Here is a 72,089-nt window from a genome sequence, read left to right on the forward strand (position 1 = left end):
AGGGTTGACCTTAGGAAAAATGCCCCTGGATGAACTTGTATTTTGGTGCCCTGACCCACGCTGCCTCTCCCAGCCCCTTGCCCATCCTAATTGCCCCTGCTCCCCCCCCACTGCCTCCCCAAGCTCCCCCCATTGCTTCTGGCCCCCGCTGCCTCCCACAGGATCCCATCCACCACCCCGACCCCGACTGTCTCTCTGGGCTCCCGACCCCCAGCTCCCCTGGGCCTCACTGCCTCCTCCCCATTGCCCCAACTGGCTCCCTGAGCTCCCTTCTGCGCACCCCAGGCAGGCTAGTCCAGACATGTACTGGAGCAGGTAATTGCAGCTGCCGGCCTGCAAGAAAGGGATGTAACTCAACTTCCCTGTCCTCCCTCTGGCAGAGCGCTGTGCTTCCAGCCTGGTCTCAATTCCCAGCTCTGGGCGATACCTAGTGGAGCTCAGCAGGAGCACTCACGGCTGGTGCCTTTCCCAGGCATGTCCCTTCAGCTGCGCTCAGCCAATGCATTGCCTGTGTGTCTTGCCTTCGTTCTCCTCCTCTAGGGACAGGTAGAACCCCACTGAAGATCACCTGAGCCGCCATTTCTTTAAGTATCTTTTCCAACCTGACATAGCCTCCCTTAATACACTCCAGTGAGATTCTAGCAGTATCGTTCGTTCCGACATGAAGGACAATCAGTGGATTTTTTCCTGCTCCCATTTGGATCCTCTTCAGTCTCAGCTCCACATCCTGTATCATAGCTCCTGGCAGAAAGCACTCTGTTCCTTAGATCAGCTCTGGTGACAGGCCTGTCCATTCTTCTTAGGGAGTCTCCAGTCACTCAGACCTGCCTCTTTCTGGTCTTGATGTGATTCTCCAGCCTTCCTCCTGTTCTTTCTGGCTGTAAATCCTCATCTTTAGTTCTCTCTTGCAATCTTCTGTGAGTCATTCTCTATCCTCCTGGGGCTCCGAACTCTGACTCTCTCCCCTTGTCATATAGGACTAGCCACTCTTCTCTTCCTTCTTGCCCTCCCACCTTCTGTTACTGCCTGCTGTGCCCCTTCCTCATTTTCCAACTCAGCAAACCTGTTCCTGAGCTCTATTTCTCCTTTACTACCTGGTCTTTTCCTCAGCCTAGTTTGCGTAGTCACTTTCCTCACCCTGCAGTCTACCCTCACAGTTCACCAGTTAAGTCTTGAGTTTTCCCTTCAGCCTCCTCTTGCCTTCCCTCCAACATCTACTTGAATTCCCTTTTAAAGTCAACCTGCATCTCTAAACCTCAGATCTTCTCTTCCATCAGCTCTATCAAGGGGCACTTCATACAAACAAAGCCCTTTTCAGGTACCCAAAGGTGGGAACTTCCAAGGAAGCTGAAGCCCTCAGCACTTTGTTAGATTGAACAATTAGTGCTCTATCTCCTCCAGACTGTTTTCAACTTCTCTTTCTTTCTCACGTTTACACTCTCACGCTCAATAATGCACAAGTAAAAACATTTTCCAGCATTTTTAAATGTATCTATTTTAATAATATGTGTTGTATATTCAGTTGTTGAGACACCTACCTAGTGCCTAATTAAATTACTTTATTGCACCTCTGTACATTACACAAATGCTAAATGCTAATGTTTCACTTTTTATAGTACAAATTACACCTAAAGGATGTAAATCACAAGCAAATTATATGAAACATGACTCATTTAGGTCATGCAACTTCCCATAATGCCCAGATGTATGTGGTTAAAGTTTAATGAATGGGTAATTTATTACTGTGTTATTGCCATAATCCTTTATCTTGCAATTACAATCATGTATTGCAACCATAATTGGAACTTTTTGGTGTGTGGGATGCACATTTTCCAAGCCTGACCCTTTCTTTATTGTGGTGATTTCTGTTTATTAAATCATGAAGGTTTTGTTGAGGTAAATATTATGTACCTATTCCATAAAGAAATACAATAGGAAGATGTCTGTCTGGCCATATGTCAAAGGAATCTCTCAAAGGATTTTCTCTCAGTTGCATGGATGGGGAAGGTGAATAAAGTGATCAAATCTCTAGCCTAATTCAAATATACAGAGAGGAGCTGATTGGTTTGTACAGCCCTAGGGATGCATTTGTGTATACATTATTAATATAAAAAGTCAGAGGGGTTACTTTTGCCATGAATATGCTTTTAGAATACAGTAATAACCCACAACAGGAAATACATTAGAAGGCTATTAATGCATGTTTTGAATTTAGCCAAGTGTCCTCAGCCACCTGGGAAGTGCACTGGCTAAAGTACATCCTGTACAGAAACCCAATGCTATTTTAGCATGGCTCATCCATCTACAATTTAATTTTAAAAAATACCAACTCAGTAGCTTACAACAAAAATGTAGAGGGGGTTATGCAAGTATTCTTCCACTAGGGTAAAAAAGGTCCTCATAGCAGGATACAAAAAAATAGGACAGGAAAGTTTATACAAATCTCTTCTTTACAGCTACATTAATTGTTTCAAACACACTCTTGCTAGGTTACCTGGATTTGCATTCCTGTTCCCAGGAGCTCGGCTACATTTCAGTTACCATTTGTGCAACATTTAGCCACTTTTGAGTCAACTCCTTTTGGGAAAAAAATGAAATGCATCCTTAATTTAATTTTTGTCCAATATAAAATTAAAGTTGAATGTGGGCTCTCGGCAAAAATCTGCTGTTAATAGAACAGCTGGGTTCATGAAGGACAAGAGGATGGGGACAGTTTACTTTTTCCTCCAGCCCCTAGCCTTGTCTCCTATCACAGGAGTCTTTTGTTATCCCTCTACCGCTTCCCAGCACCTCCTATTAACCATTTCCACTCTCCTTCCTCTCTTCTAAATTCCTTAGAAACTGATCCCGGAGTTAAAACCAGTTTCCAGTTCAGGTCCTTCCACTTCTCCAGTGCACCAGTTAAGTTGGGAGTAGGGTGACTAGACAGCAAGTGTGAAAAATCAGACGGGAGTGGGGAGTAATTGGCGCCTATATAAGACAGAGTCCCGAATATCGGGACTGTCCCTATAAAACACATAAATATAAATAAGGGGCCAGCAGATGTGCTCAAACTTTCTGGGTTTTGTAGGACCAACAGAAGTTCTGTTGCTGTGCACTGCCAATGGCTGCCTCCGTGCAGCTCTTTACCTCAGGTCTTGACACATGCAACAGGACTTCAAAGGGATGTATGCAGTATTGTGGTAGGCATCTTTGTCCTATTAAAGAGATAAGGTGGGTGAGGTAAAATCTTTTATTGGACCAGCTTCTGTTGATGAAAGAGACAAGCTTTTGAGTTTACGTAGAACTCTTATCAGACCTGAAGAAGAGCTCTGTGTAAGTTCGAAACCTTGCCTCTTTGACCAACAGAAGTTGGTCCAATAAAAGATATTGCCTCACTCACCTTGTCTTCAAAGGGATGTGGTACTTCTGTTCTGAGCTAATCAGTGTGTTGGAGAAGGGGCTGGGCAGCATTGAAGGTTTAATTTAGTAAAGGAACGTGAATTCAAAGCTGTTCTAAGGCTCCCAACTCAAATTCTGAGGAATTTGGGAGTTGAGGGCAGAAGAGAAGGGCAAGGGGGATGGAGAAAGAGAGCTAACGGCTGAGGCAGGCATGGAGTGGGAAGCCTATACAGTAGGTGCTGGCTGCCATTGTAATTGAAGTCTGTGAATCCTGGGCAAAAGGGAAAGGTGGTAAAAATACATATCTTCTTCTATCTCCTTTTTTTGTAACAAAATGGGAATAGTAGAGCTTGTTTAAAAACATTTTTGTTTTTGTTTAATTTTTTTTTAGATGTTGTGGGAAATACTGATGTAAAACGAAACCATTTTTAAAATTTTCCACTGAAAAATGTAATAAGTGATATTTTTTCCACAAAAAAGACTCATTTTAATCAAACCCTCATATTTTTGGAGGGAAAAAATTAGAATGTTTTGGCTAGGTCTAGGGAAAAAGGAATCTCCTCTTTTTGATAATGAGGTCCCAGTTTTGCATGTCTGCAAAACAGTGCATGGCTCAGGTCATCTAATGACCATATGCACCAATCAGTATCCACAGACAGGTTCTTTAGATTCCTTTGGCTTTATTCTTTAGGAAGCTCTGCTCTCCTTCAGTGGATTGGGTAGTGTTGAGGGAGCAAAGACTGCATGTAAATCCTTTACTGGGGATACCATATCCTCAGATGGCACACCTCTGGCCTAATTGGTTCCTAAGCCTCCTTCTGTGCAGCCCCCAGCACAGGGAAGAGCATGTCAGATTAGGGAAGATCAGCGGCCAGAGTGCAATGCACTCAACTATCACTACCTCATAGTTGGTTGCTTAGTGACAGTTGCTAGTTGGTGCAAACTTGATTAGACTACAGGCTGCTTTAGCCTGAGCAAGGGCTGAGTTTCAGACAGAGTTAGGGAGCCCTTAGGGGGTAAAGGCCCTTTAAGGTAGTCTGAGAAGCCAGTTACCTCATTCCAGGTGTCTGGAATAACCATTGGGAGAGAAGCAGTTGGTCCTGGGATCAGTCAGGCCCGGATCCACAAAGGGACATAGGCATTGTGATGCTCATCACTGGATTGCCTAATTTGTAGGCTCCTAGGAAATCACTGGAACAACAATGCGATCCACAAAAGTTAGGTGCCTAGACTTCCTATACAATGAATGGGCAGAGAGAGGCACCTTATAGGGCGGTATGCAAAAGCTATCCTGATAGGTGGGAAACTGCCTAAGCCAGCCAATGGGAAATGCCAAAGAGGGGGTGTGCCCTAAGCCCCACCCTCTACAGAGATAGGTGCCTAAATCCAGACTGCCTCTGAGCACACCCATTGGATTGGGCCCTGCATGTGAGATAGGCAGGCGAATGCCTATCTTCCCCTAGTTTGTGGATCACTCTGGGCTTAGGAGGGAGATAGGTGTCAGGACACCTGGAGTGAGGCAGCCTTGGGCATGCTCAGAGGCAGAAACACAAGTGCCCAGGGAAATCTAGGCACCGAATGAGTTTAAGTGACTACTGAATTAGGCAGGGGTTTTGTGGATTGCAGTGGAGCCTAAACCCCAGTTTTAGGCACCAAGTCTAGAGTTTAAGCATTAAAGTACAGTACTTTTGTGAATCCCACCCTCAGTGTCTGGGAGAGGGAAGGTGTAGGGAAATACCCAGACCACCATTGCTTTAAGGGCCCGGGACCGGAAGCTTTGTAAAGTGGGTGGGGCAAGACTCTCTTCTCTCCCAACCAAGCTCACATAGGTGTCTGGCATTACTAGACTCACCTGGGAAGGATTAAGAGACTGATGACATAACTGGGAAGGTAGGTCAAAAGGAATGTCTAAGCCAATCAAGGGAAAGTTGCTGCAGGGAACTGGGGGGCTGGGGGGAATGTCAGCCACCACACAGCCCCAGGAAGGTAGGGCTATGCAACTGCTAACTTGAGGGGGGAGTTTGCAGGCCAGAACTTAAAAGGGCATAGCTTTGAGGTGCTGTGAAAACCCCCTGAATTTAAGCGGTGAAGACTATGCAGGCTGGGAGGTAAGGATTTTAAGAAGGACTCCGTTCCAAAAGTGAGTCTGTGAAAATCCTGCACTTAATGGGGGTGGGACAGCAAAATGGGTTTTCATTGAGCTGGAAGGCTGTTTAATAAACTAGACTCCAAGAGGGGGAAATATTGCTTTAAAGACTTGCTGTTGTGATTAAATTTCTTCAGGGGATTCATAGAGAAACTGAAGTAGGGCTACCCCAGGCCATGGATGGGTGCCCTGGGATGGCACCATCTACTGACCCATATCTGGTTCCCTCAGAGCCCACCCTGCCCATCAGGGAATTTGGCTTTTAGTGTACATCTCCTTTCTCTGACTTGATTCCTTACTTAATTTAAGGACTTCTTATGGTCAGAAATGAAGCATGCCCATACCATTATAAAGAGACTTGCCTTGTTCAAAAGAAAGTACACTGGGAAAAGTGCACATTTTTCAAAATTAAAGAGCTGAGTAGTAGCATTTATCATGAATATGTCCAAGGAACAGATAATTAATAGAACTGAAGTAGCACACAGCCTTAGAATTATATCTGTATAGTCAAATTATAGTAGGCGACTCCTACTTAATTACTATAGAATTTCAATTGCCTGATTTAGTGGAAATTTTTAAAGGGGAGTTATTAACTATATAAAAGAATTCAGAGCTCTTTTCCCTTAAAGCTAGGCTCAGCCACTTTGGAGAAGTGTAGGTACTTCTGAACAGAGACGTATTTGCCTTCAGCTGCAAACATTTCACTATGCCCTATTGACCGGTCATAGAGTTCAGGTTACTTTTCTAAATGTATTAACAAAATTCCATTGTAATGTATTGGCTCATTTCAGAGACAAACACAGAAAACGGCAAAATTTCAATAATGTTGACTTTTTCTGCAGATATTTGTTTTTGAGAAAGGGCCATCTTTATAATGATTTTTTTTTAAGTTAGACTACCTTCAACCAATTCTAGGATCAGACTTGTGTGAACTCTGTTTTCATTAAGATGTTCACAAGTCAAGCTTTGCAGTGAAGCTAGCAGGCTGCAAAACTCTTCAGGTTTGTATTTAGGTTCAAGTTCAACAGCTCAAACCTCCTAGCAAATGTCCCATCTCCATTCTAGGTATCCCTGTAACCTCCCCAAGGGCTTTTACAGGGGTACCAGCAAACTTCTCCTCCATCGTCTGTTTTTGCATAGGCGACCATTCAGGGCCACTACCACCCTCTCAGAAATCCTCAGGGTATTCCATCAGGCCAACACGTGACCTGAGATTCACATGCACATATGGCAACAGGAGAGAAAAACTCACTTTCTCCAACTGTAGCAGGCTCTGCATTGAGCCTAGTGAGAGATAGCACCCTCTAAGGCAGGAACCTCAAATGTATGGCCTGCAGGCTAAATCTGGAGCAGAGAACAGTTTCATCTGGCCTGTGGGATTCCTGTGAACCTTTGGCCTTGCCTGCATGTCCCTGGAGTCTGCACAGGGTTGTGATTTGGAGAGGATGCCAGTATGCTGTGCTCTAACTCCCCCCCTGTAGTCCCTGCTAAGGTGTATTGATGTCCTGTTTCAAACAGGCCTACATCACTGCACAGTAAGGAACATTTAGTGTGCGCCAGCAGGGTCTGTATGGGGGAGTTAGAAAGCAACATTCTGGTGCACACTACAAATCACATCCCCATAGTCCAGACTCCAGCACAGCAATCCAGCAAAACTTCATGTGCAGGTGTAGAACCATTTTGGTTGTATTTAAGAGGAACTGGAGCAGCATAACTCTGGTAGGAGCTGGTATGTGTCTGGGCGAGGGTACATGGCACTGAAGAGCACTTAACTGCCAGCAGGAGAGTAGATACCCCAACATGGCAAGTCAGAGAAAAGGAAACATCAAGATAAGGCAAAGGACAAATGTAAGTAATTACCAATGTGGTTTATCTTTATCTATTTTAATAACTTTTGCTGAATGTGGCCTGCACTGAGTGGCAGGGTATCAGATCAGGCCCACCATATGAAAGGAGTTTGACACCCCCTGCTCCAAGGTCTAGTGCAGCAGTTAGGATTCCATATCAACAGTGTGGAGAAAGGAGAGAGCCCTATAATTCTTAGCACCCTGTTGCTAGGGAATCCCTTTGCATTTCATAGCTGCCACTTTAAGCCTTCCTGCTCCTGGGCTCACAGCAAAGCTGAGTATGGTAGGGGGAACAGAATTTCCCACTCCCCCAGCTCACGCAGCCCTGAAAAACAGAAGATGTCTCTCAATGTCCTGAACACTTCAGTAAGGAACCACCCAGGAGGTTGCAAGAAGGGAGAGGAAGCCAGCAGGACCTTTCTGCTGAAACCTATGGTACTTAGAGGTGTTACAAGGTTTCTTAGGGGGGGGGTCAACTGAGGAGAGAGAGGGAAATCAGATGGGCAGAGAAGTCATGGATTTCTTTACTTCTTCCTGTCTCAGAATCATAGTGAGCTCCACATCCAGGCTCATTTTGAGAAAATTTAAGATTCCTAATGAACAGTTCACCCAGCTGTATCTAACATTAATAAGTGAGTGATGCATTCTTATTAGGAAATGAGTTAACAGTTAAATCTTTTGATACTAGGAGATAGGAATAAACTAAGCACGGATTAACCAGGCCTGATTGTAATCTGTATTTAATTGACTCACATTTTAAATATTTGCACAGATTAAGCAGCAGGCGCACTGCGGCAACATTTTTTGTTCTCATCTATGGAAGCATGTAAAATCCCTATGATGCTCAGGTCTTAACTTCTGGATGCCATCCACACCTATACTGACAATATTTAGTGTGCATAAATGTTAAGGAACAAACATCTTACTTAAAATCACTGGAGCAGGCTTTATTTACTGTACTTTTTGTCATCAAAGGCTGAAACATTTTGAAAGATGCCAAAGCAGAAGACTTTTTAGCATTTTATTCTTGTGATTTTTTTCATCTGGTGGTGTTGGTGCAACATACTGGCTTCATTTATATAAGGGAGTGCGCAATGTATGTTACCAGATAATAGCTGGCTCATAGATGATGTTAAGAGACTAGCTTTTGCTACCACTCCTTGAGCTCAAGCTGTAAAGTCTGTGCTTTAGGACCAGAAGTAGTGATCCCAGCTCCTGCTGTGTGTGCCTGTGAGTTAGATACAGTGATCGTGTTTGTTTGACAGTAAATCCTTCTAGTTCTCTCAGCACATCATCTCAAAATATCCAGCCATTTCCCCTCTTGCTCCTTATGACTTAAACGTCTATTTGTTTATCTCCTACCTCAGTTAGTGCAACCATTTCTTCTCTGTCCTCCCTGATTTCCCATCTTGTCCTGTGGCACTCTATAACAATCTTCCTCACCTGCTCATACCACGTCACTTTCTTCTTTCAATTTCTCCATTGGTTTCTTCTTAGCCATTGCATACATCTCAAGCGCAGCAAGGGAGGTTTAGGTTGCATATTAGGAAAAACTTCCTAACTGTCAGGGTGGTTAAGCACTGGTATAAATTGCCTAGGGAGGTTGTGGAATCTCCATCATTGGAGATTTTTAAGAGCAGGTTAGACAAACACCTGTCAGGGATGGTCTAGATAATACTTAGTCCTGCCATGAGTGCAGGGGATGGACTAGATGACCCCTCAAGGTCCCTTCCAGTCCTATGATTCTAAGGTTCTATAGAAATCTACTCTCTATATCTCTGCTCTCAATCTCTAGCACTATCTCTCTCCAACCCCCACCTCCTCCCCAGCCAGCTTCACTCTTTACAAATATATCTTTCCTTGAATTTCACTTTTTGTCTCCTTTTTCCATGCTTTCCTTATGCCTAGACCACCCTACCTACCCCAGTATAAAAGGCAACCACTACCTCTTCTTTCAAATCTCTCTTCAAAGATTACTTTTTTCTCAGACCTCACAAACATTAACTCATGCCAGTGAAAATGCTGTCACCCCCTCCCCCCACATACACACACACACACTAATACAGATCAATGAAAAAAAATACCCTCACACCAAGACAGAACCTTTCTCTGAATCTCCCAGTGCATTTTGTGGCGTTCGCCTATGTAGGTTGTTGCTCCTCAGGGCAGGAACTGTGGGTCCAATCCTGCTGCCATTGACTTCAAATCTATAGGCTTGGTTCCTGTGTCGCTCTGTGTGGATAAGTCTATACTGGAGCTGGAGATGTGATTTCCAGCTCAGGTAGATATACACCTGCTAGCACTGATCAAGCTAGCATGCTAGAAGTAGCAGTGTAGTCACAGTGGCATGAGCAGTGGGACAGGATAGCTGCTGTAAGTACGCTACTGCCCTGGACCTAGGTAATCAAGGCGGCTTGTTTGTGTAGCTGCAGCTATGCCGCTATTTTTAGCCCTCTAGTTCGATCAGCACTGGAAATTACACCTCCAGCGTTGATACGTCTTGAACAGCACTGAGTGGACAGTCAGTGCTTAACAAATAATAGTAATTATCCCCTCCTCCCAGCTTCTTCTTTTGTGGACATTGCCTAGCACTTCCTGCAACTATGTACTATTCAAAGGCCAAATAGACCATGCTTGCAGCTTCTGTAGATTGGACAACCTATTGAATATAGAGAGTGAGTTCACAAAACAGAACGTTCCCACCATCACTGACAGTTTTTAAATCAAGATTGGATGTTTTTCTAAAATGATCTGCTCTAGGAACTATTTTGGGGGAGTTCTGTGTGGCCTGAGTTATACAGGAGGTCAGATTGGATGATCACAGTGGTCCCTTCTGGCCTTAGAATCTATGAATTGTGAATCATAAAGGAAGGGAGCTCCTAACAGAGAAATGTCATCCCAGCACATGTTGTTTTCTTGCATCAGCTTTCAGACTTCACTGGCCTGAATTGTTTCATTAGTGCTCTGATGAATACCTGCTAATAGGATCCTAGGACTCAGAGCTGGAAAAGACCAACTCTATCACTGAGCCTACCCCCATACAAATAGAGGTTATGATCCCGTGGTATTTCAGATATTAAAATTTATCTTATGTTTGAACTTCCTTCTCTGAAAAACTCGGAATTGCTTATCACAGTAAAATGTGAATTATGTAGATAGAATAGCTGGATTTTCTACAGCTAGAATGATAATTTTTTTTTAATTACTGCGGGGGATTTGTGTGATCATCTCACTGCCTGTGTGCACTTTTCTTTTCTTCTTAGATGATATACTTCCCTTCTGTCAAAGGTGTGAAAAATATGTTGAAATTTGAAAAATAAAGATTCTGGCTGTCTTTGAAATGTCTGGAAGCCCTCCAGCCAAAAAATCAGGCCGAGACTTTTCTGCAGGCTAGCTTGGCTGTTGGAATGAAACAACACAATTAAAAATATAATGTTTTAGACAGTTTTTAATAGAAGTTAATTTCCAGCACGTGGGGCCAGGCAGCAGGCCCCAAGCAGTAAGGTACTCTTTGATCTGTGATAAATTAAAGCATGATCTGGGCTCCACATATCCCAGCAGGCTCCCACAGAGTGAGATTAAGGCAATACATGGCTATAGGCATTTCACCATAGGGGCTCCCTGAGGCTTGCAACTGCTTGCAGTGCTTTTGGCAGAGGCCACCTACATGAACCATTTTCTGGTCTAGTATAAAAAATGTGTAAAGCCTTCCCGGTCATATTGAGTCCACTGGAAAGCTGTTTTCAAGAGTAGAAATTGCTTTTAATTTACATAAGTTTCCTACTGCCTGTTTAAAAAAAAATAGAAAAAGAAAAAAGAAATAAAAAGAAAACCTTCTCTGGGAGTCTTGTGCATCTCTCTGAGTCTATCTGTACCCATTCCTTTTGTCAGTCTCCAATAGAGTTCCAGGGTATCACTTGTAGAAACAAAGGGATTTACTCATTTTCTGCAGTGGTGGGAATTGAACCCAAAGCTGACTAATGTCACTGACAACATAGGTGACTGCTGGGTGTAGTATGCCTTGGAAAAATAGCTTCCTGGAAGCTCCCAATTGGACACCTGAGGCTGCTGGGAAGTTGGAGAGCTACGTTTGTAGCATCTCTTCAGCCAGTCGTTTGAAAGGAGGAGGAATTCCCAATGGCCACCAGAGCCGCCAAGAGTTTCAAAAACATTTGTTGAAACACAATTTGAATTTCAAAGCATCACCAGTGGCTGCTGCATATTGTGGTGCACTGCAGCTCTGCCCTGGCTATCTCAATAGCTGAAAGGATACCATGGAATAATATCCCTCTGGCATACCAGTTAGTCAGGAACCTGTCAAGTGGGCAAGGTGGAGCCTAGTGCTGAATGGGACACCCTCTCAGGATGAAATGAGTCACTCAGTAACTTTGTTTGGGCCTATATATTTATCTTCCTGTCTGTCTGATTACATAGCATGCATCACTGTGGTACCTGAGTATAATATGTAGAGCCTTGGGATGAAATCTTGAAGTCAATGGCAAAACTCCCATTGACTTCAATAGGTCCAGGATTTCACCTTTGGTCTGCAAGGGGAACGGGGCTATCGCCTTGAGTAACTTTGCAGCAGCAGGCATGGAAACAAAACATAATCATTTCCTTCCCCCCCAATATATTATTTTCACAAATCAAACTACAAAATTGGGCTTGTATGTGTTACCTTGCATCACAGCTAACAGCGTGAACATTCATTTTCATTGTGTATGGTTAAAAATTTCGCCTGAGTATTCTAAACCTTCCAGCAAAGTGTGTGTTTCCCTCTCTCATCCAGTGTCACGGACCAGTTTAAATTGTGACAAACAACAACAATGTACCTGACTTCATATTCCTCCATGGTCTCTTTCCATCACTCTTTCTTCCTCTCACTTTCACTTTGGATTAGAAGAGAGACTTTGCAGTACTCCCTACTGACCCTTCTTTTAAGCTTGTGTGATTCCTTTAGTTCTTCAGGGGAAAAATACAGTCAGTTTAATCAGTGCAAGTGTTAAATTGATGAGATTTTGACAGTATACTGTAGCAAATGTATTCTAAAAATGTTCACGCTGAATAAACCACTCAGTGACCCCCTACTAACTCCTGATCTTCTTTTCACCTACCCTCATCCCTTCACTTACTCTTCTCCTTAACTTCTCACTAGTCCTCTGGCTTTTTCCCTCACAATACAAACATGCTTTAGTCTCTCCCATCTTAAAAATCCTACACTTAACCTCACATGCATCTCCAGCTACTGTCCCATCTCCCCTTCGTCTCTAAGCTCATTGAATGAGCTGTTTACAATTGCTGTCTGGAATTCCTCTCCTCATCCTCCAACACTATCAATCATGCTTGTATTGAAATCTTGTCCTCCCTTGGTTTCTGTGACTGTCCTTTCCTGGTTCTCCTCCTACCTTTCAATTTACTCCTTCAGCATGTCCTTTGGAGGAGCCCCCTCATTTCACCTCCAACTTTCTGTGAGGGTTCTACAGGACTCTGTTCTTGGTCCCCTTCTCTTCTCCCCAGGAGCGGCGCCAGGGTTTTTGGCACCCTAGGCGGGGGTCCTTCCGCGCTGCCGGTCGTCGGTGGCAATTCTGCGGTGGGGGGGTCCTTCTGCGCTCCCAGTCTTCGGGACACTTCAGCGGCGGGTCCCGGAGCGAGTGAAGGACCCACTGCAGAATTGCCGCCGAAGACCTGGAGCGCGGAAGGACCTCCCCGCTGCCAAATTGCCGCTGAGGGTGGCAAAATGCCGCCCCTCCAAATCCTGGCACCCTAGGCAACTGCCTAGGTCGCCTAAATGGAAGCGCTGGCCCTGCTTCTCCCTCTACCCCTTATCTCTGGGTAATCTCATCTGCAGACACACATTCAACTACCATCTTTATGCTGACAACTCACAGATCTACCTCTCTACTCCAGATCTGTTTCCTTCTGCACCAACAAAAACCTCAGTCCATCTCTCTGACATCTCTTCATGGCTATCTTTCCGTCAACTCAAGTTCTATATGGCTGAAATAAAGCTCTTAGGGGGAAGATTAAGCTGTCCCCACTACCTTTTTTTTCTTGATCACTGTGGACATCATCACCATTCTTCCTGGACTCAGGCCCATAACATGGGCATCATGTTTGATTTGGATCTCTCCCTGGGTTCTCACATCCAGGTAATAGCTAAATCTTGCAGATTCTTTCTTTATAACATCTCTAAGTTATGCCTTTCCTCCCTCCACACCGCTAAAACTCTCATCATCTTACGTCTTGATTATTGCAACATCCTTCTCGCTAGCCTTGAAAAAATACAGTCTTGTCCTTCTATCCATTCAGAATGCTACTGTAAAGATCATTCTCTTTTTCTGCTGCTTGACCATGTCACTCCTCTGTTTGCATCCCTCCACCCCCACTTCTATACAGCATCCAACATAAGCTACTTGTTTTCACTTTCAAGGCCAATCGCCGCCCTATGTCTCATTCACTATAGAGATGTTGACTCCTGCCTTTGATCGGCCCATGATGCCAGCCTCCATCATTTGCTTGTTAAATTTTCCAACAAACAGCTTCATGCTTTCTCCCATGCTGCCCCTCACCTTTTGGAGGAGTCCCTCCAAACTCCTCCTTTTGGAGGAGTCCCTCTGAACATTCACAAAATGACCTCATTATTCTCCTTAGAACTTCCCTTTTCCATGATGCCTATTGTGGTTAGAGGTTGATGTTTGCAAGGTAAAGATAATTTTAAGAAAATGTCAATTTCTTATTTGGGTTTTTATAAACTTGTTTGCATTTTTAAATATAGTTATAAAAATGTCCTAATAAAAATATTTAAAAATAACCAAACAATTTCAACAGGTTTCCACCTTTTGGCTCCCATACACAACCAAGTGTCATAAAAGTATAATACCCTCAAAGTATTTGTATAAACCTGTATTTAAAATTCATTTTGGTTTAATTTTTATTCTTTTAAATTATGACTTTATCTTTTAGGAGGCGTCAGTGTATTCCTGTTATCCTTGGGGAATGTTTTGTACCATTCTTGATATCGGGTACCACTTAATATCAGGATGTGTTTGCGTGAGCACTCTGTGACTAGCACTTCTTAGGAATGTGTATTTCTGCAATATCAGCTCTATTCTTGCCAAATTCTGTGAGCAGGTCCTGCCTCATACCAGGCCTCTAATACAAGGCCTGATGTCTCAGGCTCTCTTCCTACTATGCCTACAAGAAACTTGACAATGGTTAGGTCACCGATGGGCTGTTACAACTGCCCATTGTGCTGGCCAGTGTTGTCTCATTATTTTTTTGTCCTCCCCCACCTAGTTGTCTGTACCCATTAGATGTCTCTTGTTTTATGCTTAGATTATAAACTCTTTGGGATAAGGATTGTCTTTTTGTTCTATGTTTTGTACAGCGCATAGCACTATGCTGTCCTCGCTATGATTGAGGCACCTAGGCACTATGATAATCCTAATAATAATAATAGTTAATAAACCTTATTTGTGACATGTACACAGTCTGAATGCAAATAGTCTTCAGAACTGACTTTGTTTTTTAGAACTGTGGTGAAGGTGCCACCCATCTATATTTTTTACTATAACTTGTTTGCTGCTATATTTAGTTGTACAACAAACATTATCTGTAGAGTTCTGTAAAGTGTGTTTGGTGCTGTAAAAACATAAAGGAGAACATGATCAGTTTTAAGTAGGTTTAGTCTCAATTTTATCACACTTTTTCTGGGAGAAAAAGATTTAAGAGCACTCTTTTTAAAAATGTTAATTTCTCTTGTTTCCATCCACCTGCTGACTTATTAACATTGTCCGCAAGATGCCCCATCCAGCTGCTCTGTTCTTAATGTTATCTTTTCCTCCATTCCCTTCTCCCATTTGATGGTATTTTCCTTCCTGATAACATGCCTATATGATCACTGCCTTGTTTTACCCTCCTATTATCTGATCCACCTGTTACCAGACAGGTTTCTTTACCTGAGCACTTTATTTGAAAATTAAATTTTAACTGCTCCATTGTGCACCTGAGATCACTAATAATGACTGCTGCGGAATGTGATGTGCACCAGTTAGCTGTCCCTTTCCACATAAATGTTATGCTCACAGCATACACACAGGTGGTCAATAAAAACATAAAATACTCTTGCTGGAAGGCTGCACTATAACACTACTTTATTTCTTAGAATTCAGAATGATAATACCCAAGAACTCAAAAACAGAGAGAGACAAACCAGGCTGCTCACTAAAACTGAGAGGTACCACTCACCTCAACCTTACTCTAGGTTGTCTGTCAGCAGAACTGACTGCTTCTAGACCTGGACCACAGGCTTCCCTACAGAGGCCTCTAGCCTGCAAGCAGGAACAGAAAATGCCCTGAGCCTTTAAAGTGACAGTTTACTGTGATTTACTGAAAACTATTAAAATTGTAAATATGCTTGCATTTCAATGATTGTATATGTATTTAGTTTTTAAAGCCCAGTGGGATTATACAGAATGAAAAGGGCTATACAAATATCAATATTGATGATGATAATTTAATATCCTTTAAATCATCAAACTTGGTTCATTCCAGACATTTGGGAAACAGTGCATCTTTTTATAAAGAACTAAAATATATAAAGATACAGGGCCAAATTCTACTCTTGTTTACAACGATGCAAACCCCACTGAAATTCCTAGGGTTGAAATGGCATAATTGGGAGCAGAGTTTATCTTATTATATTTACAAATTATATTAATAAGTGCTAGGATTATCAGTTCATAATTCCTCCTGAAGTTATAGTATCTACCATAAATGCAATATACTACTTGTGCATATTATCTAAAATATAGAATATGTATATAGAAAAACTCAAAAGACATTGTTAAGAGAATGAATCCAATTACAACCATCTCTGGTAGTCACCCTTCTTACATTCCAGTCACAAATCAGCAAGGACTACATTCTCATAGCCTCTGCAGACAGTGTTAAAATGTGAGATCTTATTTTTTCTGGTCTTCATTTTATTTATTTTTCAGAGTTAGCTTGAGTTTAATATTGTTTATACAGCAGTTTTCTTATCATAACACAGGAGACCATATGACAGTGAACCAGAGGCTTCTTTTTTCCTGATGGACATACAACGTCACACAAAAATCAGTTCATTTCTGTATAGCAGGGAGGTGTGGAGTCTGCCTGAGTGATTGTATAGTGTGACATGTGGATGTTGTTGCATGTGAAATAGGGTTGATGATCTTGCTTTTTGTGATTTATATTGGTGGGCTTTGCACCAAAGCAACCTCACCTGTATTCTAACTAGGTTTTTGGTTAATGGGGATTTGTATACTGCAATTGCATCACATCCTAGTAAGTCATCCAATGAATCCTACTGCAATTGATCTAGTGCCACTCCACAAATGTGCAGTATGTGCATTTTGTTTATATAATTCTGATTGAAAAGAATCCAGACTACAAAACCCAGTTACCCCCATTGTATATGATTGTCTTCTTGTGCTTTTCTGTTGCTCTGTTTGGATAATTACAATCAAGATTCTGTGTAGCTGTGGGTGAAACTGGTGGGGGTGGGGGGGAAGGCGGAGGGGAAGTGTGAAGATTTGTGAAAAATGTTTTGCCAGTCCATTTCTGGAGATTTCAAACGCACAAATTTCATTTTCTGAAACATTTATGGAGAGACTATTTCCCCCACCCTCCCCCACCCCAGAGAAACTTAAACTCAAAAGACATTTTGGGTGAGTGTTTTTTGCACATGTGAAAATCTGGGAAATCTTTTAGGTCAAAATGTGTGAATTTTGAAGAAACTCAGGTGGTGGTTACCCATGTCCATATGGTCTAGTAGACGAAGCACTGGCATGGAATCCTAGAGCTTCCGTTGAGGATTCTACAGGATTTTCTATTTTTTCTCTCTGCTCATGACTAGCTTTTTTTACAAAGATTGTTTAGTAGGCTAATTTCACTTAAGAGCTGCCATACTATGAGAGTAAGTCAACACTGCAATTCTCTCTCTCTCTCTCTCTCTCTCTCTCTCTCTCACACACACACACACACACACACACACACACACACACACACACACCACAAAGCCCAGGTAAATTGGCTTGGGCTCCAGAGATAAATTGCAGTGTAGACATTTGGGTGTGAGCTCTGAGACCCACACCCCTCGCGAGATTTCAAAGCCCAGGCTCCAGCCCGAGCCTGAATGTCTACACTGCAATTTTTAGCCCCATTAGCCCAAGTCAGTTGACCCTGGCCAGCCATGGCCATGACACAGGTCTTTTATTCCCATGAAGATGTACCTTTAGAGGTCTCCATGAGACTGATTTTTATGTCAGCTGAGATGGGAGATATTTGTGATTGCCACTTGAAGGTCTCAGGGGACAGTAAAATTCCTTACTAGGTGCTATACGTAGAAAGGGGGTTCATACCCACCAGAATTAGGAGCAGTTTGGAAGGAGGTGTTTGGTGATCTGGGTCTGGGATTGAGTCAGGTCCCAAACTGTAAAAGGAAACTAAGAAGTAATGGTAGGAAAGCCTCTTGTGTTGTCTCTTTATTTATTACTCATCTCGAGATTGCCTTTGGTGTTTGTTTCTTTGCTGAGGGAAAGCTACAACGAATGAAATTACCCATGTATTAAAAAGATTAAATTTGCAACAGTCTATTTTTCAAGCCAGAATTGTCATAAAAGTGAGATATGGTAACGACCTAGCAGGTCACCTAATCCATCTTCCTGCTGGTTCAGGGTTGTTCACTGAGGCACAGCTTCTTCTGGTGGCTTGTTCAGTCTAGTTTTAAAGGTCCTAAGTGACCAGATTTCAATCCTTTCCTTTGGGAGATTATGGACACAACATAATAGATCTCACTGACAAGAAGTTTTTCCTGATACTCATCCTACCTTTTTCCTGTCTTCATTTCATTCCATTTCTACTAATTATACCTCTTTTTACAACTCTACATTTCTGTCCATCCTTGGTTTTGGCACCTTTCAAACTTGTTTAGTCTTAACCATATCCCTTTTTTGATGTCTTTTAGCTAAAATATTTAGCTTGCAATATCTTTCCTCGTGCATGAGTCCCTCTAGCCTCCTAATCTTGGTGGCTCTTCTTTAAACTCCCTCCAACTTGTCAATATCTTTCTGGTAATGTGGTTCCTGGAAAAGAAAAAACTATTCCAGATGTGGTCCCAGGAGAGCTAAGTAAAGCAGGACAATAATCTTCCTGCTCAGAGATATGATGCCTCTGCATATACAGACCAAACTTGCATTGCCTTTTTTTTTTGCCATCCCACAGTGCAAAACATGTCTAATTTGCTACCCCAAGATCATTTGCATCATTGTTGCTTTCCTCTTTCTCTCAGGGAGTGTATATAGAACTCTTTCACCTCTGATATACCGGCTAGCATTTTTCCAGAATGAATCTGTCTGCTTTTTTTCTGCTCAGTTTCTAATCTCACAAGGTACCTAAGTAATATGTCTCTGTCTTCAGTGGTAAATGCAGCTCCTCCCGTGCATGCCATTAACATGCCAATTACTCCTTTTTTCCACATTCATGAAGATGTTAAAAACACCAGACAATACAGATCCCTGCAGTATTACAGTAGACAATTCCCCAGTTAATTGTCATATTGACATAGAGTATTCCGGTGCGTTTAGGTCTCAGGCAATTTTTAGTCCATGTAAATGTGGCCCTATCCAACTCAATTATGTAAGACACACACAACTAATTGCTTTACAGACTTCTAAATATATTACATATACTGTTTTCTTCACCCACTCGTTTTTGTTGTTTTATCCCAAAAGATACATTTTTCAGGCCAGATTTTTTTCATTATAAAACTGTTCTGGTTAGAGTGACCAGATGTCCCGATTTTATTGGGGCAGTCCCGATTTTGGGGGCTTTATCTCATATAGGCTCCTATTACCCCCCCACACCTCCTGTCCCGAATTTTTACACTTGCTGTCTGGTCACCCTAGTTCTGGTTATTGGTCAAGGTTCTAACAAAGCAATAGTCATACTATGGCACTTGCTAGTCTCATTGTGATCTTGGTCATGAGAATGAGGGTTGTAATCTCATACCTTTCCAGATAAACAGAAGAATGTTGCATTACTTTGAGCTTTCTAATATTTTATAATTTGATTGCCTGCTCACTGCATCTCCACTAGAAAACGAAACCTTATTAAAAAGAGAACTTTTACATAAAAATGAATGCAAGCTGATATTTTTCTGTATTCCCTTTGCTATTACTAGAGAGATGTGTGTTTAGGAAAGGCTTTCTCCTGTCTGACCTGTGTCTAGTTCTGGAGTAAAGTCAGGAGTCTTTTTCTTATGACAACATAATCTGTCCTCTGGGAAATTATTGGATTGTTGCAAATTCAGCATTATGACTTTACTATAGTCCTTCCCCCTCCTGCTGGAGACAGGTGCCTGGCTGATACAACACCGACTCCGGGCACCATCGAAGGAATCAGATGCCTGGGGCGGCCAATAGAAAGGGGAGGCACTTTGTCCGGTATTGGGGTGGCACGTCCGGGTCTTCGGCGGCACTTCAGCAGCTGATCAAGCACTCCGCATTAGTCTTCAGCGGCAATTCGGTGGCGGGTCCATCACTCCATCTATTCTTCTTTGGCGGCACTTTGGGAGGAGCTCAACCATGGTGGTTTCCCCCCTCCCCCCGCTACTTGGGGCAGCAAAAAAGCTGGAGCCGTCCCTGGCTGGAGAATGTTTGTGCTGTGGGAGGTTTAGAAGCTCTGCTAGACAGAAACTGACTGTTGTCCTGTTCCTGTAGGTTTTCTATGCTCTGCAGAAGTTCCAGCCCCTAACCTATCTATGCATTTCTAATATGTCCATCCCCATAGGTACAGAAAGAGCTTTACCAAGTTCTACAAAAGTCCCAGTCCTCTCTCGTGTCTATGCAGATTATATAAGAACTCCATGTTCTCTTGTTCTACAGAGTTTATATTCCTCAGAAGGAGCTGTTGGGTCTTTGAGTTTGGCTTGCTCTGCTCCTGCAGATCTTATAATGGGGTTACAGAACCTATAGAGTTTAGTTCTGTAAAACTATTGATCGCTTGTTCCCCAGTGATACTCTGCTTCTGCAGAATTTATAAACTTTGCAGACACCTGGATCCAATAGGTATTTCTGACCATAAACTGAAACTCAGAGCAGAGCTCATAAACCAGATGTGAGTTCCATTGAGAGAGTCTGCAGAATTTGTAAAATCCACTAGGGTGCCTGCCCATTGTCAGGAAAGTATAAAGCACTTGAGGCTCCTATACAGGAAGACAAAGGACTAGAACAGTCACTCTGGGAGGGATTATCATATGTGCCTGTCATAAACATACAGCTAAGGGTAGCATAAAATCCCTCCTTTACCTGTAAGGGGTTAAGAAGCTCAAATAACCTGGTTGGCACCTGACCAAAAGGACCAATAAGGGAAGGAAGGTCTTTTCAAATCTGTGGGGGGTGGAGGTTTTTGTTTGTACTCTCTTTGTTGTTCTTTGCCAGCCAGAGAGGGACCAGGGCAGGAAAAAAACATCTCCTAAACCCCTACCTGAAATAAGCATCTAAGAGCACAAAAATTGTAAGTAAAGCAAGGAAATGCATTAGATTATCTTTTGTTTTAGCTTGTGAATTTTCCCTATGCTAAGAGGGAGGTTTACTCCTGTTTTTTGTCACTTTAAAGTTTTGCCTAAAGGGGAATCATCTGAGTTTTAAATCTAATTACCCTGTAAAATTACCTTCCATCCTGATTTTACAGAGATGCTTCTTTTACTTTTTTCTTTATAATAAAGTTCTGCTTTTAAGAACCTGATTGGTTTTTAGTGTCCTAAAAACCAAAGGGTTTGGTCTGTGCTCACCTTGTTTACCTATTTTGTTGGTATATTATTCTCAAGCCTCCCCAGGAAAGGGGGTGAAGGGGCTTGGGGGGATATTTTGGGGAAACAGGAGTTCCAAGTGGTCCTTTTCCTGAATCTTTGTCTAACTCACTTGGTGGTGGCAGAAATACCGTCCAAGGACAAGGAAGAATTTGTGCCTTGGGAAAGTTTTTAACCTAAGCTGGTAGAAATAAGCTTAGGGGGTCTTTCATGTGGGTCCCCACATCTGTACCCCAGAGTTCAGAGTGGGGAGGGAACCCTGACTGTGCCCGTTCTAGGATTGGTGGATTGGATGTTGACAAGGATTCCCAGTACAGAGTAGGAAGTGGCTCACAACCCTCGCCTCAACCCTGCTGGCTTTTTTGTCCAATGGGTTGCCGGTGAGGGTCATGGCAAGGAGACCACAGAGACCATGGAGGATGTCCTGGAGGATTAGGAGCATGTCATTTTGCACCTCTACCCAGAGGAGCCAATTGAGCAACACTCCCTACCCCCAATGAACCCAACATAAGAATGGCCATACTGGGTCAGACCAAAGATCCATCTAGCCCAGTATCCTGTCTCCTGACAGTGGCCAATGCCAGGTGCCCCAGAGGGAATGAACAGAACAGGTAATCATCAAATGATCCATCCCGCGTTGCCCATTCCCAGCTTTTGGCAAACAGAGCTAGGGACACCATCCCTGCACATCCTGGCTAATTGCCATTGATGGACCTATCCTCCATGAATTTATCTAGTTCTTTCTTTGGACCCCGTTATAGTCATGGCCTTCACAACATCCTCTAGCAAGGAGTTCCATGGGTGGACTGTGTGTTGTGTGAAAAAATACTTCCTTTTGTTTGTTTTAAACCTGCTGCCTATTAATTTCATTTGGTGGCCCCTAGTTCTTGTATTATGAGAAGCAAATAACACTTCCTTCTTTACTTTCTCCACACCTGTCATGATTTGATAGATCTCTATCATATCCCCCCTTAGTCATCTCTTTTCCAAGCTGAAAAGTCCCAGTCTTATTAATCTCTCCTCATATAGCAGCTGTTCCATACCCCTAATCATTTTTGTTGCCCTTTTCTGAACCTTTTCCAAGTCCAATATATCTTTTTTTGAGATGGGGTGACCACATCTGCATGCAGCACTCCAGATGTGGCTGTACCATGGATTTATATAGAGGCAATATGATATTTTCTGTCTTATTATCTATCCCTTTCTTAATGATTCCCAACATTCTGTTTGCTTTTTTGACTGCCGCTGCACATTGAGTGGATGTTTTCAGAGAACTATCCACAACGACTCCAAGATTTTTCTTGAGTGGTAACAGCTAATTTAGACCACATCATTTTATATGTATAGTTAGGATTATGTTTTCCAATGTGCATTACTTTGCATTTATCAACATTGAATTTCATCTGCCGTTTTGTTGCCCAGTCACCCAGTTTTGAGAGATCCTTTTGTAGCTCTTTGCAGTCTGCCTGGGACTTAACTATCTTGAGTAGTTTTATATCATCTGCAAATTTTGCCACCTCACTGTTTACCCCTTTTTCCAGATGATTTATGAATGTTGAATAGCACTGAGCCCAGTACAGACCCCTGGGGAACACCACTATTTACCTCTCTCCATTATGAAAACTGACCATTTATTCCTACCGTTTGTTTCCTATCTTTTAACCTGTTACCAATCCATGAGAGAACCTTCCCTCTTATCCCATGACTGCTTACTTTGCTTAAGAGCCTTTGATGAGGGACCTTGGCAAAGGCTTTCTGAAAATCTAAATACACTACATCCACTGGATTCCCCTTGTCCACATGCTTGTTGACCCCCCTCAAAGAATTCTAGGAGATTGGTGAGGCATGATTCCCCTTTACAAAAACCATGTTGACTATTCCCCAACAAATTCGTTAGATACATAGACAAACATATTTTGTTCTTTACTATAGTTTCAATCAGTTTGCCCAGTAATTGCCTGTAATTGCTGGGGTAACCTCTGGAGCCCTTTTTAAAAATTGGCATCACATTAGCTATCCTCCAGTCATTTGGTACAGAAGCTGATTTAAATGATAGGTTACAGACTACAGTTAGTAGTCCTGCAATTTCACATTTGAGTTCCTTCAGAACTCTTGGGTGAATACCATCTGGTCCTGGTGACTTATTACTGTTTAGTTTATCAATTTCTTCCAAAACCACCTCTAATGACACCTCAATCTGTGACAGTTCCTCAGATTTGTCAACTAAAAAGAATGGCTCAGGTTTGGGAATCTCCCTCACATCCTCAACTATGAAGACCGATGCAAAGAATCCAAGGAGGACCACAAGCCACAGCAGGAATAATAACCCAAGGCTGCTAAATTACACTGGACCCCCACCCTCCCCACCAATATCTCTTCTTGCTCTGGGGCTACAGTCCTGATTTTTAAGCCCAGTCCCCACCCCAAAACAGTCCCTGAGCAACACTTTGCTATAAACCAATGATTTTATTCATTTCACATGAACCACTATTATGCATTTGGCAGAAGCTATAGAACAGATAATTAAAAAACAATCATTGCACCCCTGTGTCTGCATTTCTTGGCCAGCATGCAGGAAGCAAAGGTGTGTGATGTTGCACTCCATATGCTTTTGTGAAAATATGCTAATGAGCATGAAGATAATGTAACTGGAATATGCTTCATGCAAAAGGTCTCTTGTAAGGTATCATTACAAAGCTTATAATCTACTGAGTGTGTTCATCCTATTTGTATGAACGTATCCTTCTTGTATCTGAAACTAGGAATATAAAACATAACTCTGAGATCCTATTATAGCTACGCAAAGTGTGGGTCATTAATGATGGGAGCTATCAAGATTCTAAACCACCAACTAGGATAATTGACTGTAGAAGGCTCTGTTTACTTGCAAGCCTTCCTGCGAGTCAGGCTGGGAAGAATGAAGGCTTGGGGTCTCACAGGACATGTGACCATGTCACCTGATACTGGAATCCATCTTTAACCTGGTGATTTTCCATTTAGAAGGAGGGGTGGGGACCCAGAGAGACAAAAGATTCCTGCCTTGTGCCAAAGCCATATAAGGGGGTGGAACAGAACAAAGGAGAGCAGTCATGAAAAATCCCCTCGCTACCACCTGAGCTAACAAGAACTGTACTGGGGAAAGGATTGGGCCCAGACTAGAAAGGAGTCTAATCTGTGAAAGAAGCTTATTGGAACATCTCTGTGGGTGAATTTAATCTGTATTCAGTTTCCTACTGTATTAGGTTTAGACTTCCATGTTTTATTTTATTTTGCTTGGTAACTTACTTTGTTCTGTTTGTTATTACTTGGAACCACTTAAATCCTACTTGTTATACTTAATAAAATCACTTTTGCTTATTAATTGACCCAGAGTAAGTAATTAATGCCTGGGGGAGCAAACAGCTGTGCATATCTCTCTATCAGTGTTATAGAGGGCAGACAATTTATGAGTTTACCCTGTATATGCTTATACAGATCAAAATGGATTTATTTGGGGTTTGGACCCTATTGGCAACTGGGTATCTGGGTGCTAGAAACAGGAGCACTTCTTAAGCTGTTTTCAGTTAAGTCTGCAGCTTTTGGGGGACATGGTTCAGACCTGGGTCTGTGTTTGCAGCAGGCTAGTGTGTCTGGCTCAACAAGACAGGGTACTGAAGTCCCAAGATGGCAGGGAAAACAGGCTCATAGGTAGTCTCAGCACATCAGGTGGCAGTCCCAAGGGGCTCTCTGTGACCCAACCTGTCACAACATGGACCAGAGGAAGGGAGGGGGGCAGGATTAGAATTGGCCTGTTGGGGATGGGGCAGTTATGGAAAATGTATAGTTGGTTGTCAAATTTAGTAACAACTGCCATTTCTTCCTTAGAAGCCTATAGTACATAGTGTCTGTGCTTGTCTCCCAACCCCTTACAAATGGGAGCCAAGTTGAAGGGAAGGGGGGTGGGGGGCAGGATAGGTCTGGGAAGGAGAAGGGAATCCTTTGGTTGTCCAAGGAACATCACAGCAGTCCTTTCTCCCCTGGAAGATCACAAAAATTGTTACTGCCCTATCCATGGTGCCTGGCCTCTCCCCTCATCGAGCAATGGTGCACAAGCTGGTGGAAATGGAGATGTGAAAAGGATCTAGTCTGGCAAATGGAAAAATATAGTGTGGTGTCCCATTGCTGTGGAGGGAAAGAGGCTTGTAGTGCTAATCTGAAACTTAAGGAAAGCAAATACAGTTGAAGTGTCTTTCTTTCTCTGTCCATTTCACCTCTGTTAGCTGGGTACAGGCACAGAATTTTCTGGTGATGCTGTTGGGGATGGGCAGCATTCATGGTTTTCTTCTATTTTCCATGGAAACTCCGTATGCTAGTTGAGAATACCGTCAAATTGCCTTCCAGTCCTGTAAGCATACTTCAGTAAATTCCTGGTGTAGCAAAAACTCCAGCTGGGTCTGAGATTCATCAACAGCGCAAATTTGCTTGGGCCACCTTCATAGCGGACTAAACCCCCTCCCTTCAGCAATACGTAGAGGGATGATCTTTAGCAGAAATATCTCTCTGGCATAGATTGCTGGATCTCCTCCAGAGGACTGGAGAGCCACTTCTGTTTTAAATTTTTTTACCTTGAAAACCTTTTATGTTCTCCAACTGTTGGATCAGACATTTAAGAAGCAATTGCAAACTGGTAACATAGGTCCTGGAAGGAACTGTCCCCATCTGCTTATGATACTTCAAAAAATTTAAATTTTAAAAAACATTAGTACATGTATTTTACCATTATTAGTCTCTGCTCCTTCATCAGAGGCTGCAAAAGTTATCTGAGAACCTACAGTGGCATTCCCAGAATGCTGAAAAGTATCAATATTGTGGCCTTCTACAGGAAAGTGTGTTATGTGAGGGAATTTCTCATCTTCTTCCAAAGGGGGGGAAAGAATGCTACCCATATCATGGCAACGCCAGCATTCACCATGTCTGTTCCATGGGACCCATATGGATTGTCATTGACCCTCAAAGTCAGTCAACTTCAGCATGGCAGAAAGTGCTGCCCAGATTCCATCCTACATCTTGCCAATCACCTATTCCACTGCATAAACATTTGTCCTGCAGACAGGAGCAGAACCACACTGTCGTCCAGTTGCTTCATGTCTTCCACCCAGCCTGGCAGGAATGAGAGGTGAGCAGGAACTGCCATTGACAAATGTGTGACAGTGTGGGATAGCACCAACAACACACAGCAAGGCGGTTCCTAGAGCGTCTCCTCTGCACACAATCCTAGGATACCGCCTGTCATAAATATAAAGGGAAGGGTAACAACCTTTATGTATGCAGTAACATAAATCCCTCCTGGCCAGAGGTACCGAATCACTTACCTGTAAGGGGTTAATCAGTTCAATTAACAGAGTTGGCACCTGACCAGAAGGACCAATGAGGAAAGAAGATACTTTCAAATCTGGGGTGGGGGAAGGTTTTGTTTGTGCTCTCTTTGCATGTGCCCTCTTGAACAGAGAGAGGGACCAGGGCAGGAAAAAACATCTCCTAAAAAGATCCTGAAATGATACATCTAAAATTACAGAAATTGTAAGTAATAGCAAGGAAGTGAGTTAGATTATCTTTTGTTTTAGCTTGTGAATTTTCCCTATGCTAAGAGGGAGGTTTATTCCTGTTTTTGTAACTTTGAAGTTGAGCCTAGAGGAGAATCCTCTGTGTTGTAAATCTTTTTATTTACCCTGTAAAGTTATCTTGCATCCTGATTTTGCAGGTGTGATTATTTTTTTTTTAAATAAAATTCTTCTTTTAAGAACCTGATTGATTTTCAGTGTCCTAAAAACCAGGGATTTGGTCTGTGCTCACTTTGCTAACCTATTAGTTAGTATATTATTCTCAAGCCTCCCCAGGAAAGGGAGTGAAGGGGCTGGGGGGAGGGTATATTTTGGGGGAGATAGGGCTTCAAGTGGCCCCTCCTTGAATGTTTGTTTAAATCACTTGGTGGTGGCAGCAATACCATCCAAGGACAAGGAAAGGAATTTGTGCCTTGGGGAAGTTTTTAACCTAAGCTGGTGGAATATAAGCTTAGGGGGTCTTCCATGTGGGTTCCCACATCTGTACCCCAGAGTTCAGAGTGGAGAGGGAACCCTGACACCTCCTTTGAAATGGTAGTGCTAATGTTGTGTAACAAAAGAGACAGTGTGGTCGTGGGTGTACACGGCTGGGCTGAAGACAGATTTATGTGGACACTCAGGGTGGGTATGGGGAACATGAGCAAGCATGTGCATGGTTAACTAACCAAGTGTTAGCACAAGTGTAGACATAGCCTAAGATACTTAATGCCTCTTTGATCTCAGGGAATCTTTCCTTTTATTTTAGACAATGCTTACTACCTAAATTTAATATTGAATAAACAGTGTTGAGCCTTAAGATCCTAGATAAACTTCTTCCAATTTCTCTTTGTACATTTATAAGTACATAATAATAAATCATATGAATATGTTGTCCATCATTTTGACCTATTCAATCCCTGTTAGTTATTGATTTCAAGCCAGCCATCTCATTGAAAAAGCTTTTTCTCAACCTCTTTAATAGTTTAGTCGTTGGTAGGACCCAGAGTTATAAGAATGAAAGCTAATTCTTATTGATTTATCTGCCATGTTCCATATTTGATCATAATATTCAACAGTTGTCTTTGACTCTTGGATACCAGAGTGTTGTTCTTATTAATTAATTTAATAATTTTCTGTCATTGAGGTGTTGGGTAATAAGAAACATGATTAGACTGCAGGAGTTCCTCAGTGCTTAATGTGATCTTTCTATCCTCTTAATGAATAATTCTGATCACAGGAATTAGAACCATTAGTTGATGGTGTATGGATTTACTATGTAGGCGAGTAGATGCTTGAATTCAGAATTAAGGAGAATTGAATCTGGGATTCATCACATTTTGGCCTTCAGATAAATCTACCCTGATTATTCATTTCATCTCCTTCTCTTTTTCTCTTCACCACTGTATGGTTTGAGTATCAAGGAAAATTCTTTGAGATATTGTGCCAATGTATCTTCCTTTTCAGTCATCCTCCCTCCCTGAAATGAGAGGGAGGGCATTGCCAGTAATGATTTTTGAATGGATCATGTGGATGTAAGGAGAACAATCTTTGTTTGAACATTTTAAGAGAACAAAATTGTTTGTCTTTAGGAATACAAGCTAATTGGGAGTAATTCTTTTAATACTAAACCATGCGCAACCAAAACTCCTTTGGAAGTGCTTTTGAGTTTTTAATATCAGTCAGAACCTGAATTTCATCGCTATTAAAATTTATTTTGATAAGCATATTGAAATATTATAGATGCAAATTAACTGTTGACTTGGATGCTCTTTGGAGAGTTAGGTAAGGCCCACTGACTCCTACAGCTAGACTTGAAATAATGAACAACAATATTTCCCCTTTTTTTAAATCATGGAGATTTATATTCAGTTACATTCCCAAAAATTATGGTTAAGGGATTTAAGATTGTTTTGTATTTTGGAAAATACAAAAAATTCAATCTGAGGAACAATATTAACGACCCTTGGGGTCACTACTGGTGTTAGGATATTTAGATCCACAGTCCTCAATCAATTGAGCTAAAGAAGTAACTGGTAGCAATAGACGTCTGTTATCGTCTATGTGGACCAGTCACTAGAACTGGAAGGAGATCCACATGTTGCCTGGGGATCACAGCTGTTTGCTAGACACCAGAGGAACATTAAGACTCAGAAATAATGGTTTCAATTTCATCTTCTATAGGAGAGGGTTATCTCGTGATTACAGACTCTTCTGCCTTTGTCCTATCCAGCCTCTTCCTGTCCCTGTCTGCTCCCATCCCTGTTTCTCGAGATCCTATCCCTGTTCTTTCCCTAGCTACTATCTCTGCCCATATCTTCCCCGTTCTCCTCTTCTTCCCATCTCCTGCCCCTATTTCTGCCCACCCTGCATCCTTTTTTCTCTCTGCTGTCCCCCATTACCCACCCCTCAGCATTCCTGTCAGGTTGCTTCCTCCTTCTCCTCCATGCTGCTAGAGCACCAGCAGAGGAAGCATTACGAGCACAGGAGAGACATTCTCCCTGCTCTCAGTTCCAGTGACTGATGCCATAGCTGCCTCAGGTAGCTGGAAGGAGCAATTGCAGGGAATGTCCTGCTTAGCCCCGGCAGCCCTGGGATGCAACATGCTCAGTCTCTCTGAGGGATGGTGCATGCAGTCTGGTTAGCACACAGGAGTTGTGAGGGGATGGTGCACACTCAGTGCAGACAGAATCTTTGGAGAAGTTAGGTACCAAACTCTAACAAGTCTTCACTGAGCATGTACAAACTGAGACTTTTCAGAAGCTTATAGGTTGGCCTAATTTGGGCACATTTTCATAGGGATGGCAAAATGAGCGCATCTAATGCCACTGTGATCTCCAGCCAAATTTCAAGTGTCTGTTCCAAAGCATGGTGGCATCTGAGCATAAAACATATGTAAGAATTTTTCAACATGGGTGAAACAACATATTTTTCCCTAATCTTGGTCTTGGCAATGACTGAACCATTTTAGTTGAAACTTTTAAAAAAAATTACAGCTTTTTTTTAAAAAAAAAACAGTCATGATAGAAAATCTGAGCCTAATGGTTAGTTTGGCAAAGTTGTAACTAAAACCAGGGTCTTATAACAAAATTTTCAGTTTTTCTTACCAAAATGGAAAACCAAAGAAGTTTCATTTTGTGTCAAATGAAACATTTTACTTGACCTGAAATTAAATGTTTTGCTTAATTTTCAGGTGACTTTTATCCTGTTTTTTTTTTTTTTTTTTTTTAATCAATTTAGTTACATTTCAAAACAAAATGTCATTTCAAAATGAAATGTCAAAACATCTTGTTTAGACTATGTCAATGAAACATTTCAACTTTTTATTTAAAACATTCATTTCTATTTCAGCTGCAACTGAATTTGACCTGAAACTGCATTTTAAATGAATTAGCTAGTTGCCTAAAAAAATTTCACTGAGCTCTACTTATAAAGGAAAGTGTCTGGCAACCTTAACTAGAGGTGGGGCTCCCTGTGATACTTCTAATAATGCCCATACATTTGTATTGTAATAAAGAACTGGATGGCAGCTTGATTTTTAAGAATGAAGCTGCCATTTTATTCTGGTACCAGGAGAAAAACATCATTGTATCTTGTTTGAAAAATGTGACTGGTTCTTTCTTGAAGCCAATAGAGAATATCATTTGTGTCTGTAGACCTACAAATTTCTTCATTGTATCCTATCTGGAAAACTGTCTACCTTCAGCTGTTTCCAATTATTTGTATAGTCAAAATAATGGCCTCGTTATTCTTTTAGTGAAGGCTGCTCAAGGTAAAAATAAACATTTCCCAGTAATTCCTGGGATACATGATCATCCAGCTGTTGTATTTTATCAAATATAAGCATTATGACATTTGTAATAGCTAAATGTAACTAACTGACCATATTTAAAGTTTGCTTAATTCAATGTATTTATTTTGTTTTTATTTTGTTGGCCTTCTAACGATTGCTTGCATTGTTTTGACTTTTTGTACTTTGTTTGTTTCAGGATATTTATGCAAATGAGTTCTCCAGATGTCCTATTAGAATCTGAATTTAAATTATTCTTTTCTCACTCCGCAATCCTATGGCTTTTAGAGGGAGAGGAGTCTTCTCTTTAACTTCTCTTCCCCTTTCCATATAGCCAGGAAGAAGGAGATGTCTCGGCACCTCCCACCCAGCTTGGTCTTTTGAAGGAAAAAGGAAATACATTGAGCTCTCTGTAAACAGTGTGACATTACACTCCCATATTCTTCATGGAAATATTAAGAATATGAATATGGCATAACTAAGATGTTATATGCAAGATGGGTCATTTGAGGTATCACTGGAAATGTTATAATTTACTGAATGTAATTATCCAATTTGTATGCATGTATCATTTCTGTATTTGAAGTTAGGAATATTGACTATGTAACAATTACAACTGTGTGCGTACTTGGGGAATGCCCACCAGACAGTAGGCAATCAGCCTGGATGGATCATTAGGAAGAACAATAAGACTAATATTCTGCCTTCCTGGGAAACTTCCTGGGTTGCTGCTTTGCCACAACAGGCTCATGTGATCGGGTCACCTGGTACTTGACCCCCATCTTGGGCTTCCAGTGTTTTTCCATTAAAAGAGGGAGTGGGGGTCAGACTGGGAAACAAAAGGTTCCCACCATATGTAAATGCTATTTAAGGCTGGGGAGTGAATTAATCAAGGCTCTTCTCCATTGTCTCCCTGCCCAAGAAGAAAGACTCCTGAAAACACCTGAAGAAACAAAGAAGCTAAGCTGGGGGCCGGGGGGCCGAGTCCAGGCAGGACACATGAGCCTGTAAAAGGAATCCCTGGAGATTTAAGCTGTAATCAGTGCAGTTTACCTTCAAGAAACACTGCAACCTACTTGAAACAACACTTAGGGTAAGAAATTTTATTTGTAGCCAGTATCCCTTAGTGTATTAAGTTTAGTTTGTGTGTTTTATTTGCTTAGTAATCTGTTCTGTTTGCTATCTCTTATAGTTACCTAAAATTTACCTTTTGTAGTTAATAAACTTGTTCTTTGTTTATTTCAAAACCCAATTTGTGCAATTCATAACTGGGGGTGGGGGCAAAAGCTGTGCATATCACTCTCCACATTGAGGAGAGGGGGCAAATTTCATGAGCTTATGCTGTATAATTTTTATACAGCGCAAGACAGTATAATTTTGGGTTTACACTCCAGAGGGTATGTGCACCAAAGTGCTGGGCAATTCCCCGAGCCTGAGTCCTCCCACACAGAGCTGATTGTAAACTGTGTGATTTTACACCTGGACATGTCCCTACCTGTGTGTGTGCTGGAAGGGGGCTTGAGAGCCTGACACAGCAGCACAGAGTGGGGTGGATGGGACCCAGGCTGGTGGGACAAATGGGCTCAGTGGGACCCCGGCACATCAGATGGCACCCTGGAAGTGGGGTCCATCCTGTCACAAGCAGATTTTTCAGTGTTGATGAGGCCCATCAGTGGCAATCTCTGTGGTGGTTTGTAGGACAGGAAGTTCTTTCCTAAGGATCCAATAGGCCCTTCAGGCATGCACTCCCCCTTTCCCCCTGGCCCAAAACTCACATTACACCAGGATGTGATTTTTTTTTCTTGTGAAAGTATTTTTTTTTCCTGTTGTGGAAAAATGGCTTTTTCCTTCAATTGAAACTTGTTGTGAAAAACAGTTGACATTAACAACATTTGACATTTCTTTGGATGATTACATAATTTTTTTTATCACTACTTTTATCAAAATTTAATCAAAATCATTTTCAGAAGCATTATTGGCATTTTTCATTCTCTGATTTTCTTTTAAAAAAAACTATAATTTTGATAAAAATGGTGATACAATTTTCTTAAAAATTTCAGTAAACAAAATGCTTCAAAAATATTGGTGAAAATGGCTCTATTTTGAACCCTACGGAATGGTAACAACTTAGATTTTTTTTTTCAAAATAGTTTTCTCATTTGTCAGCTACCTCTGCTCTTCAGTGATATTGAGGGTTAGACTTTATTCCTAAGTGTCATAATATTTGTGAATTTAAATGTTTGCTCATCCCTCTGAGATTTACCTCTCATTACTTTCTTTGTATTTCACAGCCTTTAGCAATGTTTAGTTCCCCAATGTGATGAAGGATGCATCTGAATTTTGGCTGAAACAGATTTTATAGCTGAACTCTGAAGTATCTATAGTTCTTCCTTGTTCTCATTTTAAGCTTGACCCAACTTGTATAACCCCTTTATTGTTGGAAGACTTTTTGATCATGATTCGTTTTTTACTCATTATTTAGTTATTTATGATTCTCTTAGCTAGTCAACATAATTAAACATCATAGCTATGTAAATTTTCTGCTACTGAAATGCTGGTTCACACTAGTTTTCTATCATTGATAATTTAATTGTTTTTTTGCTGGACTTCTTGATTTTACAATCTTTTCTTTACAGGCTCTTCAGAATTATGTAGCTTCACTAATTTTTGATTGGTTTTGTTACTCATTTAGTCATTCTTCTATGTTGAGAATTAGACTAAAAGTTGTGCTATTGATTTTTAACTTCACACTGATATTTCTCTGGCAGGCCAGAAAACAAGTGTTTATGCATGCCCTGGCTCAAAGTTTCAGTTGACCACCAAACATATATCCACAAACTTTGCAGCCATGTCTGCTAGTGTGCATAAAAATCTGTTTCCCTGCAGAAAATGAGTAATTTTGTGTGCAAATCAGAGCATTTGCAAACCTAAACGGGTACATCCAGCAATCTAGAACACAAATTTGTACACACTGGTTAAAATTTTTTCTCTGCCTGCAGAAGATCAATCTCTTTATCTTTGGCAGTTGAATCACGCATCCATATGGATGTCCATTTCTAGCTTGGTCTGTCAATATTTTGCACATTCAGAAGTATCAAACTTTTCCTCTCTTGTGCGTTCAGATACTAGTCTGTAGTGATGGAAGCCTATGAAACCTGAACAGACAGAAAGGGGAGGAGCAAAGTCTGTGCCAACGAGTTTTGCTTTGTGAGTGGAAACTCTGGGATTGAGGGATGGGGGATTCTTGATAGCCACAAACCACGCTGCATCTGTAACTGAGCTGCTGGGACTAATACAGGCCATGTGGAGATGTGTGGGAGGTAACCCTCTGTTCCTTAATTCTCCCCCACATGCAGGATTTTGGGCCAATAGATTGATATGCTACATGGACCCAATGACTATGCCCCTGGCCCACACACAATCCTCCTCCCCTTCTTTGGGAGCTATGGTGATCCACAACATCCAGAGGCTCTACCCTTAGCTTGATTTACATTTTTAGAACTATAAAGCCCAATTCTGCAGCCTTCCCACTGAGTGGTACTTACTGATGCAAGTCATTCTATCGAGTGTAGTGAGAGCTCAATGTGGCTAGTAATTTCAATACTACCCAACATGTGTAATGGGTGCAGAATTGGGCACCTGGTGAATAACAGTAGGAAAAAATAATCTTTCATGTTATTGTATCTATCCAAGGATTACAAATTTTAGCCCTTTTATTATTTCGCAGTCTATAAACTAGTTCTTCATTAGTAGTGCTATAGACAATGAAACTTCCAAAGCCCATTTGTGCATTGTTAGGGACCTTGTCCATTGCTATGAGATATATAACAATGTACAACAGCAAGAGTATGAGAAATTTGTGAGATGAGATAGTCATCTTCTGCAATACTATCCAATAGATGCAGAATAGACCCAGCCTTGGATCAACACAGAATATTCCTCCAGTTCGTTCACTTGTCGTGTGCTCTCTCTGCGCAAGTGTGTAAAACTACAATTGGTGCATTTGGTCAGAGTATGAAATCCTGGCTCTATTGAAGGCAATGGCAAAAAATCTATGATTTGCAATGGAGCCAGGATTTCACCCACAGGTTTTTCTGAGTTGTATCTCCAACATTAGTTTATCACTGACGCATATGTGCCTGGCTTTTCAAAAAATAAATGATTTATTATTTGTGATCCTTGTCCTCCTTGATTTTGTCTAGGCTTGGAAAATGAGTAGTATTTTAAAATATCTTAGCGAACACGTGAACCTAATGTAGACCAAAGGTTGACATGACTAGCTAAAATATTGTTAAAGATGTTAAACTCTCTTTACTCCAGTTATTAAATGGTATTTAAAACATTTTAATTAAAATGTAGTAATGCATTATTAATGTTATTAATCAATTAAAACATCTATTTTTAAAATCATTGTGGACATATGATGGCCCTATATGAATCATGGTGCATGAAGAGAGTTTGAGGTTTGGCATATTTTTTTTTTTTTGGCAGGTAACTATTGGTGGGTCAGATTGGCAGATCCCAATGGCATTCCATGAATAACGAAAATTTCAAAAGTGGTCAGAACTCAACATCTCCCAGTAAGGCACCTAAGTTACTGACTAGATACCAAAGAGAGCTCAGCTCCCCTTTGGAGAACAATGGGAGCTACCGGTGCTGACTACCTTTGAAAATCTGGTTCATAGTTCCCCACAATGTGCTATACTGCCACACTTCCATCCAGTTGGTAAGTGCAGACAATATGGAGCATGATGTCTGGTTGTTGTTTTTTCCTTCTTCTTTCTAGCAACAGGGCATCTGGTGCAGTGGCCAACATTTTTCATACTGGATGTTAATATTTTCAGTTTAAGGTTAATTGAACAAGCAGTCCAAGATGCACTGCAGTGATTTTTGTTGTTCTAATCTCCTTTAATTTATAGTGGTGGATGGGAAGAAAATTAGCCCAGTGAGCTCCCTCTGTTTCTATCTCTTCTCGTTAAACTAATGACAAGGTATTGCTGTGACTCATTCTGTCTCTTTTGCTCTATCTCTCTCCTCTAATAACCTGGCAGCAAATAGTTGACGGACTATTGGAGGGAAAATAGAACAGTGTCTCTTTCTTTCTCTCTCTCTTCACTCTTGCAATCACAATGTGAGAGGCAATTAGTCTCATTCTGTGGATGGAAACCAGAGCACAGTGAGGAGAGTTAGTCCATTTGCCCCTAAAGGAAAAAGGCTCAACACTTTGTAGGTTTTTAATCACATTAAGCCCAATTCACCATTGCCCTTCACTTTGGGTAGCCATATACACTAGTGCAAAGCGGATATAAAATGCTACCAATTGGTATGTAATGCTTTACACCCGGGGGTTCTGGAACAATTGCTATAGTGTGGGTGCTGATGGTAGAAACCATGTATTTGGTGTTTGTTATTACATCTTCAAGCCAGGGGGTGCAGCAGCACCCCCATTACCACCCTAGTTCCAGCACCACTGTTTACACCCACTTTTCATTCATGTAAATGACTATGGCAAGTACAGGACGATGGTGATCAGACACATTGTCTTCCCCAAGGAGATAGATTCCTTACATGCCGTTCAACTCCCTTAAATCCCCAGCACAGGTTGAATATTGCATAGTCTAAGTGCCATGAATTTGATTCTAATCTCACTCCTGGTGTAACTCCATTGCTCTTCAGGGAATTATTGCAGGCTTATTCTGTTGTAATACAATCAGAATTCCATCCAAAAAATTCAGACCCAACAAATGGAAATACTTGATTTTGTGCAGTGGAATTCACTGACCGATGTGGCTGAATTTTTTTTTTAAAGGACTGGGTAATTTTATGATCTCTAATAGCATTTGTAGTTATACAAGACAAGTCCCATGTCCTGTTATCAATTTCTACCCAAATCTTCCACTGACTTTGAGAGTTACGGAAATGGAATGGGAGTGGGATATAGCCCATAATAAGATTCCATCCTTCAGGACATAAGCTGATTGCCCGTAGGAGCAAGGAAGGATTTTCAGTCCCTCATTGAGCATTATACAATTGGTGAGGTGAATCCGCTCTGAAGGTTCATGAGGTAGCAGACTTAAATCACACTATTCAGACTGTATTCTTGCATGTTCACTGGGCCGTGTACTTGTTAAATAGCACTCTGGCCTGTCACCCAGCCAGTCTGACCCTGTTTATTGCAAGTCTATTCGAGTGGACACAACATGTATGATAGAACTGGAGTTTTAATTTGTTTTCTCCTCTGTTGGAAAAGAGTATACTGTGTTTTTCTGGATTCAGTTTATAAATAGAGTAAATGGAATTGTATAAATATTTGGGGGTAAGATGAAGTGAGAAATTCAGATACTGCTGCCATATCGTTTATTACAGACAAGTTTGTTATCCTCATCTGTTTCAGATGATCAACCAGGAACCTGAGCTGATGATTCAAGCTTATGGCATGTGCCACCACACAATCTGAGTGTTTCTTACTCAAACAATGCAAACTGAATTTGTAAGGATAGCAAACAAAGCCGCATAGCTTGTAAACTGTCACAAAGCCTCCAGAATCTGTGAAATATTTGACAGGAAAGAATGTTTATGGCAGTTTTGCTTGATTCACATTTTTAAAAAAGTTTAAGAACTAAAAGGAACACTCAGACAAACTATTCCCTTCCAGCTGCTGCATCTTAAAACCAGTAGCCACAGTGAACTGTCGCACATGTAACATCGCACAGCACTAATCACAGTGTATTTCTGGTGCTGGCATGTTGTAGTGAGGATGGAGTACCACAGTGAAGGTGATGATATTTGTGGGTTTTCTCATCCCATCGCTCAAGGACTTTAGTGATCCTATGCATTAATCTGTCCCTGATGACAGCAAAAAGATATCTCCCAAACAGGATCTACTCCAGCTTTACATGGGTAAAACTGAAAGGAGAATTTGGCCCACAGTTTGTCAGATCTTCCACAGAATATGCAGACAGACGAGAATATACCCACATCCTGAATCCCTAGTTCAAATATCCTGAACTTCTGTGTAGCAAACTGATTACATTTATCCAAGAGAAGGGCACCATAAACACCCTTCTTGGATAGAAAGTATTCTATTCCCCATTACAAATCAAATGTAAGGGTCAAATGTTGGCCCTGTATAACACAGTTGATCCCATTGGGTTCACATGTGTGTAAATTAGGGCAATATTTGGCCTCAGCTTTCTGGCTTCTTGCTTAGCTGTGATTTATATTTGTCTGTCTATTTTCCTGTTAGTGCAAAAGCCCAAAGTCCATCACCACAGTAGCTGAAAGTTGCACAAAACATTAAAAACTAAAAATAGACCAATAGGCTTAATGCTTGGCATAACTCAAGTAGCTCATTTTATTATCTGAGCAATGAAAAATCCCAGTGAGTCAACTTCTAAATGTTTTCATTGTAATAACATGAGCACTGACAATTATAGAATCCATTTAAAAAATTAAAACAGAAAAATGTTTGCTTACAGATTTTACTCCTCTTCCCATGTGCTAAATTTAATCTAGTTCTGCCGAAGTGGATTTTTGATAACCTTGTGAAAACAGGGCATCTGCATGGACAAGCAGACAGACCCATGACGATGGGGGTGGGAGCAAGTGCAGCTCAAACAGAGTGCACAGATAGTGCCGTCAGTGATGAAAATGCAATTAATAATGAGTAGTGTCTGGAAAACCTCCTAGATTATTCAGCTGTCTTTAATTTACCTTTCAAAGCAAACCAGGGGGAAATGACAGTTGCTATGCAGTTTTTAAGAAGTGGCTGCTGTGACATTAGCCCATTATTTTCATGAACTCTTCCACTGTTCACAACTGATGTCATTTGTAATATACACTGACAGATATTGCTGCACCGAGAAGCATTCTCTCATGTTAATTCTATTGGATGCCATGGTATTTTCCTCATAACCTGTAGTATATCATCTCTTGGGACAAAAAATCCACCCCATCCCGGGGGCCATCACAAGACCTATGTGTCACTTAAGCTCTATTTGAGTACAATTGTAAAAGTAAAATATACTCTCAATCTCATCTGCACTACTGCTACAAAGCTCAAAATGACAATTGGCAGAGAAGGAAAGCTACCACCAAAGAAATGGTTATAATGCACTGTGTTTCTGCCTTATGTGTTATTTCCTCAATCTATTCAGTGGTATGTCAGTAACTGGCATATATTACATTGCATTTTCTGAACAGAAGGTAAGTTAGGGGAAAATTAGGCCCAAGGCATTCAATCCAGAACAGCAGCTAATATGGCCCTGATCTGCAAATACTCATGTGAGCACTCCTATATATACAGCTAACACTGGAGGATTGAGGTATATCCTTACCTGCTTTATTTAATGAATTGATCTAATACTGTAAACAAAAAATGTAAAAAAATCTATGACTATTCTTTGTGATTTTTAAACAAATTCACATCCACTGTGTTCATGCCCTACCTGTGTTTGCTTTTCATGAGTACTCTAGCAAATGAGTTTACTGGCAGGAATATGCTCCAACGCAATTTCATTGTCACTGCATCTGATGACAGCAAAGTCTCATTTGCCTTTCCTTATCTCACAGCTCAATTTTTATTCCCTCTCCTGCTTGTTCCTTTGGCTTTTTATTTTTACTTTCTTCTTCTGAGCCAATAGTCCTAAATGTTGCCAAGACAAAACGAAGAGGCGCTCGGTGCTGTCATTTCTAAGTGCTACACTGGATAGCGAACACCCAATCCACACTGTTTTGGTAACTAAGCATTTGGGTTTGTTTTTGGAATGGTCACTGCAGATACCAAAGCAGGCTCCCATCTCTTATGTGTGTTACTTTTCTTCCAAATATACTGTAAACCTATCCTTCAAACACATTTTAGTGATGTGTTTGCATTTAAATTCCTTTATTCCAGAATAAATAAGTTATTGCATGTTCCCATGGAATGTGTGCTTTTACATAATTGGATTTTAATGACCAAGAAGCATGCTAAAATGTTGATTCTGAAGGGTGCTATATAAATATGTGACTGATTGGGCTACATTTTTCTTCTAATTGTCAGTGTTGGTGGGTGTACTAGTGTCAAAGCAGCAGGAAGTGAAATGACTGCAAGAGCTGAAGAATATGGATTTGGCATTATTATTTGAATACATATCTGACAAAGCACTGTATAATCAAAGCATTCTTAACACTCGCAGTGTGACTAGGAAGATACGATAAAAGTCTAAATAGCACATAAATGCCACTGCCAAAGAATTATACTGGTTCTGAAAAAGCAAAATTCCTTCCTTTTACCACCTGTGGACAGTGGTCCTGAGTGTTCTATTGAGTGCCTACCATTCGTGAACCCTGGGTGAATCCTGTCTCCGGTGCGCCCATGCTGCCAGCAGTTATTGCCCACATGTTACTGTTTCAAACAACCACCTTCATGCTTTCTCCTATTCTAGCCCCTTGTGCTAGGGCGGAACTCCCCGTAAACCTCCACAAAACTCATTCGTTATCCACCTTCAAATCCCTCCTTCAAGCTTTTCTGTGCTTCCTTGACAATAGTTGGGATGCTGGTGTCCTGAGAGTGCTGTCTATTGTGCTGACCAGTACTGTCTCATTGTTTTCTTGTGCTCCCCCATCTGTCTGGGGCAGGGACTATTTTGTTGTTATATCAGAGGTGGGCAAACTATGGCCTGCGGGCCACATCCGGCCCGCAGGACCCTCCTACCTGGCCCTTGAGCTCCTGCCCTGGGAGGCTAGCCCCCGGCCCCTCCCCTGCGGTTCCCCCTCCCCCGCATCCTCAGCTCGCTTCGCTGCCGGTGTAACGCTCTAGGTGGCAGGCTGCGAGCTCCTGTGGCAGCGCAGCTGCAGAGCCTGGCCTGACCCAGTGCTCTGTGCTGCACAGTGGCGTGGCTGGCTCCAGCCAGGCGGCATGGCTGCCTGTACTGGTGCTCTTGGTGGTGTGGCTGTAGTGGCGCCAGCCACCGGTGCTCCAGGCAGCGCAGTAAGGGGGCAGGGAGCAGGGGGGGGTTGGATAGAGGGCAGGGGAGTTCGGGGTGGTGGTCAGGGGGCGGGGATGTGGATAGGGGTTGGGATGGTCAGAAGGCGGGGAGCAGGGGGGTTGAATGAGGGGGGCAGTCAGGAATGAGGTGGGGGTTGGATGGGGCGGTGGGGGGCAGTCGGGGGCAGTCAGGGAGAAGGGGTGGTTGGATGGGGCAGGAGTCCTGGGGGGGCTGTCAGGGGATGAGAAGCAGGAGAGGTGGGATAGGGGGTGGGGCCGGGGCACGCCTGGCTGTTTGGGGAGGCACAGCCTCCGCTAACCGGCCCTCCATAAAATTTTGGAAACCCGATGCGGCCCTCAGGCCAAAAAGTTTGCCCACCCCTGTGTTATATATTTGCACAGTGTTTAGCACAATGGGAACTGGGGCTTGTAGATTCTATGACAATAGAAATAATAATAAATAAAGATGGTGGGGGGAAATAGAGTTAAAGCATTGATATGAAAGACTGTTGCATTACTTTGATTGACAGTACATCCTCTTTCTTTCAGAAAGAAAGAAAGAAAAAGACCAGTGAATGCAATATTGATCTATGCCTGTTGTTGGCCAAAGTTTCACCCATCTACACCAATAGAATCAAGTTGCTCTTTGGAAGCTCAGTTGCTGCGTTGCAAGATTAAATAACTTTAAATGTTATCAGAAGCCCTTTCACATTCAGTTCTTCTAAACACTAAAGATATCATGGCGTGAAATCTGAAAATAAAATTAGACTTTATCTAATTCGCATTATAGTAACTGCAAAGGCCCTAACCAAGCTCAGAGGCCCATTGTTCTTGACAGTGTAATCACATGTAGTAACAGGCAGCCTTTGCATGGAAGAGCTTACACTTGGCACCAGTCCTGCTATTGATTATATGTAGGCACAGCCCCGTAAACAAGCACAGCCCCATTGAAGTCAATGAGGCTGTGTGTGGACACAAAGGTGTGCCTGCAAACAGTGGTTTGCAGGACTGGAGCCAAAATAGACAAGACACACAAATGGAGGGAGAAAATCAGTATTAGTCACATTTTACAGAAGGGGAACTGAGGCACAGAGAGATTGTGTCCTGCCCAAGGATATGCAACAAAATGGGGAACTGAATCCCAGTCTCCTGAATCCTAGCATAGTGCCTTAACCACAGGACAATCCTTCCATTAAATGAGAAAACAGTTATATTGCAAAGGAAAGCGTGTGTGGCTCTAGCTCACACTCAGTCAGCAATGTAGTCTCGATTTGCATTTTCCTTTTGGGATGCAAAACTAAAAATATGTTCAAGTGTTAAATGCAAATTGCAGAGCCATACAGCTATCTGTTGAACAGGCCCTAGCATTCAGAGTTTCCGATGTGCAGGACACCAGCTGATAAAATGTTAAAAATTTAATTTCTTCCATTTTTTTGGTTTTTCAAACATCTGTTCTGTTCATAGAAATCTGTATGTCAGAGAGTTAAATTATTTTATGTATATGAAATAATGATATTATCAGTATTATCAGTTTCTAGTTATTTGATTTGCTTGCTAATTTTTTATCATTTCAAATCCCAACACTAACAGTGATGAGTCACTTGGAAGGCAGCATCAGAAATAATTTTGTTATGTTTTCCCTGTATTGTGATGATGCAGAGTCATATTGGATTGTACACATTGTAATGGTGGAAGGTGAAAATAATGTGAAAATATGACAACTCCTGTTGCATTTGAAATCTCTGAGTTCGAAAGAGCTTTAGAGTTTAGGACCAGCTTCTATTCTTAGGTATACCAGGGTAAATCCAGCACAACTCCTTTGAAATCAAGAGAGTTATTCTCAATTAATACTAGTGTAACTGAGGTCAGAATCTGGCCAACTGTCTCCACATGGCAAAAGTCTACCGTGATGTCATAGATCCTAGAATGCACCCCCTTCCAGCTGTCCATTAGGACTGTTCTGGGAGGAATCCAAGCCTCTGTGTCCTGGATCCCCTGGGTGTTTCAAGCTTCTAGAGCCTCAGGAGGCTGCCCCACTGGATCCTGCTTTGGCACATTTCCCAGGAACAGCCTCTCAGTCTGTAACCCCTTCTCAGAACTGAGGCTCCTCAGCCCAATTGTCCTAGGCCCCAGGAACACTGACCTCCCAAGATACCCCAGTTATTTAAACATGCCCCTTTCCCAGACCTTCACCCCCAAAGCTCTGGAGCTTCTGGTTGATAGTTTAACTCTCTGTGGGGCACACAGTAGTTGTGAAGCATAAACATGCATACACTTTGTACAGTCTAACGCCTTTTATGCTCTTTTATACTTAGTGAACACAGATCATACAAAACAATAAACATCTGAAACTGCAATTGTACTTCACTTCCTAGCTCATCCTTCCTTTGTGAGTCCATGGGGAACCACTTGGGCCCAGGTAGGAAGGCAGCAGGGTGTCCTCGTGCAGGCTGCTGCCTGTTAGCTGGCCTTTCTCCCTCATGGTTCTTCTTAACCAGCTTCTGTGATCATATTCTCTCCTGCCCCAAGTGTCCTCTTTCTGTGTGTTTCTTTATTTAAACCCCTCCTGGTCACCTGGCCTCTTTTGTTTTTCTCCTGGTAACCTTCTATTGCTCCTACCTTCTCCCTCTCCCTTTTGGAGTCAGCTTGTTGCTGGCCCCGAGGGGGCAACAGGGTTCGTTGCCCAGTGTGCGCCGCACCAATAGACACACCAGGGTGGAGAAGCAAACCAAATGTATTTGAGATCTCAAAAAGGCACTCAGGAGACCAGCATGTCTCAAATCAGAAGCGCAGCAAATACAAGCAAGTTTTCCCTTTTATAATCCAAGCTGATTTGAGTAAGCCTTTGTTCTGGTTTCTCCCTCCTACACCTCCTGTCCCGAGCAGTTACAGCAGGTACACATTGTAGCTTGTTAGAAAAATTCCCGTTCGCATGCTTATCTTCGGCCTTGCAAGCTCTACATAATAGGCCTTTCCCTCCCCCCTTTGCACCCTCTTATCACTACTGCTTCTGCTAGTATGAGCCAAATTTCAGCTGTCTGCTAAAAAAAAGCTGACCAGTACATATTCTGCTTCAGCATTAGGCTGCTAGCATGGAGGCTGGTGAAAGTTCACAAGATGGAGGTACTGTGGCTTACTTAGACCCAGAGCAGGGGAGTTTCATCGGCACTTATGGCCTTCCACTTCCCCGAGTTACCTGGTAGCTATGCCTAGTGGCACCAACAAGCTGAAACCGGTTTTCACAGGATGCAGCTCACTCATTATCCCAGATGTTTGTACCTTAATAGGGTTGGTAAGTCTTAAATACCTTCTGACTGTATCTGTCTGGTACATATGTGCTACAGGGCCTGTCAGCAATGTTGGATGTGCATACATATAGTCACTCATGACACAGCAGATTTTCATTATGCAACTTCTCAGTATTAATCAGAATTCATAAATTGTACATATATAGCCCCAAATCTGGATTAATGCCAGTGGAACTGAGATCTGAATCTGGCCAACTGTCTCCACATGGAAAAAGTTTACTCTGGTTCCAAAGTTGTTATAATTTTTTTTCTGTAGCACCATAGTTATGCATGTTTAATGGACAGATTAACCAAAAAGACAAGTCCCTGCCTTGGGGAATTACAGTGTGAGGCTTCCATCTTGCAGGGTGTCCTGCTCAGCAACTCTCTGGTCATTGACCTTTGTGGGCTCCATGAAGGTCCAGGCGTCTGGCAGCATAGAGCAGTTTGCAAGATAGGGCCTATGGGTCCAAACTGGTGCTCCTGTTTTTGTAATTATCCTTATTAACTTTAACGGAACTACTTGTGTGTAAGGATTGCATGATCTGGCGCTATGTTAGGACAACAAGGTATATGAAAAAAAGGGGAAGGGTATCGGATGAAAAACAGTAAGGGATGATTAATGCAAGGGGGAGGGACAAGGGAGGAGTGAAGGTTACTTTAGTTACATACACATTTAATTGTTTTCTCTTTGTGTAAAATGTTTTTAAAATGATTTGTGGAGCTATTTCTGTTGTTAATATACCATCTAAATGGGAGGAGGCATCACAGTCATGCAGCAGTGGAAGTTATGTTTTTTCTATATACAAGGAGAATAATATGTACTTGTTCAAAATTACTTTTACTTGTAGATTAAGGGAAGAAAAATGAAGAAGGAAGAACACTGAAGTCTCCATGAGAGCAGAGTGTTCTGTCTTCTCTGCAGTAAGCTGTAGCTTTTTGAAAACAAAATTGCTGCTGTCTCTGCACCACACATATGCAGAATTCTTAAATGTAATGGTGAAGAACAAGCCTAACAATTAGGAACTACAAAGATCATAGAAGATTAAGTTGCAAGAGACCTCAAGAGGTCATCTAGTCCAACCCCCTGCTCAAAGCAGGACCAACCACAACTAAATCATCCCAGCCAGGGCTTTGTCAAGCCAGGCCTTAAAAAGCTATGTACAAGATCACAGAGGTCACTGTTGGATGGGTACCCAAAGGACATGAGTCTTGAGGAAGAATTTGAAATGGATGGGGGGATGCAGGGAGATTTTGTTTCACTTTAAAATAGATGGATGTTCATTGCAATTGTCTTTGGTGTAAAAAACAAATTGTAGATGTCCTGATAATTACAATAGATATAATTATAACTACTTAGTAGCTACTATTTGGTTGCTAATTGATATAGACCAGGTGATCTCAGCTTTCGAGGGACCACTAGCAGTCTGTGTGATTATAGCTAGGCTTTTTAATATACTTTTCTATTCTGGAAGAAAGGAAAAAAGAAATCTGGCTCAGATCCAGCCTTTAATTTATTGTATGATTTACTGGCGAGGTCAGGAAAATAGCAACATCAATTCACATATCAACTCAGCACTGTTTTCATTAGAAATCTGGGTGGATGTATATACACTATATATTTAGTTTTTATTGTTACCCTTTCTGGTCTCTGTCAGTTGGCTTATGCCAAATGACTCGTGTAATTATTGTTACTGTTCAAACTACAGCCAAATTGCCACCTCACCGACAGACCTGACCAGGAAAAAACAACCAAATGCAGTTCAGTGGACTGAAAAGTGTCAGAAAGCCTTTAACCAGCTTAAGGCAACTCTTACGTCTGACCCTGTACTGAGGGCCTCGGACTTCAACCAACCGTTCGTCGTAACCACAGATGCATCCGAGCATGATGTGGGAGCAGTTTTAATGCAGGAAGGACTAGATCAACAATTCCATCCTGTCGTGTTTCTCAGCAAAAAACATTCTGAGAGGTCAGTCTCAGAAAAAGAATGCTACACCATTGTGTATGCTTTGGAAAAGCTACGCCCATACATTTGGTGACAGCGTTTCCACCTGCCGACTGACCATGCTGCACTGAAGTGGCTTCACACAGTCAAAGAGACTAACAAAAAACTTCTTTGGTGGAGTTTAGCTCTTCAAGACTTTGATTTTGAGATACAACCCATTTCAGGAGCCTCTAACGAAGTGGCTGATGCACTCTCCCAGGAAGGTTTCCCAGAATCAGCCAGGTAAAAATGTCCCTGCATTCTAAGTCATTGTAGTCCTTGAAATGTAAAAAGTACTGTTTGGTTCTTCATGTAATTATTAGTAAAATTAAAGGTGCATGTATCTTATTAATTCTATTTCCTAAACCTCTAGGAAGAAATCCTAGCTGGTGTGGACCCGACCTGAACCAGGCTGGCCAACACCATCTGTGATTTGGGATGTGTGTGATACCTGAAGGGGTGGGGGAGAGTAGCTCCTTTTGATGGACACCCACCCAGCCAGCCAGTTAGCTGTAAAATCCATCTTGGTCTGTTCTCTGCTTGCTTTACCTGTAAAGGGTTAACAAGCCCACAGGTAAAAGAAAAGGAGTGGGCACCTGACCAAAAGAGCCAATGGGAAGGTAGAACTTTTGAAAATTGGGAAAGAAACTTTCCCTTTGTCTGTTGTTCTCCATACGGAACAGTAATGCTGTGTTAGGCTTGAATAGGGTGACCAGACGTCCCGATTTTATCGGGACTGTCCCGATATTTCCTTGTTTGCCCTGCGTCCCGACCGACATGCGGTCGGGACATTGGACATTGGACAAACAAGGAAATGCCCCGGAGTCTGGAAGTGCTCGCACACCCCCCGCCCCGACTCCGCCCCCTCCTCCCCCGATTGGCTCCCTCCCCGAATCCCCACCTCTTCCCCGGGCTCACCATTCCCCCTCCCTCCACAAGCGCTGGAGAGAGGCCCAGGAGACGCAGGGGGGCAAACAGCTAATTTCCTTTGTTTTCTTTCTCAGCTCTTCCCCGGGGAGGGTGGTGGGGGGGAAACGGGGTGTGTGTGAAAGGGCTTGAGGGTACCCCACAGGAAGGAATTCCCAAGTGCTCCTTCCTGGGTTCAAAGGGGGTTTTTTGGATTTGGGTGGTGGCAGAGTTTACCAAACCAAGGTCACAGAAAAGCTGTAACCTTGGGAGTTTAATACAAGCCTGGAGTAGCAAGTATTAATTTTTAGAATCCTTGCAGGCCCCTAACTTCTGCACTCGGAGTGACAGAGTGGGGATTCAGTCTTGACACCACCTTTTCTGGTCTCTGGCAGTTGGCTTATGCCAAATCACCCGTGTAATTATTGTTAGTGTTGTCCAGTTACATTGCACAGTTTTTTCACTTTACTTCTTTGCATGGGGATTGGGAGTGTGCTGAGAGAGTCTATCACAGGTGGGCAATATAATCTCAGCTATGTTGAGAGCTCCAGGTACAGAGGTGCAGAGAGGAACCTATTTGCAAGCCACAGCAACAAGTTTAATTGGTCCCAGGGCTTTGGAGCTGTGCTCCAGCTCCGCTCCAGCTCCAGGAAAAAACCTGCAGCTCCACTGCTCCGGAGCTGCTCCGCGCTCCAGCTCGGGGCTCCGCTCCAAACCCAGAACTATGCTAAATATTCTTGAGCACCATCTACTGGCACCCTAGCTGTTAATTATTTACATGTATCTGGAGATAGAGTACTGTTCTAATGAACTGACCCACCGGGTGTCTGAGAAGAAGAAATTTCAGATAACCAATGCCTCAAAACCACGAGACAGTACCCAATTTTCCACTTTTTTGTGGTTGTTTGAAGGAACTCAGTATGTTAAAATTATTGCACTGTACTCAAAAAATAATCCAGTGACTCAGAACAAACCCACTCTAATGTACCGTGTAGTCCTTCCATAAAACTTTGGCAGGGGGGTGAGGCGGAAAGATTAATTCTTGTGTATTTTCCCCCTTTTTACACCTATTCTGTAGAGTCAACTAACCAGGAATATTACTGTCCAAATCCAGTTAGTGTGAAATTCAAGCCACAAGCATAAACATGTGCTTGAAAAACCACATCTGGGAGGGGAATTCTGAAGTGCAAATATTCTACCCGACACCCCCTAAAACCAGGTTAGGTCACACTGCAACTTTCTGACTGCCTGAGCCACAGAGGGGAGTTTGGGGTGAAGACTATCATCAAGATTATGTTTTGTGCCATTCCACTCTTAGTACCTGTGATGAGGTATACAAACCCCCTATTGGGCAACAAGGGTTAATGAATTAATTTGGGCCAAGCCAGCCCCACCCTGCCACACCTTCAGCAAAGGCTCTATCTGGTGGAGGAATTAAAAGACAAGGAAAGAGCTCATTTGGGGGCAGACCTGGAAGAGATCAGACTTGCAACCTGTGGCTCCAACAGCGCAGAGTGGAGGGAAGGCTGAAATCTGTAAGATAACCACCCCAAAGGGCCCTCCCTCAGATAAAGGAGGACCCATGCCAGAAACAGGGAAGCATTCCCCTCTTTCCTGCATATGGGCCCTGGACATTGGTAATCCCTTTTTATTTTCTTGGTTTGGACTATCACAGCAGGGGAAAGCCTTGGACTGAGGTGGCCTGGGGGATGGTTGGGAGGAGATCTAGGAAGTGGCCCAGAAAGGACAGCGTTAAGCAGTTTCAGTTGCCAGACCACTGGTAGCCCCAAAGGAAGCCTGGTAGTGTGGGAGGGTCCACACTGCCTCACTACATGATCCATGACTAAATTGCTGTGGACTGATTGTGTGCACCAGCCTGTGGGGACCATTACAGTACCATGTAGCATTTCAGGGAGGGATTTTCAAAAGTATCCAAGTCATTTACTCACTTTTGAAGATATCATCCTCAATGATGACTGGGGCAGCTTTTGGGATAATTTATCTATTTAATTCGTAACTAGTTATAATTTATAAACACAATACTTATGCTCCTGAAATCTAGCTTGACTGTATCTCTGTCTCAGCCATTGCAACTGGTTCCTGTGTCAGTATGTAAGAATCAACAGAAAGTGTGGCACTAGAGCATGCGTGTATTTGGCAATACTCAGTCATCTCCTGTAAAGCTTAATCCTTTATAATCCAGAAACCCTTTGTGTATACGGGTCCCCGTGTCCATTGTTCATAAGGTGGGTCACCATGCCCCTGAAGAAGATGTAAAAAGAGGGTCTACGTAGAGATTGTCCAGTTGGCCAATGTACATGTTAGTTTGAACATTCTCAGGAAAGCACAGACCGGACAGTCTCTACGTAATAGAATAAATGGACACATATCAGACGTCAAGCATTATAACATTCAAAAACCAGTTGGAGAACACTTCAATCTCCCTGATCACTCAATTACAGACCTAAAAGTTGCAATATTACAACAACAAAAACAGACTCAAAAACAGACTCCAACGAGAGACTGCTGAATTGGAATTAATTTACAAACTGGACACCATTAAATTAGGCTTGAATAAAGACTAGGAGTGGATGGGTCATTATACAAAGTAAAACTATTTCCCCATGTTTATTTCCCCCTCCCGCCCTCCCCCACTGTTCCTCACACCTTCTTGTCAACTGCTGGAAATGGGCCATTTTGATTACCACTACAAAGTTTTCTCTCTCTCCTGCTGGTAATAGCTCACCTTAACTGATCACTCTCGTTATAGTGTGTATGGTAACACCCATTGTTTCATGTTCTCTGACTGTATGTATGTATATCTATATCTTCCTACTGTATTTTCCACTGCATGCATCTGATGAAGTGGGTTTTAGCCCACAAAAGTTTCTGCTCAAATAAATTTGTTAGTCTCTAAGATGCCACAAGTACGCCTGTTCTTTTTATGGAAAGGCTATTATTTGCTGGTTATGATTATGCTGTCTGTATGTGTGTATCATTTTTGTATTCGAAGTTATGAATATTGGCTATGTACTTGTATCTCAATGTGTTTGATTCTAAGTAGCCTCAGTTAAACATTTGGTCAGCTTCTTGAGAAAGGACTATTCTCAGTAAGTGCCCAATCAAGAAACCCTTATCTGACAATGGACTTTGGGAGATGCCAATCCACATCTGTACTTTCCTGCGAATGTTCAAACTAACATGTAAACAATGGTGTCGGCCTGCAAAAAACTGATTCATTCATGGCCATGTGACTGGCCCAGGGTGGCTACAAACTCCATCTTGTTGCTGTGATTTTTGCACAGAAGAACAAAGGGGTTTCCGCCCACAAGAGAGAGAATATAAAAGGCCCTGGAAGCCCCTCCATTTTGTCTTCAGCTGGCTCAAGAGATGGCCTCTCCACCCCAAAAAGATGCCTGAAAGAAACTGGAACAAAGGACAGTAACTACCGGGGTGTGAGTGATTGCTGGACCTGGACTAGGAAGGAGTCCAGTCTGTGAAAGAATCTTATTGGAACATCTCTGGGGGTGAGATTTCATCTGTAATCAGTTTCTTAATGTATTAGGCTTAGACTTGCGTGTTTTGTTTTATTTTATTTTGCTTGGTAACTTACTTTGTTCTGTCTGTTATTACTTGGAACCACTTAAATCCTACTTTTTATATTAATAAAATCACTTTTTGCTTATTAATTAACCCAGAGTAAGCAATTAATAACTGGGGGAGCAAACAGCTGTGCCTATCTCTCTATCAGAATTATAGAGGGCGGACAATTTATGAGTTTATTCTGTATAAGCTTTATACAGAGTAAAATGGATTTATTTGGGGGTTGGATCCCATTGGGAGCTGGGTGTCTGGGTGCTGGAGACAGCAGCACTTCTTAAGCTGTTTTCAGTTAAGTCTGCAGCTTTGGGGAGCGTGGGTCAGACCTGGGTCTGTGTTGCAGCAGATTAGCATATCGGGCTCAACAAGACAGGGTTCAGGAGGCCCAAACTGGCAGAGAAAACAGGCTCAGAGGTAATCTCAGCACATCAGGTGACACTCCCAAGGGAGTTTCTGTGACCGAACCTGTCACAGTGAGACATGTTCAAAGTGGACGTACCCTTTCTGGCATTTGTTTTGAGTCATATGTGGTTCTTACAGAATTATAAAACAGTATGCCATTGCCTGACCACCTTCATTTTTTGTATGTCTTTTATTACTGTATCACATGATATATACACTTCTTACTAGAGTCGATTGAAAACACTGTCCCTTTTTGATGAAAATTTTCAAAATTCTCCAACCAATTCTATAGGTAGTGAAAAAGACAAGGAAATTTTTAATGAAAATTCTCATGGGAAATTTTGATTTTTTTTCAGCCATCTCTACTTCTTACATTAACCACTGTCCTCTATATCCTGTCTGACCAGACATTTTTTTCCATCCTCCCAAGGAGCTCTGTAATCACACAGCACTCATCTTCATCACCTAATTGACTATCCTACTTTGACATTTCATCCTCTGCATCCTCTTGTAAGGGCATTCCACATTTTATGATGATGTGAATTACATAACCTACCAGAAATGTCCCATTGACTTTTTAGATAATAAAACAGTACACTACAAGAATTATCAATGTGTGTGAACTGGAATGTGAGGCTATCAAAGGTTCTCTTTAATCGGATGAGCCAAAAGTCATTGTAAATTTCCATTGAGAAAGTTAGGTGACTTGGAACAGGCATCCTTAACCAGAAAGAATCTGTCTTCTTGAAAATAAAAAGAGTTAACAGATTCCCTGCTAGGAGCAGGGAGATGGGAGGCTCCTGCAGCAGTCGGACTCCCTGCAGGAAGCCCAGGCAGCAGCCCAGCGGGGAACCCGGACAGCAGCTGTTCTGGGAGCGGGGAGCCTGGGAGGGCAGCTGGGCTCTAGCTGGAGCCCCCAGCTGCCCCGGGGTGACAGCCCAGCTTTCTTGTCAATTTCATGGCTCCAGCATGGACAAGAATGATAGCCAACTCCTGATGTAAGTAACCCGCAATGTCTACATGGACTCTGTGTCAGCCTAACTACACCACCATAAGCCCTACGCCTCTCGTGGAGGTGGAGTTATTATGTCGGCATAGTACGGCACTTACATTGGTGGGAGCAAGGCTGCAGTGTGTACACTGACATAATTAGGTTGCCATAAGCTGCTTTATGCCAACCCAACTCTAGTATAGCCCTTGCCTTAGAACTGGAACACATGAGACATTGGTGCTGAACTAAACTAATTTTATTCCACCTAAATGTACTTAAAAGTCAGCCTCCCAGATCGGGATCAGCTCCACGGATTTGCCAGACCAGATTATCTGGGTATGAAGGAGTTGTGAAATCACTTTGGGCACTTAGCAAATACATCCATGATACCTAGTTTTACATTGCACATGATAACTGCGTTCATGTGGAATGTGTGGGTTTACTGTTCTTGTAAACACTTAGATATGGTAGTATCAAGGGATTTGTGTGCAGTCTACAATACACCGAGATGGAAAATAAGCTTTTCATGGTCAACTGCCGAGGCTGTCTTTCTTTGAGAAGTATCAGAGGGGTAGCCGTGTTAGTCTGAATCTGTAAAAAGCAACAGAGGGTCCTGTGGCACCTTTGAGACTAACAGAAGTACTGGGAGCATAAGCTTTCGTGGGTAAGAACCTCACTTCTTCAGATGCAAGAATCTGAAGAAGTGAGGTTCTTACCCACGAAAGCTTATGCTCCCAGTACTTCTGTTAGTCTCAAAGGTGCCACAGGACCCTCTGTTGCTTTTCTTTGAGAAAGTGACTATATTAACTTGTCCTCTGGAGAATAGCATTTACATGCTGAGCTATAAAATGGGAGGTGGCACTGATTTAAAACCAATGGTGTCCCCATGTCTGGAAGAATCCAGTGGCTAGTGAATTTGACCTCCATTGGCAGAGCAAGTCTATGCTATTTGTAACTCTCCAAGTCCTCTTTTACATCCTCAGACATGATGGGTTCTTTTTCAGGCCTGTATCTGAGAAATATCTGTGCCTCTGTCAGATCTGAGACATTTACAAAATGCCTGTAAATCCCATACTCGGGTTACTGGCATCTTCTCTGCCTTTCCCTACTTAATGTGCACATTAGGATCTGTAAATCTGTATTTATTCATGCCATATAGAAGCAAATAAAAAAAATTAGTTTCCTCCTAAGCTTATAGAAACTTTTTAATTTTAAGAATACCTGAAATGTACTAACATCAAGAAATTGAACTGTCCGTCAACTCTGGGTGGACCAGTATTAAATAGTGTTACAGTAGGTGGCAGCCTTAGAGTGTTAACCCGGGTCCTTTAGTTCAAAAGGTCATTTTTCTCGCTGTTGCCCTTGCTAACTGATGCAGTGTGTCAGAGAGAGCCAAAGACTAGCCAGGAATTGTACCTGGAAAGCACAATCAGTGATTTCAGAGTAGCAGCCGTGTGATTGAGCATTCTTGTCAAGTATTTTGCAACTAAAACAGAACACTTTGTCAGCTGATTTTGAGTAAACTAGCCAACACAGATTCAGTTTCTCACAAATCTCACGCACTCTTTCGCAATGTAATTTTTGAGAAGTGTCATTTCTGCTCATTTACTGGAAATGTCATATCCTCGATTTTGCCCGGACAGTTCAAAAATGTACGATCAATATCTGCAGAGTTTAGGGTGTATCTGATGTATTGATTTATGGTGTGCAATTTTTCTCATGGCTGTTTCTGTCATCATGCGAGGCTGATGCTTCTTTATCATTTCTCTCCTTTTTGTGTAAACCAGATTTTTCTTTATCATTACTCTCCTTTTCATGAGAGACACATTCTTCTTTATCACCACTTTTCTGTATACCGCCAGGAAAATTGGAGGTTTCTCCATCACTTTTCTCACAGTTCCATTCCTTATCTTCAGGTAAATCTGCTAATTCCTTAGTAATAGGACTTCCATCATTTATGCTTTGTTCTTCAATTTCTTCTGCACTGGGACAATCGCTACTGCCTAAAGCCCAGTCTGTTGTTCTGTTTCAGCTATTTTCCCATCACATTTGCCCCTTGCTGAAAACTAGATTGCAATTGAGCTTTTCACTTCCTTTACTGAGCACTTCCCCTGTTTTCTACAGGGGAAAACAGACAGTATTAGGGAGAGCAAAAGTCTATGTTCTGCAGTCTTAAAAAGTCAAAAACCATTACGTGTTAAGCATGGCAAAAGAAGTAACAGTATTACTTTTGTATTGTTGTGTAGATATGGGTTTGATATCTCAGGCATCTCATTAAATATATATTTTATTAGTTTCTACTAACGCTCTTCAAGTCTTAAAACACAAGTACACTTTCACAATTGCACAATAAAACAAGGTTCACAATATCGCAGCAGGACTCTCACTTCACTTTGTTCTTATATCTCACTGACTGACTGACTGACTGGTGATGCCCCACCCTTTATATACCCACAAGGGCATGGCTGACAACATTCTAAGAGGTTCAAGGAAAATGTAGTTCTCACAAAGTCCGGAAGGTGGCACAAGATTCTACAAAGGTCCAGAATATTCTAGGAGGTTAGTAAAAATTAATCCACATACAGGATACCTGAAACATTTTACTTCAAACATTCTATTTTCCCTTTTGTTGCTAACAACAAAAACAGCCCCCTGAGCCAGGCACCCCCCCAAGCCTGACACCCCAGGCAATTGCCTGGGTCGCCTGCTGATCATAGCAAACAGGTTGAACAGTCTCTTCTTTGTGGTTATAGTTACTAGGCGCCCACCTGACACCCAATTGTCGAGTGATATATCTTTGTCCTTGTGTTCTGTCTTATGACAAGGAGCTGACTTTTGTAGGGGAGAGACTGATTGAACAGCTAGCTGAGAATGGACTGTAAACTATTTCTGACGGAGCTCACTGCTGTCCATGTGAAAAGATCATGGTTAAACAATGAAGTCCATTGCTATGTAATAGCGGCTCTGCTTTGGAAATCTTACATACACGCTTCTCTAATTTCCCACATCCACAGGCTGGTGCACACAATCAGTCCACAGCAATTTAGTCATGGATCCTGTAGTGAGGCGGTGTGGGTCTCTGCCGCCCCAGGGAGAGATGAGCCTCTCTGGACACCAAAGTGGGTGGAGCCAGGAAGCCTGTGAGCCTGCCCCCCAGAGGGTCAGGCGTGGCACAGGAAGTATAAAGGCCCGACCCCAGAGCTCACTGGGAGGGCAGCTGCTGGGGAGGCCAGACGCCTCCGGCCTACCTCCCAGTTGGGAAACCCCAGCGACCTGCGGCGGACCCAAGGGCTGGCTGGGCTTGTCCAAGGCTAGCTACCCGGAGGAGTTGCCAAGCCTGCCCCAGGCCTGCTACCCAGAGAAGTTGCCGAGCCTACCCTGTGCCAGCAATCCCGAGGAACCCATGGTTCTGGACCGCCGTGAGGACACCACCCTGACCCAGGTACCTCAAGAAGGGGAGTGTGGAAATAGCCCGGGGGCAGCCGACCCTAGACTGGCTGCAGCACACTCAGAGCCCATGTCAGTGTGTTGCAGCCAGGATCCCCACTGACAAAGCAGCGGGTCTTCTGCTGCTGCTAGGGCCCCGGGCTGGGACACAGTGGAGTGGGAGAGCCCGGGTCCCCCCTGCCACCCAACTCGCGGGTGGCAGTCTCCTCCTCTCCCAGGCCTTCAGACCTAGGCTCCCTGTGGATATACTGTTATTGCTCAGCCCCCGGTCTGAGGACCTGAGCCCCTGACTCACCACTGCCTCGCCCTGACCTAGGGCCTGGGCTTACGACTAACTGTGTTTATTTCTGCCCTTACAAAGGCCGTGGAGGAAGACTCCTGTGGCTGGACTAATTCCCTGCTAGGCCTCCTCCTGAACTTAGTGAGGCGGTGGGGGTCCCCGCCACCCCAGAGAGAGACGAGCCCCGGCTAATCTCTCTACAGATCCCCAGCCACTTTTGAAAGTGCTGTGCCCATTTAGGACCCTCTTGTATCCTGTGTTGCGCATACAAACTTGTAGATTTTCTGCCAGCAACTGGCCTGCTTTCTTTTAAAAATGTGGCCCTAAACTTTCCTTCTACTTAACTCCTGGTGTACTGGCCAATGTATCCTCATTTAATACAAATCATTCCAATGTCAAAAGCTGAATAGGAGGTATGGCTGAGCCAATATTCTTGCATTTTAAAACTGTGTGCCAAACTGTTCCCTGGTGTAACTCCTTTCACTTCAGTGGAGAGATGAACTTGACCCGTATTGTTGGGTTTTAGCCTTATAAATCCCATTAGCCAATGGGAGTTTCACAAATACAATTGTGCTATAAGCTTTGAAAATATAACTGTGATGGCTTCTGTTTGCCTGCCCAATACCTGAACTATCAGTATTGAAGTAAGTGCAGGTACTGGGTTCTTGGTGTTTCATAAGCCACATTCTATTATCCTGTAGGACTGTGTGTATGAGTAAAAATCACTGAGGTACCAGGAGTGCTAGAGCTCAGAAGTGGTTGCGAGAAAATATGCCAGTTTCTAATTCTTACAGCTAGGGAATGCCACTTGGAACTATAAACCTTTAGGTAAATGCTAATGTACTGCAGAATTAGATATCGTTCCAAATATAGGGCAAGATCTTCAGGGACAAAACTCCACTGAATTGTCTTCAATGAAGCTATGCTAATTGACAGTAGCTGAGGATCTGATCCACAGGATAATGACTTTTACACGTGTACCTTTTGTCATTTTTATTCCCATGGGTTGTGTCTGTGCAGTTTTTGCACACAAATGGAAATCAGATTTCCTTTGAAAATTGGTTACTGTATGTTGGGGGACAATGGGCACTCTTAAGCATGGACAACAGTAGACTTTACAAGATACATAGTAAAAGGTGCCCCCATGGCTGAGAGCAGAGTTGGGCTATTTGTAACTTCTATTGCTTTGTGCAAGCTTAGTTTTGCCAAAGCTGGTCACTTTATTTGTAGCGAATTGATCCTTTAAGGGATCAGTCTATGTGACATCAGAAGTTTGTTTTAGAAACTGACTGTACAAATCCCTGACTTTAGTGGCTAATGTCTAGAGCTGTGTGGGAACAGGAAATTTTATTCCTCAGAAAACCTAAAAACTTTTGAAAAAATATTTTGTTCAGAATCAGAACACCTGGGGGGCTGCTGGGGACCTGGGATCCCACTAACCAGGAAGCCGGGTGTGCTTCCAAAGAGCCTGTGAGCCCAAGCAGCAGCCCAGCTAGCAGGGCCGGCTCTAGGTTTTTTGCTGCCCCAAGCAAAAAAAATTTTGGCTGGCCCCCCCCCTCCGCCCAGGGCTCTCTCTCTTCCCCCCACCCGCTAACTGCATCCTCCTGCAGCCCCAGCCCTGTCGCTGGTAACTCGCTCCCAGGGCGGGTCATTCAGCAGGAATTTTGGATGTGCACAGAACACAGACAGGATTGGTTCCCATATGGTTACAGAACTGCAGTAAAGAGGAACAGTTTTCAGCTTGTGTGATTGGAGGATATCTGGATGCATATTATAAGACTGTCCTACATAAATGAGGAAAAGTTGAGGTGCCTTTATTATTCTTTTGTTCCATTCTTTGTTTCTATGGGGAATTTGCCAATGCAATATCACTGTCTTCCTTTTAAACAAATAAAACTAAACTTAAAAAAAAAAAAGCAATGGCTGTTGAAAATAGCAATTCCAGTCCTAATAACCACTGGGAAGCATTTCTTGCTCAATTTATTCTACTTTTTCTACAGCAAGTTACAGTGGATCAGTATATTTGATTTGGGAGAAATGAAGTAACAGCTGCCCAAATTGATCTTGAGCACGCCTGAATTTTGAGGGTGTTCAAATCTGGAAGGCAGGTGCTAGATTCCCTTTCTGAATATTAGCTAAACCTGGAAAAGAAAAGTCAATTTCTGCTTCTGTTGGGGTTACTAGGCCTGCCTGAGCCAGAGTTCTTCCATGTTTAACTCTAATTGACCTCGACAACCAAGGACAGGAATTGGAATGTGTAAATAGCCAGTTAGCAATTACGACCTTGCTCATACTAGGTACCAAACGATAATGATGAGGTTTGCATGTTTCTAGCTGGGGAAGGGGTAATAAACTAAGGGTAAACAGGACCAAATAACAGTTTAGGGAGAAGTTACTAACAAGCTAGATTTATAGCCCTAGAATGATTTAGTTGCTTAAATGTATAACATGCCTTCGGTAGAGAGGGGAAGGGGAGTAGGGGGGGGTGGTTGAGAGGGGGAGAGAGGGGGGGCTTAGTTGTAAAATGTATAAAGAAGAGAGAAACTGTTTTTGCTGGTGTGCTTGATTTGAGACTTGCCTGTCTCCTTGCAACACTTTGAGATCTCAAATAAACTTTGATTGTTTCTCCACCCCGGTATGTTTATTGGCGCGAAGCACTCCGGGCAACGAACCCCACTGTTGCTGTCCTCGGGCCCCTGTGCCGGCAACACTTCCATGGCTCAGAAGTGTAAATCCTCCTATGTGCCTGGTACTGTATCTAAAGCTGCCCAGGTCCTAGTAGAGTCTCCCGTACCTTACTTTTCATTTTAAATTTGAGTAGGATCCACGTACCTCCCTTGCTAGGCTTCAGATAGAGAGATGCAGTGTCCATTTAGACCACCCAATTCTTTCTTTGGGAGAGAGTCCAGGGCTGGGGTGGCAGGAGGTGCAGGTGGGGGCCAGAGCTGGGGCGGCAGGGGGTGCAGGTGTGTGCGGGGAGAAGATCCCAGGGCTGGGGTGGCAGGAGATGTGGGTGGGGGGAGAGCCCAGGGCTGGGGCAGCAGGGGGGTGCAGGTGGGGGCCAGAGCTGGGGCAGCAGGGGGTGTGGGCAGGGGAGACTCCAGGGCTGGGGCAACACGGGGGTGTGGGGGGAGCCCAGGGCTGCGGTGGCGGGGGTGGTGGCAAAAAACCTAGAGGTGGCTCTGTCCCTACCATTCACAGCAAGCTGCAGCATGAGGTTTCAGTTCCACACTCCTTTCCCCTCCCTTTCCTGTTAATTGCGGCCAAGGGACTGCTGGGAAATGTAGTTCTTTCCCTGCTCCAGGGCTGGCTCTATAGGCAGGGAGCTAACAAAGGGCTCCCAGGGCCCCCTGTTGGTTCTCAGCTCCCATGCTGGATCCTTGCTCCCCTGCAAATTTGCCGCCCCAAGCAACTGCTTGCTTTGCTGATGCCTAGAGCTGGCCCTGCCAGCTAGGGAGCTCTGGGAGCCCAGGAGAAGCTGGGTAGATGGAAAATTTAGGAGCCCGGACAGGCGGGGGGGAATTTCCAGCTCCTCGGCAGAGTGCCAGGCAGTTCTGCTGAAGAGCCTGGAACCCTGAAGAGTCGGGAGGAAGGAGCCAGCGGGCAGGAAACGTCCAGCCTGCTTGCCTGGTTTTCACTGAACGTTTTTTGATGGAATGGACGTGCGCTCACAGCATGTTTCAGTTCCATCAAATCTTTGTTTTCTGACAGAAAACTGTTCTGTCAGAAAACATTCAGTTGGCTCGACTCGTTTCAAAGCCATGTTCATTTTGACTGAGTCATATTTTATGGGTGGGTAGGAAGATGGGAGGAAATGAGAAGAGAAAGGAAGTCTGAAGGAGCACTATCAATTAAGAGAGCCTGTAATTTCAGGGAAGGGAGTGTGGCTAATAAATAATATGAAATGTCAACTCTGAACTAGCTTTGCCATGGTTCTCAATGCCAGTGCCTTTCATATCAAAGCTTTCAAGAACAGCATGGAAAAATGATTCTCTCTTCTGCTCCTCCTCTTAGGAACAGTCTGAGTACAAGTACTGCATCCTTCCTGTCCAAGCCAACAAGAAAGGCTAAGTGGAAGGTAATAGTCCAAGAGACAGTGCTGCTTCCTTTTGTCTGCTCTAGCTCATTGTCTCTTTATAATGCTCACTACTTCACAGCTAACTAATGGCTTTCTATTTCTTGGGGATCTTCTGAACTCTGCTGAAAATAAGATGCGTGTATTACCCTGGAAATAACTATATGGATGTTCAGTCTTCTGGTATTTTCAATGCACTATATAATCATCATTATTAACCTGATGCCTTTGTGACATCTGGTTACTACATTCTTATCTTCTGAACATAATACAAGGGAAATACAAAGTGCAGCTGATAAATTGGGAGTTCTGTGCTTCATCAGCATATTCTCTGCAGCTCCTACTATTTATCGGTTGCATAGTAATAACGCATAAAATGGCTTTTGCTATTTTCAGGAATGCTGTACACATTTAAGATCTGTTTCAGGTCTTTGACGGAGTTTTTTCCATTTAACCCATTTTTTTATTTAAAAAAAATCATGTTAGTCTTTAGTTTTGTTGTTACATATCACCTTAGAACATGAAAACGGAAATCTAATTTCAAAGCATCCAATTCTGCAGCTTTATTTTCTTGCTAGTTTTTTTTTAAAGATGGAGGCACACTGTTGCTGAAGCTTGTGTATTCAATATGGGTTTGATCCTATGAGGTGCTGAGCACCCTCAACACCTTAAAAAGAATCAAGCCCGAATTGCATGACAAAGGCTTTATTAGTTGTACTTCCAATTGCTTGTGGAAGAAGCAATGCTTGAAATTCCATATCCAGAAAATAGATCTGAGAATCCACCCTTCTCATTCTGGTGCATTTCCTTCTTGGCATTTCGTCAGATGCTGTTCTATTTTCAATTTGACTAGGAAAACTTAGTTTAAGATCGCTTCTCGGCCTTTTGGCTAAGATCAAGTGTGTACTCTACTCCAAGAATACTTTGTGCTATTGGTCATGCTTTATCTCATATGTGCTGGAATAAATGTAGACTTTATAGATCCCTTGCCTACTTGTGACTTCTGTGTCACCATATATATTATTTTTGGACACAGATGCACATGTTTGACAAATGTGGCATTTAGTGCAGTTTTGTCCAGTCCAAAAGCAAGAAAATGTACTCTTTGCATATATTTTTTATGAGGGATATATTTTCGGCAACTTGGAGGAGCATTTTAACAAGGGGCTCCCAGATCTGGAGTCTTCGGGACTATGCAACGTAGTGTAGCAAAAGTAGATTGCTTTCACCCTCCAGATCCTCTGGCAGATAGAAAACTGAGCTAGGATCCTCAGGTGGTGGAAACTGGCACAAGCTCCATTAGCTTCAGTGAAGTTACACTGGCTGATCAGTCCGGTGGTGTGAGGTGCCCACTGTTTTCTATGTTTCATTGGCTGTGTGTGTCACAACTTGGCCCTCTGTACTGTCACCAGTCTGTCACAAATTGACCCAGTTGCAGGGACTTCCTGAGGCCCCCTCCCACTGACTTATACACTCCCTCAGAGTTCCACCTATGCCTTGGTCACTCTGGGCTTCTACTTTAGCGTCTTAGGTGACAACACAGCAGGAAAGCAGGTTCAGCAAAAGAATTTTTTAAGCAGGGTCATTTTATTCTTAAAAGTCCTAGAGAGTTACCGATCTTTACAAAATAAAAAAAACCTCATGAGATTCTCCTAATCTGAGCTCACCCCTTCTGTGAGGCTGAGGTTTCTCAGTGTTTCAGGCTGAGTAAAACCCCTCCTGCCTTCTCTCTCTCCTATGCATCCTGCTTCCATGTGGTGAGATTCTGTTCCCCTGCTCATAGGCACACCTCTCCTTAAATACAGTCTCTCTCCTGCCATGGACCATGGCTGAGAAGCTGCGGATCTACCAGCCATGCTGACACCACTCTGTAAAAAATCCATTGTTCCTTGGGGCTGGGTCAGCCATTGAGAGACATTCAGAACTGCTCTTTGATGGCTTCTCAGTCATCGTCCTTCAATGTGACATCAAGCATCTTTCTTAGGTAGAGTAGCTGTCTGGAATCGGTCATAATAGCTCCACACTGGGCAAGACTATACACATCATCATGGATCCATTGTCATTGTCGGTGCTATGCCCCAGCTTTTAGACAACCCGTTGGAGGAACCCCTTTTGTGTGGCAAACCACCAAGGCAGGTCCCACTTTTTCTAAAGAGGAGGCCATGTGGCCTCCGCATCTGAGACTGAGCTTCTGGACTCCAGCACTCCTTTCTTACACCATGAGCTCTGCCCATAAGTCCAACTGAGAGACTCCTGGTCAGAGACTTTTACAGTCTTCAGGGACCAATGCACCTCAGCAAATATTTGCAGTGACACCAGGCAGGCATCTCTCTTGGTCAGTTCCAGAGGAGAGCTGCTGAGTCTATCCAAAAGCTAACTCTTATCCCTATCACCTGATACCTTTTAGTCCATTGTCCAACTCCAGTAGACCCAGGCTGAGTTCACATGTTCCACCTGCTGGAGATTCCCATGGATAGGTATCAATTGTTAAGACGTTGGGTCTCCCCTTGTCTCCTCCATTGATATGGGCTGGTTCCAGCAAGTCCTTTAATGACCTATTCATCCCAACCCAGACAGTTATGTGGCACAAACCTCAGGTCCCCTTCTGTCCCACAAGAGCAACTTTTTAAACTCTTTTGCACTCACTGGATAGCAATGCAAAGTACATAGGGGAATAGAAGCATGCAGAGGAATAATAAAAATATTACACAATTCCCACTTTGTCACACAGATTGAGCATATAGCACAAAAGGGGAGTTACAATACAAAATGGACTTCCCAGTTTGGTGCAGACCCATCCCATTATGTCATGGAGTGTGTTACTACTATCTCAGGCTGACAGTGGAATTCTCTGTAAAGTCACAGACTAAATTCTGCCATCTGTGCTCAATCCTTACCATTAAGTCAAAGGGAGTTTTGTCTAAGGAAGAACTGAAGAATTGATTAATTATTTAGTTAATATAGTATATTCATTGTGTATTTGAGTTATACAGTAATAAACAGTTGTCATTTTCCTAATTAGCCTCTGAACTCTAAAATGATCCCAAATACAACAATGCCACCACCTAGCAAGTCTTAAAAAACCTGTGTGACTGAGGTGCAATTATTGACCCACTTAGGAAAAAACTAGGGCAGGCACAAGAAACTTCCTGATATGATAGCTCCCTGCATTTTAAATTCCACAGTTGCACATGACCTGGTTTTAGATTAATGGTGATATAAAGTCATGTTCCCCTGACATGAAACCTTTAGCAGTGTTTAAGGACTGCCTAAACACACACACTGTTTATAGGACTTTTCAATTAGTCTCCAGAATTTGGAGATAATGAGTTAATGTACAATTCATTTGGATAATTTAATGCCCTTAACTCATTATAACCAATATCAGCAGGGGTTAGAGTAAGGAGATGTTCTAAAACCAGGGAGAAAACACTACCTCTTCCCACCTTCTCCATTTCTGGTAAAATGAGGATTCACCAGGAAGGGAAATGGGAAATGGGAGCAGCCAGAGGAGCTGGTGCTTGGCTAGGAAGTTATTTGGGTTCCCAGCCTTCCTACCAGTAGGAGCCATCTCCTTGGGCTTGTCTACACAGCAAGTTAGTGTATGACAACCCAGGGTGTGAATTACAGCAGACTAGCTTGCTGTAAACTCACTCACCATCTGAACTCCATTACAGGGCACTGAAAGTTCTGTAGTGCACTTTGACGTAATCCTGCTTGAAACAGGATTACGTCAAAGTGCACTACAGAACTTTCAGTGTGCTGTAGGACAGACCACACAGTGAGTTAGTGCTCAGAAAGCTAGTGTGCTGTAGATTCACACTCTGGCTTGTCATACACTAACTCACCATGTACACAAGCCCTTCTTCTCTCTTCTGGTGAAGAAGCATCAGAAACTATCTGCCTCTTATACATGAAGATTTCTCCCTTCCCTTTAGGGAGAGAGGAGAAGAAGATGGAGTACATGGGGATGAGTGAATGTAGGAGCTGTACAGAGAAGAATACTGGAGCAGATGAGAGAGAGTGAGGAAGGCTGGAAGCGGATGGAGAGGAGGAAACATTGAGAGAATAAGGGGAAGGAGAAAAATAGAGAGAAGGGGGACAAAGAATTGAGTGCTTTAGATATTGGAAGGTGTGACAGGTTGGGAATCACCACCTGGCACCTCCTGCTGGTTGTCTCTGGGAATTAGCTCTGTCCAGTGGAACAACCCCCTCCTGGTGGTGTCCCATCCGTCATCTCGCCCTCGGTTGGCGTCTGAGCCCACGTCGCTCACCAGCTTGCGGCATCCTTTTCGAGCCACTGCCCTCCAGAAGTGCCCTTAGTCCATCCTCGCCCCCTTCTGGAGGGGTGGGGGTAAATCCGCTGTCTCTCTGCACCCCAGCCAATGTGGGCAACTGCACCTCCAAAGTCACACCCCTTTTGGCAGGGGGTTGGTGCAGCCAAGACAACAACTCCTGTCGGCCGGGTGTAAGGCAAGGGGGGGGACCCAGGCCCACCCACCACTCTGGGTCCCAACCCAGGGACCATCTAGTGGCAGCCATCCTGCCCTCCTTCTCTCCCTCCGTCTGTCCACATCCCTGGGCCGCTTCCCCTTCGGCCCCTCGCACCAGCTAGGCCCTTCCCCTCAGGGCCTGCAGCATGGCAGACACCGGGCGGGAGGTCCCTTCTGCTCCCCCAGGTCTGCCCAGCACTGCGCTGTCCCAGGTGCTAGTCTCCCACTTCTGGAGACAGACCTTCCCCGTCAAAGGCCTGGGACAGACTGCCTGCTGTTCTTCTGGGCAGCCTTTATATAGGGCCAAGCTGAGCCCTGATTGGCTGTCTCCAATCTCAGCCCTGATTGGCCCTCAGTAAGTCCTTTCCTGATTGGCTGCTGGCCTGCGCAGCCTCTCTGGCCTACTCTAGCCCCCTCTCACATGGGGGTGGGGCACTCGCCCCATCACAGAAGGGGAACAAAGGTTAATCCACAGGGGAAAAAACTGAAAAAGGAAAAAGAGGCAAACATACAAGGAGAATAGTCGAGTTTAGGAGGAAGACCAGAAAAAATTGGGAAACGAGTTAAAAGTTAAATTATTCTATAGAAAATCCAGTGCTAAGATATTGCAATAAAATTTGCATTAGGGGTTGATACAGATGGGGGAGGAGGTGCGCGCGTGCACACACACATGCAAATGATGGGGACTTGAGAGACCTGGGTTTAGATGGGAGATGTGTATAGTATCCCATATGAATGGGTAGGAGAGGGGATAGCCTGCTTTGGGTTTATATGGTGGGACCAGCCAGTTTTGGTGGCTTTGGTGCAAAACTTGCTTGTGGCAAATTACAGTTGAATACTAGAAAAACCAACATTTTTCCTTCCACATAAGCTTTCTTCTGAACTATGGGTCTAGTCCCTGAGGCCAGTGATCTCAGTGGCGAAACTCCCCAGCACTTCAATGGTGAAGGATTGAGCCCTATATTAAGATCTTCTAAAATGCAAGAAATTTGATTTCAAAAAGTTTTCAGGGGAAGGATCCCCAGCTCCACCATGTTTAACTGATGTATTTACATCAAGATGGATTTTCCTTCCTAGTCAGGTCTAGAGGACAATATTCTAGAGGAGCAATAGGGATGGGGACAATCAGGGATTTACTTCCCCGGCCCTTCCAAACTCCTAACATTGTGTGCATGCACGCCTATATATATGCTGTTGTTTAGCTGACTAGATGCCTCAATGGGGATGGGCCCACCTTTCAGTTACATACCTTCTCTTGTCCCTATGCTCTCTTTCCATGGTGCATACCATCACCAGAAGATGATGCCATACTGTTTTGTCATATAACTTTATAACCCATCACCAAAGCTTCACCTCTCATCTTGATGTACTTAAACTCTTCCTGCAAGCCCAGAATTTGTACATGACCTACTAGTTTGGAATGCAACTGCGTGATCATTAACTTTGGAAATACAGTAGTTACAATATCAGTACAACCCTCATTATTCTTATTCTTATTAAATACATTTTGGTAGTATATCTGGTCATCAGAGCATTGATAATTGCCTACCATTTGAGTTATACATTCCAAACGAAGGGAAGAATTTGCAACAGAAGTCAGTGCAAGATAATTGACTTTATCACAGCAAAGCTTAAGAGGACTGTTGCAACTACAGTAGCATTCCAGTACACACACACATTGTGTGTGTGTGTGTGTGTGTGTGTATATATATATATATATATATATATATATATATATATATATATATATATATATAAACTGGTCATCTAGTCCAACGCCCTGCTCAAAGCAGGACCAATTCCCAACTAAATCTTCCCAACCAGGGCTTTGTCAAGCCTGACCTTAAAAACCTCTAAGGAAGGAGAGTCCACCACTTCCCTAGGTAACCCATTCCAGTGCTTCACTACCCTCCTAGTGAAAAAGTTTTTCCTAATATCCAATTTAAACCTCCCCAACTGCAACTTGAGACCATTACTCCTTGTTCTGTCATCAGGTACCACTGAGAACAATCTAGATCCATCCTCTTTGGAACCCCCTTTCAGGTAGTTGAAAGCAGCTATCAAATCCCCTCTCATTCTTCTCTTCTGCGGACTAAACAATCCCAGTTCCCTCAGCCTCTCCTCATAAGTCATGTGCTCCAGCCCCCTAATCATTTTTGTTGCTCTCCGCTGGACTCTTTCCAATTTTTTCACATCCTTCTTGTAGTGTGGACACAGAACACCAGATGAGGCCTCGCCAAAGTTGAATAGAGGGGAATGATCACGTCCCTCGATCTGCTGGCAATGCCCCTACTTATACAGCCCAAAATGCCGTTAGCTTTCTTGGCAACAAGGGCACACTGTTGACTCATATCCAGCTTCTCGTCCACTGTAACCCCTAGGTCCTTTCCTGCAGAACTGCTTCCTAGCCATTCGGTCCCTAGTCTGTAACAGTGCATGGGATTCTTCCGTCCTAAGTGCAGGACTCTGCACTTGTCTTTGTTGAACCTCATCAGGTTTCTTTTGGCCCAATCCTCTAATTTGTCTAGGTCCCTCTGTATCCGATCCCTACCCTCCAGCGTATTTACCACTCCTCCCAGTTTAATGTCATCTGCAAACTTGCTGAGGGTGCAGTCCACGCCATCCTCCAGATCATTAATGAAGATATTGAACAAAATCGGCCCCAGGACCGACCCCTGGGGCACTCCACTTGAAACCGGCTGCCAATTAGACATGGAGCCGTTGATCACTACCCATTGAGCCCGACGATCTAGCCAGCTTTCTGTCCACCTTATAGTCCATCCATCCAGCCCATACTTCTTTAACTTGACAGCAAGAATACTGTGGGAGACTGTATCAAAAGCTTTGCTAAAGTCAAGGAATAACACATCCACTGCTTTCCCCTCATTCACAGAGTCAGTTATCTCCTCATAGAAGGCAATTAGGTTAGTCAGGCATGACTTGCCCTTGGTGAATCCATGCTGACTGTTCCTGATCACTTTCCTCTCCTCTAAGTGCTTCAGAATTGATTCTTTTAGGACCTGCTCCATGATTTTTTCAGGAACTGAGGTGAGGCTGACTGGCCTGTAGTTCCCCGGATCCTCCTTCTTCCCTTTTTTAAAGATGGGCACTACATTAGCCTTTTTCCAGTCATCCAGGACCTCCCCCGATCACCATGAGTTTTTAAAGATAATGGCCAATGGCTTTGCAATCACATCTGCCAACTCCTTTAGCACTCTCAGATGCAGCGCATCCGGCACCATGGACTTGTGCTCGTCCAGTTTTTCTAAATAGTCCCGAACCACTTCTTTCTCCACAGAGGGCTGGTCACCTTCTCCCCACACTGTGCTGCCCAGTGCAGCAGTCTGGGAGCTCACCTTGTTCGTGAAGACAGAGGCAAAAAAAAATCATTGAGTACATTAGCTTTTTCCACATCCTGTTACTAGGTTGCATCCCTCATTCAGTAAGGGGCCCACACTTTCCTTGACTTTCTTCTTGTTGCTAACATACCTGAAGAAACCCTTCTTGTTACTCTTAACATCTCTTGTTAGCTGCAACTCCAAGTGTGATTTGGCCTTCCTGATTTCACTCCTGCATACCTGAGCAATATTTTTATATTCCTCCTTTTTATGTCCTTCATAATAAGGATGAAGTGAGAAAGGGAAACATGTTCCTAGGTAGAACACAGGCTTTATATGTGTACAAGGGAAAAAAATATCCATCACAATTTCTGTGGCTATCTCTAGGATAGAATTTGTGACCTTCTTCTAACTCAAATTTAATGTATTGCCAATTACCTCCCTTTAACATTTGCTTTTGGAAGTTCTAATCTAGACATTCTGTGACCCTAAGAGCATCCCAGTACCAGAGGACAAGGGGTTCACTGGTATCAGGTTAGTGAGTTGCAGCTCACCTGACCAGTTCAGTGTACCCCAATTCATGTATGTCATAATCTATATCCAATAGATATCATCTAAAGTATCATTGGAAAACCAATAATACACTGATCCTAAGAATGGCTATACTGGGTCAGGCCAAAGGTCCATCCAGCCCAGTATCCTGTCTGCCAACAGTAGCCAATGCCAGGTGCCCCAGAGGGGGTGAACCTAACAGGTAATGATCAAGTGATCTCTCTCCTGCTGTCCATCTCCACCCTCTGACAAACAGAGGCTAGGGACACCATTCCTTACCCATCGTGGCTAATAGTCATTAATGGAATTAACCTCCATGAATGTATCCAGTTCTCTTTTAAACCCTGTTAGAGTCCTAGCCTTCACAACCTCCTCAGGCGAGGAGTTCCACATGTTGACTGTGCGCTGTGTGAAGAAGAACTTCCTTTTATTTGTTTTAAACCTGCTGCCCATTAATTTCATTTGGTGGCCCCTAGTTCTTATATTATGGGAACAAGTAAATAACTTTTCCTTATTCACTGTCCACACCACTCATGATTTTATATACCTCTATCATATCCCCCCTTAGTCTTCTCTTTTCCAAGCTGAAAAGTCCTAGCCTCTTTAATCTCTCCTCATATGGGACCCGTTCCAAACCCCTAATCACTTTAGTTACCCTTCTCTGAACCTTTTCTAATGCCAGTATGTCTTTTTTGACATGAGGAGACCACATCTGTATGCAGTATTCAAGATGTGGGCGTAGCATGGATTTATATAAGGGCAATAAGATATTCTCAGTCTTATTCTCTATCCCTTTTTTAATGATTCCTAACATCCTGTTTGCTTTTTTGACTGCTGCTGCACACTGTGTGGATGTCTTCAGAGAACTATCCATGATGACTCCAAGGTCTCTTTCCCGATTAGTTGTAGCTAAATTAGCCCCCATCATATTGTACGTATAGTTGGGGTTATTTTTTCCAGTGTACATTACTTTACATTTATCTACATTAAATTTCTTTTGCCATTTTGTTGTGAGATTGCTTTGAAGTTCTTCACAATCTGCTTTGGTCTTAACTATCTTGAGCAGTTTAGTATCGTCTGCAAACTTTGCCACCTCACTGTTTACCCCTTTCTCCAGATCATTTATGAATAAGTTGAATAGGATTGGTCCTAGGACTGACCCTTGGGGAACATCACTAGTTACCCCTCTCCATTCTGAAAATTTACGATTTATTCCTACCCTTTTCCCCCTGTCTTTTAACCAGTTCTCAATCCATGAAAGGATCTTCCCTCTTACCCCAGGACAACTTAATTTACATAAGAGCCTTTGGTGAGGGACCTTGGCAAAGGCTTTCTGGAAATCTGAGTACACTGTGTCCACTGTATCCCCCTTGTCCACATGTTTGTTGACCCCTTCAAAGAACTCTAATAGATTAGTAAGACACGATTTCCCTTTACAGAAACCATATTGACTTTTGCCCAACAATTTGTTCTTCTATGTGTCTGACAATTTTATTCTTTACTATTGTTTCCACTAATTTGCCCGGTACTGACATTAGACTTAATATTCTTGCATGCTGTATGTATGGTAAACACTCAACAGACTGTACAAATGTGAAGAAAATGTGGGATTAAATTGTGTTTTGAAGCAGACACATCTGGGAAGTGGGTAAACAGTTTTTTTCCAGAGAAAGGAAAGGCCGATGCCTCCATCCAAGTGCAAGTGAGGACAACTGGCTATCACAGTCAAGTGGCCATTTATTGGCATAGTGGAGGCTGAAGGGACAGATCAATTTGCATAGTAGAAAGCACCAGCAGGGAAAAAAGAAACCTTCTCCATCAGACTCCATGGCACGTTTCCTCACAGCGGGAGCACTGGACTCCAAGAAGTATGCATTTCAAAAGTTCACTGGACTATAAAAGAGGAGCTAAGAATTCCAAGTTATCTTTTGCCTAAGAAGACAAAGGAAGCGAGGACTTTGGACTTTGTGGGATCCTGAACAAAGGGGTGGCCAGCAATCTTGCTGGAAGGAGGTATGATAAGAATCTTACTTTAAACCAAGACTGTAGTTTTTGTTAAGGCTTAGTCACTAGACAGTGTTTTTCACTTTTATTTGCTTCTAACCATTTCTGATTTTATCCTTTACAGTTGAACTCACTTAAAATCCCCTCTCTTTCTGTTAATAAACTTGTTTTACTTTTAATCTAAACTAACCCCGTGCTGTGATTGTTGAAGTGATTGTTAATTAAAGTTAAAGCAACAAACCGCTGTGTTTTTGTCTCTTTAAAGGAGCAATGGACCTTACCACTTTCCTAAGTGTTCCTACAGAGGGCTGGACACTTCAGGGCAGATAGTTTTGAGGAAATTCAGGACTGGAGTTGTGTTGGGGTCACTTGACTAGCAGTAACCAAGGTTGGTGGAGACCAGAGTGTGGCTGTAGTGTAACAAGCAGGTTGCTGGACCAGGGCTGCTTATCGCAGACACTTGTAGCTGTCTCGGAGCGTCCAGACAGGGAGCTACAGCAGCAGAGCATTTTAAGGAACTCAGGGTCACAGGACAAGCAGTGAAACAACCTCTCACTGGTCTGGGTTGCCCCCCAAAATGTGACACACTTCATAAACATTTGTGTTTTAACCTCAGGACTCTGCCACAGAGGTTTCTGTTGTAGAATAAACATTTGTGGAATGTCTAGTGTAGCATTCCCAAAATGTGTATTACCAGGCAATCAATTAACTCAAGTTAAAAGGGGAGCAAAAAATCTAATTTACACAGACTCTTTAGGACAAGCTCTCATCCAACAAAACACTTATGTATATGCCTAACTTTAAGCACATAAGAAGTCCCTTTGAAATCAAAGGGCTTAAGGTTATTAGCATAAGTGTTTTGCTAGACGGGGGCCAGAGTGCACATTTCTCATTCAAGGTCAAATTGCCACTTCTTATCAAGAAACCTTTGGTAGGCGGACCAGATGGACAGGAAAACAGTGAAGCTCACTTCATAGAATTGTGTTGTATTAAATTAAGCCTGGATCTGTCTAGATGTTAAGAAGTGTTTATTGCTACACCATTTTGGAGTTCAGGTGTTTTGCAAAATGAGTTAGAGCCATGGGGAGCTTGGGGCAAAAAGGAATGCAGGAATGAGCCCCTTAAAAGGTGATACTCAGCAGCGGTATTTTTTTCAACCCACTGCATCAAAGAATCCCAAATGACAAAAATGTGCACATGTGTTTTAACTGGATAGTGGTTAAACAGAACGACCGTGAAGAGGAGTTAAAGTTGGGTATTCAGCTTTATTTGCTATAGTAAATTGTTAGATTGGCAGTATACAATTCAGTTTTGACTCAAAATATTGTCTAAGGGCAGACTTCTCTTTTGACCAGTTGTGTCTCTTCCCTGTGGTCTCAGAGCCAGAACATTCCGGGTAAACAGTATGATGTTACTTTAGTCAAAGCGGTTTTCCTCCTGCTGCCGATAGTCTGTGCCCCTCACTGAAAGGAAAATTGACACTGTCATCTGTAAGGGTGTATTTCTCTGCATGCTATAATTTTCCTTCATGAAAGACTTGGAGGAGAACTAATTAGAGATATAGTGAGAACAAAATGGCATCATTTTATCTCCTGAAGAATATTCCAAGTCCGAGCATTCACAGGCTCAGCACTAGGCTTTGATTTTGGATGTGGGTTATTTAAGGTGACAGAGCAAATCTGGTTCAATGTTCCAGTGACTTTTAATCATTGTAAAATCAAGATGTTAATAAATGGGGGACTTTTGTCCTATTTGCAAATGCTATGGCAGCTGTAAATAATATCCACCTAGCCATTTACTGGTGCATAAATATTTATAGAGTAATAAGGACATCTGACAAGAGTGGGGATCCTTAGGAAATGTTGTGGTCTGACAGCCAGAAGATCCCGTTCCTATGACTGGCAGGTAAATTAGCTTTTGCCTCCGTTGAGATTGTTTTAAACTCCTCAGTTCTGTCTGTTATCTTTTGCTCAGCAAGTTCATATAATTCACTCAGCACCCTGGCGGTCAGAAGTTCAGAGGGTGTCAGGCAGCAGCTTCCATTAAATAACTCTTCCCAACACAAAATAAACTGCTGCACAGCACACACCAGCAAACATGACTATTAACCATTTGTGACCACGGAAATCTATCCACACCTATGTGCCACAGGTTCTGTGAAATGAACAAA

At 42.8% G+C, this 72,089-nt stretch overlaps 1 long non-coding RNA gene across 3 annotated transcripts; it reads left to right on the forward strand.

The window, feature by feature from the left end:
• Positions 1-5,122: 5,122 nt before the first annotated feature.
• On the forward strand, positions 5,123-43,401 carry LOC135983210 (uncharacterized). 3 transcript variants are annotated; one of them, XR_010600781.1, is made up of 4 exons: positions 5,123-5,489; positions 31,515-31,685; positions 35,084-35,318; positions 41,109-43,401. It is a non-coding gene; the product is annotated as an uncharacterized LOC135983210 (long non-coding RNA). The 3 variants fall into 3 exon arrangements; XR_010600779.1 differs by lacking the exon at positions 41,109-43,401 and adding an exon at positions 36,987-39,783; XR_010600780.1 differs by lacking the exon at positions 41,109-43,401 and adding an exon at positions 36,987-39,783 and having other exon boundaries at positions 31,518-31,685.
• Positions 43,402-72,089: the final 28,688 nt, after the last annotated feature.

This window comes from Chrysemys picta, chromosome 1 (assembly GCF_011386835.1).
Source record: "Chrysemys picta bellii isolate R12L10 chromosome 1, ASM1138683v2, whole genome shotgun sequence".
Classification (NCBI taxonomy): Eukaryota; Metazoa; Chordata; order Testudines; family Emydidae; genus Chrysemys; species Chrysemys picta.